Source organism: Sylvia atricapilla, chromosome 4 (assembly GCF_009819655.1).
Source record: "Sylvia atricapilla isolate bSylAtr1 chromosome 4, bSylAtr1.pri, whole genome shotgun sequence".
NCBI classification, from domain to species: Eukaryota; Metazoa; Chordata; class Aves; order Passeriformes; family Sylviidae; genus Sylvia; species Sylvia atricapilla.
The window spans coordinates 2,856,385-2,918,428 of NC_089143.1; the positions used below are offsets into that span (position 1 = coordinate 2,856,385).

At 40.9% G+C, this 62,044-nt stretch overlaps 3 protein-coding genes across 3 annotated transcripts; all 3 read left to right on the plus strand.

Annotated features, from left to right (window-relative positions):
* The first annotated feature begins 17,829 nt into the window (after positions 1-17,829).
* Positions 17,830-23,798, plus strand: FRG1 (FSHD region gene 1). The gene is made up of 9 exons (XM_066316921.1): positions 17,830-17,910; positions 18,045-18,112; positions 18,970-19,092; positions 20,024-20,081; positions 20,271-20,385; positions 20,743-20,847; positions 21,588-21,679; positions 22,532-22,642; positions 23,521-23,798. The coding sequence occupies exons 1-9, from the start codon at positions 17,849-17,851 to the stop codon at positions 23,555-23,557; spliced, it is 771 nt and encodes a 256-aa protein (XP_066173018.1). The 5' UTR covers positions 17,830-17,848; the 3' UTR covers positions 23,558-23,798.
* Positions 23,799-28,048: 4,250 nt separating this feature from the next.
* ASAH1 (N-acylsphingosine amidohydrolase 1) lies at positions 28,049-43,881 on the plus strand. Its single transcript, XM_066316922.1, has 14 exons — positions 28,049-28,190; positions 33,244-33,290; positions 33,496-33,586; positions 34,813-34,899; positions 35,827-35,905; positions 36,771-36,845; positions 37,649-37,694; positions 38,990-39,134; positions 40,288-40,342; positions 40,538-40,619; positions 41,131-41,262; positions 41,493-41,616; positions 42,324-42,380; positions 43,043-43,881. Exons 1-14 carry the CDS (start codon positions 28,071-28,073, stop codon positions 43,130-43,132), a joined length of 1,230 nt encoding a protein of 409 aa, XP_066173019.1. The 5' UTR covers positions 28,049-28,070; the 3' UTR covers positions 43,133-43,881.
* Positions 43,882-55,720: 11,839 nt separating this feature from the next.
* On the plus strand, positions 55,721-59,798 carry LOC136359864 (general transcription factor IIE subunit 1-like). The gene is made up of 4 exons (XM_066316769.1): positions 55,721-56,195; positions 57,789-57,990; positions 58,511-58,737; positions 59,156-59,798. The coding sequence occupies exons 1-4, from the start codon at positions 55,748-55,750 to the stop codon at positions 59,560-59,562; spliced, it is 1,284 nt and encodes a 427-aa protein (XP_066172866.1). The 5' UTR covers positions 55,721-55,747; the 3' UTR covers positions 59,563-59,798.
* Positions 59,799-62,044: the final 2,246 nt, after the last annotated feature.

Consider the following 62,044-nt stretch of genomic DNA (forward strand, 5'->3'; position numbering starts at 1 on the left):
CTTATATCCAATGTTTAATACTCACTGAAGAAAAAATTCACAAGAAAGGCAGATAATGCACCTTCAGCAGTCCTGGACTCCAGCTCAGGAACCATCATGTGGCAGTACATACAGCATTAAGGCACATATGCATCTTGCCCAAAGCACTTTTCCCTTTTCAGGGATCCTCTGCAGTGCTACAGAAACCCTTTCTTCTCTAGACATGTACAGTTTTAAACACAAGACATGGCAAATTCTCTGCCTTTTAAACGGTGTGACTCAGCTCTCAAAGGAGAACTGTGGTCCTCTGATATGGTCAGCAGCAATATCAACACATGGAATTAACATGGAACCAGGGACTGGAAGTCTTTAAGTTTCACTTAAAATTAGTGCTCTGATTGCAATTACTCCTAAAGATGGAAATTTAGGAGAAATACCGACATGGTAACAGCTAGCCATGCTGTTTTAGTCTCAAAAATCCTTCCTAGCTCACCTCATCTGAGCACATGGGTGGCCCACGGCTGTCTGAAGAGATCAAGGGCTGACCCAGAGTGTGTGCTGACACAACCACCTATTAAAGACTCAAGATAAAAGTACAATACCAAGGGACTGATGACAGAATTTGCTCTAATCACTTCCACCTACCTTGATAAAAGAGAAAAGGAAATACCTCTGTTTCAATCATCCAGTTTGGAGAAACGGACTTATCAGTAAGAGAAAACCTGCAAAAAATGCAAAAATATCTGTTAAATGCCTCTTAATATATCTATGTATGTCTTCAGTATTTTTACCTGAAGGTCAGAAAGAAAAGTAACCAGTGATTTTTAGGGTTGTTTTTTTTCTTATAGTTCAGGTTCACACATCATTCTCAAAAATAAACTGCTGCCCAAACATTTCAGTTTATTCCCATGACTGAAAAAACAGATGTGTCATAACACAGGAGAGAGCTTGAAGAACTTTTGGGGGTAATCCTCCTGAGAATACCAACGATTCCCTTTAGCTGAGAATTTGTATACTTAGTACTACTGCATGAAAAGCAATTTTTAAACTAGAGTTTACTTTAAGTAGATAAGAGACCAAAGCCATGTTTCAAAGTGTTAGGACACATAAGTATGATAACTGCCTTGCCAAACAGAACTTATCCAAACGACAGTATGAAATCCTCACTGTTTGCCTGTATTAGTTTTAAGTGCCTTCTAAAACCAGCTGTCATCAAAACACCTATATTCCAAAAGGATTATTTTTTTAAAAAAATATGCAGTATGTTTGGGAAAATACATACTATACAGTGTGTTTGTGGCCATACTTGCAGTGGTCTCAGCTGTTTCCCATCTACAAAACAAGTTACCAGGATGGGAATGGAACTTCATTTGCAAAGTAATAGCTTTTAAATTAAGAAAACTCAAGTTCTTCATCTTATTACTATTGCTATATGTTCAAGTGCCACAAACTCTAATAGCACTAGAGAAAGAGAGAGAGAGAATCCCCCAGACTTCAAGAGAATACAAATTGTGAAGGAATTTCTGAGAGTGTTACATAAAATAGGTCATCAAAACTACTCCTGCATATGAAAAGAAAAATAAAATCACCTATTACTTTTGTCAGCCAAGAAACGAATTGAAACTGATTAATGCCAAAACCTGTAATAAGGACCAGGGAAAGCATTTAATTTCCTTATTTTTCTAATAAAGTTCAGTAGTTCAGTGTATTGCCCTTTCAACAACTTTTTTTAGGCTATTATTGCAAGTTGCTTTAGTTTCATTGCAGATGTCAGAGGCTTGAGGAGATGCTCACTATTGGTTTCACATGGCAAGGGCTGTGAGGACAAACCACTGCCAGCTCCAAACCCACCGCAGGACACAGCTGAGGATATCAGGCAAGCTGGGGCACCTCTGTGATAATTTATTTAAGAAAGGATTAAAAAAACATTGTACAATAATTATGAGACAGAGAAGTGAGGAAAAAAAAATCCCACAAATAAAGGATTTTAGGAAGGAAAAGGAAGGAAAGGTGCTCCAGGGCTGGAGCAGAGATCCCCCAGCAGCCTGCCCAGAAGACCATATTAAGGTGGAAATTCCCTGCAAACTGTGAAAAGCACTAGAGTGAAGCAGGTAGCCCCTGCAGCACACTGCAAAAGGGCAACACTGCAGCGGGTGTGTGTGCCCTGAACCAAAGTGCAGCCCATGGAGAAGCCTTGGTGGAGGAAGCTACTGGCAGGAATGGACACCCATGAAGGTCCCAGGTTGAAATGTGTGAGTAGGAAGAAGTAGCAGAGACAAACTGTCTTGGGATTGTAACCCACTTCCTTCTTTTTGTATTAGCAACAGAGAACAACCCCAAAAATGGCATTTACTGCACATTCCTTGGACACACCATGATATTTCCTTCACTAAATACTTTCATATGGAACATATTCAGCATTTACCTTGATTTACATCATTTTATAAACTTTTTTTTCCCCATGTAGCTTTACCTATAATTATACACGTGCTACACAGGGCTGCATCAGTAAATGTGTTTATTGCATTTACTGCTTATTTGAAGAGATAAAATAGTGAACATCTGAAATTGTATGCAGACCTTTCTGCAATTTTTGTAATTGGATACAGGCAATCTATGGATACATAGCATTTTACTCATGCACATCAAAACTTTTGGGAGTTTTATTTGTACCAAACCCCTACTCCAAGTGTTTATGACTTGGTTATAACCAAGAAACAAAATCAGAAAAATTCATCTTCCCATTGTCTATTCAAAATTTATTAGACAGAAAGATAAGTAATTTTAAACACTAACTATTAGAGCTGGAACAGCTAAATTCTTATGACAGCTATTTTGTTTTCTGAATAAGTCACACGTTATAACATATTTAAAATCATACATGTAGATGTCACCAGATCAAAATGATATTGTTGATTAAACTGTGAAAATGATAGAACAAACCTGTAATGCCCAACGGCCTGCTTGTCTACTGGTACTGATTCAGAAAAGAAAAGGAGATATTTCTCTGTCAATATTCTCATCAGAATCATATATGTGAACACAAATAGGTAAAGACTTACCCTGGGTAATTAAGTTCATTCCCTTGATACCATGGGTGTCCCACCCAGGAATGCTTTCTACAAACTTGTCAAACTCCATCCTAAAGGATGTTGGTTTTACTTCTGATTTCCACTAAATTACATTTCATGTACATTTACAATTTCTAAATTCTCTCCAAGGTGCTTCATCCAGCTAAACACCTATACATTCTCCTAAATTCCCACTCAAATTCCTGAGCTCCGGAGCTGTTTATCCTGAACAAAAGGAGGCTCAGCAGAACCTTATTGTTCTCCACAACTACTTGAAAGAAGGTTGTAACAAGGTGAGGAACAGCCTCTTTTCCCGAGTATCAGGTGAGAGGACAATGGAAAGTTGTGCTGGGAGGTTTAGGTTGGATATTAGGAAAAATTTCATTGATAATATTACTGATAATTCAGATGGGCTGCCCAGGGAAGTGGTTGTTTCAGGATCCCCAGAGGAATTTAAAGCAGGTGTAGATGTGGCACTTGGGGTTTTGTAGGGAACTTGACAGAATTAGGTTTATGGTTCCTCTTGATGAGCTTAAGGGTCTTTTCTAACCTCAATGATTCTGTGATTCTACAGCTGAATGTACTATGTATTCTCTCCTATAATTGATAAAATCACTATTATTTTATGATTGAATTTAAACCACATTTACTCATGATAACATCATCCATAGTTACTTTCTCTGGCCACTTGTTTTATAGTCCAAGAATCATTAAGTTCTGAAGGGTTCTCCTGAGATCCAATCCCTTGAGTCCAACCTGCATGCTCAAGAAGGGTGAGCTAGGGCAGCTTGCCAGGACCACGGTGGACTCATACTCAACAAATACAAGTTGAAATAAAACAATCTCTTCTTCTTACAGTGCTATCAGGCAGCAAAATGATCCTAGAATGCAAGTACTAATAAAAGCTAATATAAAACTCACTTTTAATAGTTTTGTATTAGTCATAGCTAAAAAATTTCCCAGATTCTGGAGCTTCTAGCCAAACTCTACCAATAGCACAGTGGAAAGCATCTGTGCTGTGTCTAAAAACCTATCTGTATGTTTGGGGCTTTGTTAAAGCACAGTCACTGCAAGTCATTTCCAAACTAAGTTACACTTAACTTACTCTCAATTTTATCAGCTTCAGAGATGAGGAGAGTAAGACACAAAAGTAGGCAAAAACTCAGGCAATCAACCTTTTAGAAGTTGCAGTCACGGCAGTAAGTCTGTTACAGATAAACACAGCAATGTAAATTCAATATTGTCTTAGTATGTATCTGCCTGCTGGAGAGAGCAGAACTGATCAAATGGATGACTGCTGCTCAACCCAACATCATATTTGAAGCAAACACTGCTTTTCAGACATTCCTTCAAAACACACAAACTCCATCAGTCTTTCTTATTATAAAACAAGTCATACAGACAGGGTTATTTAAGACTGTGTCAGAGACTGGGTTTTGATTTTTATGTTAGGAGTCAGAAATCACATGAAAAACAACCTTTTTTTCCATGTTGGTGTATTAGTCCTCTAAACATTAGTTAAAAGCAAAGTTTTGATTCTTCTGTTTGAAACAAAAGATGGCTTGTAGAGTTCATCTACATGCACAGAGATGTACACACCTTCCCTCCATGAAAGCCTAGCATCACATAGGATACAAGAGAAACTAGAAGGGAAGAAGCCTAAAACTTTCTCCTGCTGCTGTGCTGGCACTGACAGGGTCAAACTGAGTGTCCATTTGTACTGCTGGTTCAGATAAATGGGTTTCATTTTATTGTTTACTTGTACTTGATAAGGTTCTTGGATTGATTCTGGGGGCTCACAATGCCTTGCAGGCACAGGATGTTATTCATACTACTGCATCCAAAGCCTTTCACAACACAGTTTTCTCTAAGAAAGACAGGCATTACAAAACTAAAATATCAGCAAAATCAGTTTTCTCCAGTTTTGTAAAACGAAGAAAATTCTGTGAAATGAAATCAATTTTGTCACAGTACAATAACCATGACAACCAGAAGTATCAAGAGAGATGGAAAAAAATCTTCCTCTTCCATCAGAATTGGACAATATTAAGGCAGTGTGGAACCATGATTCACCTTGGTAATCCACAGCTATAGAATTATCCAAACACGTTTCAAATCACAGAAGCTCCTCTTACAGAGCAGGAAAGTATTTTTAACTGAGTCAATTAGCAGCAGCAGCAGCTCAGGTACCTATAATTGAAAAAAATATTTCTCTCTCCTCATTGACCTTCATCTCAAATACAGATAATAATAATGTCCAATGAACCCCAAAAGGATTTGCATTACTTAGCACTGTGAAATAAAGTGAATCTGATTACTTCACAGAAGACTAAATTCAACACTTTCTTGCATCACTACCTCACCTCGTCACTGACTTGCATAATTTCAAAATCTGTACATCTCTGCCTTCATTTCATGTACTGTCTGCAATAAGATGCACATTAACATCTAATTACCTAACAGAAATGCCACTAACATTCCACACTAACAATAAACTACTTTAAGAACCTAATTTTTTAATTAATTCAAAGAAGTAAAAAAAAAAGATTTTTTTATCCCCCTAGTCTGCTGATTGCATTGAACCTCCAAGACTGGGCCCATCCTTTCAGAGCACACAGAAAATTTTTACTATAATAGCAATGGATGGTATTTTTGCTTATGATCTTATCAAGAAAATGCAGAGGTCATTAAAATAATGGTGTTATTTGTGTTTTATTAAAATGTTAAGTATTTTTCCGCTTTTCACATGAATTTGGAGAATACTTTTACCAACATGAGCTTGTTGCTACACTGCAGAACTAGAGAACCAGCTCTATTTTTTATACATATGCTCTGGTCAAAATCTTCTAGGACGATTTTAAACTTCTCCTGACATTTCCTTGAATCTCATCCAGCTCTTTCCTCCATGTTAGCCTGCTGTAAACTGGTGCTTTGGGACTGGCTGCACATAGGAGCTCCAACATATTGCAATTGCAGTTGTCTCAGCACCACCTGTCTCACACATTCCTAGGAAATCCTGCTCCATGGAAATCACCCAAACACTAACTGCAGAAGTGTTCAGCACTGACAGCAGTACCTGTGAGTGGCAGCCTCTTAACCTGCTACAGCGTTTACCAATTTTGTGGCTTAGGGAACAGAGCTAATCAGGTTATCTCCTCAGCTTTCCTAACTCAGTAGCCTGTACACCTGCAGGATGTTAAGGAGATGGTTGTCAAAGTCAATATTCTCATCTTTGAGCCATCACTCACAGCAAGTGCTGCAGGAGCACTACAGTAATCACAGCAAGTACAACACAGAGCACAAATCAGAACCTTCACCAAGAGTCGTGTTTGCTAGGACTAAACACAGCCCACAGAGCTTGTAACCTGGTGAGCAGGGAATGCCAGAGAAAGTGCTTTTAATTCTCTTTCTTCAGCAGTTACCTCCTCCCTTCCCACAAGGTGCATGAAGACAACTAGACCAGATAAGGATTCACATCTCTGTATCCTCTATATGTGTAAAGAATGGCCAGTGTGAACTGGTGCTCCTCAAATCAAATTGCTATTAGTTTTTACTGGCAATCTGAATAGCATCATATGGAAAAAATTAAAGACCTGCTCAGAGCACTGTTCTCACCAGGACTCAAATCCTGGAACCTGAAGATACATACTCAAAACCAGACAGAGGAGGGTATCAAATCCTGGTCTCTGACATACTGGATGATCACTTAAATGGTATGATAAAAAGGTTGAGTCAAAGGATTTATGTCACATGTGCTAGTTTAGAAATATTTAAACAAGAATCTCTTTGCCTTACTGTAGAGCAATATGTTCAGCACCATCTTCTTACATTCAAGGCCAGTTCTCCTACACCCATGAGGAATTTCACACCTGTGCCTGAGCTTTCCTTTCAAATTAGCTGCACATCAACTCTATTACTAAACAAACATGAAGCAGCTGTAGCTCTCAGACTGTGATTAAAATTAAACCCCTCAAATCCAGCCCAGCTTAGAGAACCTCTGTGCAGTTGTTCTCCATTGATTAACTCCAACTGGCTCACTACTAAAACTAATCTATTAAGTCTAAAAAAAAAAGTTTCAAATAAAGCCTTTCACATAAATGGGATCCAAATGATATTTCAAGCGAAACACAAAAAGATGGTACCACTGCAATGTTTTAATAAAAATAAAATAATTTATAAGTTCAAAATGCCTTTTCTTTGCCTTAGAGCAGTTAAACTGTGGATTACTTTATTGATTCAGCATTCATTGTTTTGCTTTGCACAACACTGGAAAAACAGAATAACACCCTTATTGGTCTTCTAAGGGAGGTAATGGAAGATGATAGAACTACAAAGCAATCAGCCAACTATCAGCTGCATGCACCACCTGTGGTGAAATACTGAGTGCTTACCAGAGGGCTGTGTTCACACCAGGCTGTAGAGCAGATTTTCAATGTGAACTTCCCAGCACACAAACCCCCTCTGTGCAGTCAATGAAATACAGGAAAAGATAAATAGGCTTGATGCACAGCTCTGTATTATCCTGTTTAGTCATCATGGGATACATAGAACTAGAAGCTAGAGAGTTACCTACACAATAGGTAAATGAGTCTTCCAAATGAAGTCTCAAAACATTGCAGAAAATAGTTCTTCACCTTTACAACTTCTCTTTAAGATGAAATACATCTACAGGATGGTGCTAACTGAAACTCATAAATATGAGCAATACTAACCCAATCACATGCTGTCCTTTCCCTTGTTTCTATTTTAGGTTGAAAGGTTTTGCCTCAAGATCTGTCATCTTTAGTGGTGTGATTAAAGGGCTGAATCCTTTGTAATGTTCTAGTAAATGCAATGTTCTAGTTAAATTACTGGTATTTCACTAGAACCAAAACAGCCCTATAAACAACCCTTCATTAATATTCTCATTACTCTTTTCTCCATCTGCTTACTGACTTCAGCACCTAAAGTCTGCCAGTACCTTCCCCTCAAGATGGAGCTGGCTGCTGATTCACTTTGACAGTGATTCCATCCCCACTTGTCCATCACACCCTATGCTACACACAACCTCTCAAAAACTCAAAAGTTCACAATACCATTTAACCATTTTGAGATAATAGCCTGATGTATTGCATGGTCCCAGCACTGGGGATCTGTCTCTGAGTCAGATGCATACATCACAGTCTCCAGAAACCGGCACACAGTTGAGGAAATGCCTGATTCCATTCCCAGGTTTGTAACAGATTTAAAATCTGTGCCAAATTAATGTTGAAACAATTTTAAAAAACAAACAAACAAAAAAATGCCTGTACCTTTATGGGAGATGGGAAGACACAGAAAGCAAAATATTTGTGAGCTTCAGGGATGAACAAAGGCACTATAGAGCAGCAGCCTGTGTAGACAATCTTACTGCATTTCAGCAAGAGGAAGAGAATGGAAACATTAACAACCTGCCCTTCAGACATCAGACCTGAGTATGACTACATTGCCTTTCTTGGGCTAAGAACAGACCACAATCCCAGCAGCAGCCAAAACCACATCATCAATCCAGCCAAGATTATTCCCCAGCCTTTCAGCAGAGAGGTGCTTTGTGAAGGCATAGGACAGAACTATGCATCCAGATAAAATGAGTGCTCTGTCACCAACATCAAAAGAGGCATTTGAAAAAACAGCCTTCTCCAGCTGCACCACCTTCTTCCATTAGCAAGGGACTCACAGGTAATCTTTAAGAAACCCCAGCAGTCCCAGATTGGTTTCACCTGAATTGCACTGCCACACTGACATGCACTTCCATGAACATATCACTGCTACCAAGACTTAAACATAATTTACTTCCAGCTTCATCAGCTCCAGAGAAGAGCAGAGTAAGGTACAAAAGCAGGTGTCACCCTGTCAGAAGTTGTAGTCACAGCAGTAAGCTTGATACAGACAAATTCAGAATTAACACAGACAGTGTAAATTCAATAGCCAGTCTTACTATATATCTACCTGTTGGGGAGAGCAGGACTAATAAAATGGTTGACTGCTGCTCAATCCAGCATCACATTTGAAGCCATAAATACTTTTTAGATGCTCTTTTAAAAAAAAACACATCACTGGCACCAAGCTGGGGGAGTTCTGTCACATGCCTCCACATGCAGGAGAGGAAACAGAAGCTGTCACCTGCAAATATTCTTAGCATCTCTTATCAGCACCCACACCCAGAGACGCAGAGGGAGAAAAAGAAAAGCAGCTTGAGGTGAGAATGGTGGGATGGTTGTTAGGTATAGCAAGGAAGGGGGTTGCACACAGCAGAAGACTCCTTTTAGAGTTGTCACTGTCATTTGGTGGGCAAAGGCTCTACCTGCAGGAGTAGGTAGGGATAAGCTGGGCCTTACACTGCTACAAACCCTTGCTTTTTAATAGATGTCATGCCCTGGGCTCATTTTGATCCCAGAGGGTACTTTTGTTTCTCAGTGCCTTTACCATTTCAGGTCACAACACGATCAGTGTTTATGTTTGTTGTCTTTCTGTGTGTAATCTGTCTCGGGCCACAACCCAAGCACGACACAGGAGCACAGCAAGTCTGAACTGATGTTGAAGCTTTCCAGACTGTTGCAGTAAACTGCATGAACGGTGTTTCAAACAATATTTGAAAATATTACGTGGTTGTGAATCTTGACTGTTCCACCCTCCTGGTGAAGGACAAGAAGGACAGTCCTTTACACACTCTGCCAGTCCCTGAGAAGACTGACCTAGACATAAACGTCCTCTCTTCTTTTTATTGAGGAGTTATTCAGTGGCCTGCCTTGCAGGACTCACTCCTTGTCTCATACCACAGGACTTCAAATGTTATTTTTACACTACAAACTTGCTCTACTTCAACAACACGACCATGTTTCCTAAATTCCATTACACTGGGAGGGGTCAGGGAAAAGAATCATAGCTCTTTTCTGTTTTCGCTCTAACTTCAACCACCCTTTCAGCAAAATAAAGCTTAATTGAGAAAAAAAATATCTTGTGCTGTACCCAGATTGTATGAAAACCAGTGATGTACACCAACAGTATGCTGTGGGGAAAACAGCCTGAAAACAGGTGATGCATACTGAAATGTTCCCTTTTCTCTCAGGATCAGAACGTGGAAAGATCAGCACTTTCAACTCCTACTCACTTACCTACTGTGACAGGACAAAAGCCAACAGATGTTGCCAATGCAAAGCACTCAAAAATCATTATTCAGGCTCCAAAACTCACAATGATGGCTTCAGATGCAGAATTTAAAAGAAACAGAGGTGTGCTCTTCTTATGTTCTGTCTTTTAGGATTTTAAACCTCTACAATCAGGTTTTATGTCTGTTCATATCCATGGGGGACAGGCATTCTAGTTTGCATCGGGTTTTTTTTTTCAGTGGAAGCTAAAAATTTTACATCATTCATTCCTTCAAGTTACTGAAACTTTAAAAAAATAAAGTCAGGCAGCATTAGGATGGTGAATGCTGCCATCTCTGGCTGCTGTATTTCAAAACAGTTTCCATACCGTGCTATGGGTTAGAAACCTTATTTACCTTATGTCAAAAAGGAGGTGATGACAGCAAACCTGTTTTGTCCTGCTTGTGCTGCTTTTAGAAAGTAAAAGAAAAAAAAGCTGGGCAAAACAGACTTACTAAATATGTGATGGGCAAAATTAAAAAAAAAAATTACAAGATATTGGCAACAGTCCTGATGAGGGCAAGGACTACGAAGTTCTACATTTTCCTTTCATCTCTAACTGCCTCATAATCTAATAAATATTGTCCACATTTGGAGGCTTTCTGGATGAATAAACAAGTAGGGCAGTGTGAGTCAGACTATCAAAAATGAACAAGAGTTAAGTGTATTTATTCACCTTTCACATTTGGCCTGGGGGGCAGGGGGGAAAACCCACAAGTGGATTACCCATTGTAACTTAGATTTTACACACTTACAAGGAAATGAGTGGACAAGGATAATGCATCGTTCAGAATTCCCTCCAGGGCAAAAAGCTTTTTCTGCTTTTACCTAGACTATACCTATTCTACATTCAATGGTCTACAGGTCTCACTTTCACCTCCAAAATTCCTAAGTCCACACAAAAGCTTTTTTTAACACTGCCACTGCATTAGTAACAATTTCCTTTTTCTGAAAGAGCATCTCCATTCAGGATAAATTACACAGAATTGGAAACTATGAAGGATAAGAGAAGAAAATCACTCGTAATAGCCTCTCAAATTCAAATGGGCAATGCAAACAATCATAGCAAATATATGCTCCAGTTCTGCTCAGAAAAAAAAAATTCAGAAAGAAACTATCTGGCAATCCTGAGGGAGAGGAAACATAATTTACAAAGAGAAAGGGTACAGCTTTATGGCCATGAGGACAGCACCTGCCACAGGTTCATTCTTCTTCTAAGACCTGCCAATCCACATCTCTATCGAAATTTTAAAGGACACCCATGTAGTCTTAAAGGAAACAGAGTAAGAAAAATATATAGCCCAAAAGGAAGCCCACATATTATTGTGAGGTTGGGAAGGGTTATCCTTGGTGTGCCCCTTCTCAGAAGAAATGCCTTGAAGGTGAGTACAACCTGCCCAACTACTTACAACCACCTGTTTATTTCCTATTAAGTCACAAACCAAGTACAAAAACGAAGAAAACATTTTTTTAAACATTGAATTAAAGAAATAAAAAAGACACTAGTTAGAAATTGTATTTAAATGGAACTTGATTATAGGCTAACGAAGAACAACCACAAGAGTGCTACATATACATGATACAGAAAATCTTTCCCCATAGATCCTGTGGCTTTCCTAATGAGAAATAAACTCAGCCACATGTAACAAGGGAAATAAGGCTCACTGGAGGCAAGAAAAAGTGTGTTCCAGAGAGGGAAAAGTCTGCATATGAACACGTAGCACACAAAGCAGGTAACTTGCCACAGAAATTCTGCTGTGTTTAATTTATAGTCTGTACTTCAGCCTGTATTTTCCGTACAGTATCAGTGAATAAGGAAAGGAGTTTTCAGCTACATTTGCATCAAACATGCCAGCTATTTGTCAGGAAATGTCAAAAATCATACACTCAACTTACAGAATCAAATTTCCATCCCATAAAAAATGAAATTACAGGGCAGACATATAGGTTGCTTTTTTAAGCACTGGAAGTAATGCAGTTTGATTTTTCACTCATTAGTGTCCTAGATTTACTAGGAGTTTTTTCTCCTAGACTCATTTTTGCATGAGTGTTCTCTCCCACCTCTAGCAAGATGGAAATTTATATTGCAACCCTTCCCCTCACCAGGGAAGTTACAAATCTTTTTCCTACTCATCTAACACCAGTTCAGAACTCACCAGATTTCAGTCATTGTTGTGATTGTGCCTGTTAAAAAGGTATAAACCTGGCCAGTTAAGAAAAAAATACTGATAAAGAAACAGAATATCAGACAGAGAAACAAAAGTGTTTATATGCATATAAAACTTCTCCTTAGTACAGCAGGACAGAACACAGAGCACTCAGTAGAAAAGAACAACAGAATTTGAAGAAGTACACATGCATCATTTGGGATGACAAGCAGAAACCAGAGGGTCTGAGTTCGAGTAAACTCCACAGAGAATTGGCATCTGCATGAAACCAATGTACATTTGTAGTTACTTTTTCATTTCTCTTTTGCATTCCCTCAGTGCCCAGCAGAAAAGGTTTTTGGTGAGTGCTCACTGACACTGTAGAGCAGGATCTCAGTGTCTGGAGAAGCAGGTATTGAGGGCAGCTAGAAAAACTTCACTACAAAACTTTACAGAGTGACAGCAGAGGAAAGTGAGGGAGTGATCAGGCAAACAGAAGAAGCTGAGAAATCAAAACCAACACACATTTTCTGTTCCAGGGATGCTGAGGATTGGGGTTTGTGAGCTGGGGTTCCATCCTGCCCTGCCAGCCTGAGAAACCCTTCCTATTTCCCAAATACCCAAAGTACTGAACCATAACCTGAGTAGGAGAAATGCAATTATGAGAATATCTATTTACCTGTGCTAAAAATCAAACACTAAAAATTTCAGTTTAAAAAAAAAAAAAAAAAAAAAAAGTAATTTCTGGTCACATTTAAAATCTGGAAGTTATAATAAAACCATTTTCAGCATGCAGTATTAAAAATGCAAAGAATCAAATCAGTTTTACATCTGTCATGCCACTGTGGTATGCAATGCACCATGATGTCCTGGGGATGCCTCAACGCTGGCAAAACTGCTGCTGAACATTATGACAAACCACCACAACCTTCCAGAGTATGTCCTTTGTGCCACTGGGGAAAAATTAAAATATAGTTGCTCTAGCTCTAACTCACATCAGATTTCACTCCTCCTGTAAATGAGTAAACAAAACTGTATCGATCTTGACTGTTACATCAGTCAAAAGCTTTGATATTTCACAAGGGGCCCACGCTTATAAACAAAAGAGGGAAAAAAAACCCCCATATAATCTGTCAACTTGGCTATCAAGAGAGCTAATTCTAGTTTCTCTGCTTTGGGGAGGTATTGTAATATTTCCCAACATAACTAAAAAAGATGGAAGAAAACTCCAAAGCACCCAAGTTTGGGTCCAGGCTCTTATGACACCAGACTATGCCCACGGATGCTCAATCTCAGCCCTGAGTTTCTATCCCATTTCTGTAATGATCCCCTTCAAAGTTGAATGATGAAAGTGCACATTTTGCAAATGACACCTCGGCCAATCTGCCCCATCTGCATGATTTCACTCTTTAGGGCATTCAAAATAAAACGCACATGCGGCAAATTCCAAAGCTGGCAGGAAAATCCAGTCATTAAAAAAAGTGATTTGTTTTCTAGAATTGCAAACACAAAGGCTCCATTTATTTCCAATGCCATAAAGAAAATGAACTGTTATATTTTATTTTTTTTAAACAGCCACAGCCCAGACGTATTGGAAATGTTTTAATTTCAAAAATACTAACTGGCAAATTAGAGTCTAAATGGCTTTTCTAAAGTGGTACCATTTTAGATACAGTTTTCAGATTGATTTCATCACTTTGCCCTGCAGGAAAAGGTTTTATCATCTTCAGCATAAACTATAATGATGCCTATTTGTTGCTGGTGTCACTAAATTTAAGAAGAAACCTAAGATACGTGAATTTTAAATAAAATTATACTCATTACCAAGAAAATATATTGCACATTTTCGGAGCCTGAAAAAAATCTACATTTCTATTAAAATAAGATACTTATTGTATCTCATTCTGTCTTTCTTACTTTGTCTCCATAAAACAGAAGAAAGAAAAAAAGAACAGCAAATTAAGAAAATAGCAAACAAAATTGATATAGCCCCATCCTAAGAAAGCTTGGAATTACAATCAACTTTACACTAAATGAGCTGCTTAATTGGACTCACCAGGACTATTCTCTATACCAAATGTAAGCACATGCATAATTCTTTCCAGGATCATGATTATGTAAGAGTCATCTGTAATGAAAATAAAACTACCTCCTTTTTTTTTTCCCCCAAAACTTCTTAATCTGCATTTATTTTTGTGGCTATAGTAACATCTGGTGGACAAATAGCAAAATGCACATCTAGCATATGATAAAAAAATATATGTACTTTAAAATATAAACTGCTTTGATTGTTTTTACTTTTTTAAAAAAAATAAAAAGAAAATAAAACACAACAAAAATCCAGTTTAGACAATTCTTAATAACTTCAGAGTTATTACATCTCTTAAAAATGCTTTTTATTCTTACCTATTCCTACCTGATTTGACCTCTCAGGTGTGTGCTATGAAGTGCTGGTCATAATCTATCAGTGAACACAGGGCCACTTGGACAAAATGTACAAATACCCCCATAAATACTAAGGCTGCCCAGTTAAGCAGTCAAAAAATTAGAACCTATAAGAAATGAAGTAGAGTTACATTAAGAGAACAAAATAAACTCCTGCAGGTTTTCTCTTGACAGAATCAAAGCCTAAAAAGAAGTGAAATCCCCAAAATAACCACTGAAGGGCAAGTAAGCATGCTAGAGTGGCTGGCAGATATCCTTTCCTTCTTCAATCCTCTGTGCTTTGTTCTGACTTTGATGTAATTGCTGTCTCCTCTTCCATATTCCTTTCACTAAAACATCTGCCTTATAGGAATACCTGTCTAGAACCAGCCAAAAAAAAAAAAGGAATTAATAAGAGCAAAATACAGCTGTAACTCTATTTTGCTAAAATTGCTCACTGCTGAAGTCGGCTTGAAGTGAATCCCAAAGGGCTGGAGATACATACACATAAATTGGCTAAAATATGATGACTATAAAATGATGACTTCCTCCTCCAAGCAAAAGAGAGGAAAGAAGGTGAGGTGCTGTGCTGGATCTTGTTCTCACCAGCAAGGAGGGGAACGTGGAGCACAAGGGCAGCTTTGGCTGCAGTGACCATGAAATGGTGGAGATAAAGATTCTTAGGGCAGCCAGCAGGGTGAACAGCAAGCTGCTTCCCCAGACTGCAGGCAAGAGGATTTGCAGCTCTTCGTGGATCTGCCTGGAAGAGCAGATTATCTCTGGGGATAAAGCCCCAGAGAGAAGAGGCACCCAAGAAAGATGGTTAATAGTCAAGGATTACCTCCTCTAAGCTTAGAGGAATATATCCCAACAAAGAGGAATTTGAGCAAAAAATGTCAGGATGCCTGCATGCATAAGGAGCCCCTGGAGGAATTGAAACACAAAAGAGAAAAAATTGAAATAGAAAAAAGGGTAGGTGGTTTCCTACTTACAAAAAGGAAAGTAGAATATCCAACACACAACCACACACCAAAAGTATTCTGGATTTACATGGGCCATCAGCTTGATTCAGGTGCTGTTTTTGCTGACAAACTCAATGCCCCCAAAGCTCCAAAACGGGGGACTTCCCAAAACCTCCTTGAAATTTATTACTGTTGTTTTCATTTTACATGGGAAGTGTAACTATTCCAGCTTCACAAGTAACAATGCGAGGTAGTGAGTGCCAACCTAGGCACACAGAGAGAAATTCAGAGGATTTTGTTGAGAAGAGGCAGGGTTCTGTATCCAACCAAAGTATCCGTGGAAAACACCAACAGTGTTTTCATCCACTAACTCCAGGATTATTCACTGGGACATTGCACACACCAAGCTTTACCAACTGGTCATGCTTTCAGTGACTTTAAAAGCTTTGACATAAACACATATGAGACTCTCATTTCTTCCTTGTAGAAGATACCTCTGAGGAAACTTGCAAGGATGGATAGGAAATTAACTTGTAAATCAAAAAGAAGCCATCTAATGCAAGCATCTCTGTACCTGTACATAAGACATGTACAATAAGCCTTGATAGGGAGAGTATTTTTCATTTAACATTTTTCTTTTAACATTTCATTTTCATTTCAGGTAATATAATCAACAGGCAACTTTTTGGGCATGAAGCCCTGCCTCTCCTGGGTATGAATGAAGTAGGAACAACATTTTTGAAGACTAAACAAAAATGACTATTGCAATTGGGATTCTAATCACACATGTATTAGTAAGGCTGCTCCTCAAGGAAAGGGTTGGCACCTGTCTAGAAGATGCTAGGCAGTAATATAAGGAAAATAATAATATATAATAATAATAATAATATGAGGAATAATAATATAACAATAATAATATGAGGGAAAAGGTTGTTATATGCCACTGGGGAAGTCTGAGGCAGATTTCATTCTGTGGAATACCAAGCAGCCAACAGGATGGGGGAAAAAAACCATCATACCTCATTTCACCCCTAGCATGGTACAGCTGGCTGACATGGGAGCTGCATTTCCCCAGCCACTCTTCACAGGCGGCCCTGCAAGCTTTTACTCCTTCACCAAGCTTTTACTCCTTCACCAAGCTTTTACTCCTTCACCATGTGTCCGGCTTCCACAAAACCCTGCCAGAGGCAAGGTCTGCTGCCCTCAGCCTGCTCTGTCCCTCAGCCCGGCCACTGACCCTGAGGGCTGATGTCCACGGCATGAATCCACAGCCCGGCCTCCCTCACTGACCCTGAGGGCTGATGTCCACGGCATGAATCCACAGCCTGGCCTCTCTCACTGACCCTGAGGGCTGATGTCCACAGCATGAATCCACAGCCCGGCCTCGCTCACTGACCCTGAGGGCTGATGTCCACACCCTGGCCACCCTCACTGACCCTGAGGGCTCATGTCCACAGCATGATGTCAAAAGCTTGGCCGCCCTCACTGACCCTGAGGGCTCTGCTGCTGTCCACAGCATGAATCCACAGCCCGGCCTCTCTCACTGACCCTGAGGGCTGATGCCCACACCCTGGCCACCCTCACTGACCCTGAGGGCTCATGTCCACTGCCCGGCCTCTCTCACTGACCCTGAGGGCTCTGCTGATGTCCACAGGATGATGTCCAGAGCCCGGCCTCCCTCACTGACCCTGAGGGCTCTGCTGATGTCCAGAGCATGATGCCCACAGCCCAGCCTCACTGACCCTGAGGGCTGATGTCCACAGCCCGGCCGCCCTCACTGACCCTGAGCGCTCATGTCCACAGCCCGGCCTCTCTCACTGACCCTGAGGGCTGATGTCCACGGCGCCTTTTACAGCACACACACACGCCCTGCAGAAGCCCTGCGTGGTTCGTGGTTGTGCCAGCAAATCGCCGGCACCGCACCCACGCAGCCAGGCCGCACTTAGAAGGGAAAGATTCCCCAGCACAGACTTTACATGTAAAGCTCCATGACCCCTCCGGGCTCGTTTCCCCGCTCCAATCCCCGCTCAGCGGCGGCGGCCGGGGCGCGGTGCCGCCCGTGCCCGCCCACAGCCGCAGCTTCCGCCCGCTCCGCCGACATGGCCGAGTATTCCTGCGTCAAATCCACAAAACTCGTCCTCAAAGGCTCCAAGGAGAAGAGGTGAGCTGTCTCGGCGGGGCGGGCAGGGCTGAGGCCGGCTGAGGGCGGTGGGGTCAGTGATCCGATCCCTCAGGCCCGGCTCTGAGGCCTGGCGGAGCGAGGCCTTCTCACTTCTGCCCGTCTCCTCTTTGCAGCAAGAAGAAGCACAAGGAAAAGAAAAGGAAAAGGGAAGAGGATGCGGCAGAGCAGCTGGATATTGTTGGTGAGCTGCTTTGTAGGAGTTCAGTGACAGTGTGGGAACTGCAGGGAATGTGGCAGAAGCTAAGGAGGGCGGTATAGGACTTGATAAAGCGAGCATAACCCCTATAGAGATATATATAACTGCTTCTCACATCTTATCTGTATCTTGGGATCTTCCTAGATTCTAAACAGAGTAACACCAATGGGATAGATACAGATTTTTATAAGGAATAATAAAACAATTAGTTAATAAGTTACTATCTTAATGAGGTAGGAAATATTTGTAAGACAGTGTACAAAGAGAAAGTCCTGCTGTTCAAAAAATGTAAAAGTCGTGATTCTAAGTTGTGCACGTGGGAAGGGCTACCTTTAACTTTGGTAGAATTCTGTAGGAGTCAAATGTTCAAATAAAACCAGCTTGATTTGATCGACTGAGTCTAAGGATTATCACTCACATCTTTAACAGCAAGATGAAATAGTATCTCTGTTTCTCTTCTGCTAGACAATCTGGATATGGCCCCAAAACTGCAGGAGACAGATCCTGAAGGAAAAGATATTTTCCTTGTAAGATGTATCTGTGCTGCATCAGCTGAATGAATCAGCTTGGTCTGTGGACTAACACAAAGGAGGGATAAAAGCACAGGAGTTTGTAAATAGGGATGACAGCAGGTAGAAGAGCAGAACTTCCTGAAACAGCAGCAGCACCATTAAATTGGCTCTGGACTATAAAATAAAGCACAAAGATTGTGAGATAGCTATAGCAATTTTGTCTTTTGAATTTAAAGTTTCCAAGAAGACGTGGAAATGTAACCTCTTGAGCTGCTGTAGTCAGAAGTTGTGATTACTCTGTTAATAAACTGTCATGGTTTTGTATTACAGGAAACTGGTGGGCTGTCAGTAATTTTGGTGAAATTACAGGAACTATAGCTATAGAAATGGATAAAGGAGCTTACATCCATGCCCTCGACAATGGCTTGTTTACACTTGGAGCACCACATAAAGGTTTGTTCCAGGAAATTTGAAAATAATAGAGTTTTAATAATGAAGTGCCTAAAAGCACAGAACTAGCACCACTTCAAGGCAAGCAGGGTTACAGCTAAAACCAGTTTACTACAAAAAATATAATAATTCTAGCTGAAGCATGCAGATGACTTAAACCTAATGACTACCAGTTTCACTCATCTAGTTTCATGCTGGCTTATGTGTGCAATAAATTAAACTGCACTGGAGATGATTACCTGTTAGAGGCCATGCCACTTGCTGGATATAAAGCAGTATAATTTTTATTAAAACCTATAAAACGTTTATGGTGTCACTTGAAGAGTGAAATTCAAGGTAGATGAGTTTTAATGCTTATTGCTGCATCCTTGTCTTAACAGACTTGTTTTGTCACTGCACAAGAGGACTAATAAAGTGCTGGGATAATGAGCTTGTTCTCTGAATTTGAGAGCCATGGCTCTGACATGGACTTTTCCAGAACCCTGACAGTGTGTGTGTTTCATCCTCAGAGTGAGATCAGAGCAACTGTGACCATATTCTCTTGGTTTGGGGATGGAGAAGCTCTTAGCTTCTAGGATACTGAGCTGAGTTAGCTTAGCTGAACCATATTGCATTTTGTTATGAAAGCAGTAACCAACATTACAAAGAGATTAAGGTTTTCAAAGCTATGAATTATGAAACATTGTAAGTTTCTTTCAATGAGGATCATCTTTATTTTGTCTTGCTTTCAGCACTGTGAATATATGAACATAAATAAGCACCTGCATTGCTTTCTTAAAAGTGAATGCTCAAAAAGGAATTTTAAACTAAATAAATACTTTCTATATATTTAGAAATGGTCAATGTTTAGGTCTTTTTGATACTGCAGTATTTATTGGCTAATATATGTTACATTTATACTTCATACCTAACTAATGGAAAACTGATTCCTCAGGTGATGAAGGCCCTAGTCCTCCTGAGCAGTTTACAGCCGTGAAGTTGTCTGATACAAGGTAATTACTTATAATTGTAATGTTGCAAGTTTTGATACATGTTATCTTTGGATTTTGTGAGAGGTCATTTTAATACTCTTGTGAAATACATCCTCTACTACTCCAAGTAGCCTGTGATGTGCTGGATATTGTGAATTGCATGAATTAAAAATACTCTTTATTACAGTCTTCCTACCTTTTCTCTTTGAGGATTGCTCTCAAGTCTGGCTATGGCAAATATCTCGGTATAAATTCAGACGGGCTTGTTGTTGGACGTTCTGATGCAATAGGATCAAGAGAGCAGTGGGAACCTGTCTTCCAAGATGTAAGCTGTTTGGAGTAGTTTCTTTGGTGTTGCTAGTGTCTGACTGTATTTTGAGTTAATCTGTGTAGATGGGGTTTGTCTGTGAAGTAAAAGCTTTTTTGCAATCTTTTATATTGTAACTTACGATTTTCCAACTGCATTTACTGTAATTGAAAGTTTTTAAAATACTTCAATAACTGCATTTTGGCAGCTACAGGCTGCTAAAAAATGAAGGAGCCAGCAAGTCTGCTGCCTAGCTAATAAAAGAATTAAACCAAATTACAGGCACATTTGGTGTATTGTAGAAGCTAAATGTTACAAATCAAGGATTATGTACAACCTCATTATACTTTTAAGTGTGTGATATTGTTTCTGCAGAGGAAAATGGCATTACTAGCAGCAAACAGCCGTTTTATTAGATGCAATGAAGAGGGGGACATAGAAGCCAAAAGCAAAACTGCAGGGGAAGAAGAAATGATAAAGGTAATCTCTGACTTCTACAATTAATACAGGATTGGCAGGAATACTCAAACAAGCAGCTGTCTGTGTGCTATGATTTTCTGTTAATGCAGAAGTTATAATTGCTTCCTATAAGCCATCAAGGGATCTGGCCACAAGAAAGGTAAAGGAGTTCCAAGGCTGCATAAATTCTCAGTGTTTCCTGTAGATGTAAGAAGATACTTTACCACTCAGGAGGACAAGAGAGTCTGTGTGATATTCCTGGTAGTTCTAAACAGCCTGGGAGAGAAGAGAGGAATTATGGCCAAATCAGGGACAGAGAAGGGTTTACCAGAATGATCCAGAATGGGAGATCTTTTAAGAGAATCTAAAAAGACCATCTTGACTTTATCTGACCATGGAAAATATCTGTGTCTCCCCAAGTAGAGATAGGTGTCTTAACTAGTCAGAACAATAGTATTTTTAAGTCAACCTCTGAATTGTCCCTGCCAAAATGAAGAAGTGCTCCTTTGAGATGAAGACATCTTAGCTCTTAGTGTAGTATCAAGGGTTGCACTTAACATAACCCTTATTTCAGGCAGCTCTTACTTTTGCATTTGTCTCTGGTTAACCAGTTTGAAAACTGTGAACTTGAAAAGTCACTGTGACTCTCATTCTGTTATGAAGGATATGTAGTCATCTTTAACCTGTACCTTACAGTTTGTAAAATACAGGGGTTTTCTATCGTGTTTTGGTTGTGTTTTCTTTTTGCTTTCAATTATTAGATTCGTACGTGTGCTGAAAGGGAAACGAAGAAGAAGGATGAAGTTCCACAAGAGGACAAAGGAAACGTTAAACAGTGTGAAATCAATTATGTGTATGTACTTTAGAGCTGCAACAGGCTCAAGGACCTTCCTTTGCTTCTAACTGGGGCCATCTTTGGTGGAAGGGCCCATCCAACTTTTCACTCACTTTTTGTTAGCAGGACAAGGGAAGAAAACAGGATGAGAAAGCTCAGTGGTTGAGATCAAGGAGAGATGCTGTACCAGATACTGTCCCAGGGTTAACTGTGAAAACTTAGTTAAATTTATTTCCTTTTAAATGGGTGTAGATACTGAGAGACAAAAATTAAAAACACCACCTTTCTTTTTCCCATCTCCCAAGCTCAGCTTCACTCCAGAGTCCTCTACCCACTCCTCCAAGCTGCATGGGCTGTAGGTCAATACACAGTGGTTTCTTCATGCTGCCATTTTGCACTTTTAGCAGGTTTTTTTCCTTCCCTGCCTGCGTGGCATTTTGCCTTATCTTAAATACGTTCTCATAGGGATGCCACCAGCTTTTCTGGTGCATTTGGCTGTGGGTGTCTTGAGAGCCAGCATTGGGCAGCCCCTGGCCCATTCTCACAGGGAAAACCCTTACAGCTTCCCTGCAATCAGCACCTTGCAGCTACACCCAGTTCACTTCTGCTCCCTGATTTTTTATTCTAGTGGTTGGAGAAGGGCCTCTTTAGAATTTGTAACCACTTCATGCTAGTCACACGGGCTCCTTACTGCCAAAAAAATAAAGCTACAGCAGCCTTAATGCAACCTTAGTACTGGGATGGTTTGCTGGATTTTATTAGCTCAGTTATCTGCTACTTTAATAGGAGCTAAGATTCTGAAAACAGCTGCTTTGTGTTGGAAAACAAATTTTTTTAAAAGTTTCTTTCTACTTTTCTTCCCCCTTACAGGAAGAAATTCCAGAGTTTTCAAGACAAAAAGCTTAAAATAAGCAAAGAAGATACAAAAGCCCTTAGAAAAGCCAGGAAAGAAGGCACTTTTCATGAAATGCTACTTGACAGGTACTTCAAAGTGGTAGAAATAATGTATTGATGAAAAAACTACTAGGAAATGAAATTACAGTAAAACTTGGGGTACAAAAGAGGACTAGATTTCAAGGAGATACCAGTGGAAAAATGCTTAAGAACCTGAGTGTTGTGCCTGAGTCCAGGGGGTTGCCATCTTTTTTTTTTTTTTTTAATCTGGATCCCCACTTCTTTAGCTGAAGTTTGGAGGGTTGAATTTACCTGTAAATTCATTGTTTAGGAAATCTTCAACTAGATTGTTCAATTTGTTTAGTACAGAGTTGTTGAGGGATTATTCCTTTTAATCATGAAAACTGAGCTAATTTTTAATGTTTTTCAATACCTATGGTATCAGAAGATTTTGGAGAGGCAGAAGTTGCATTTTAGAGATAAATAGTATTTATTAAGGACAGCTCATGTTATCTAGTGGGATTTTTTTCCCCTGAGCTGAGACTGAAGAAACTGTCCTGAATTTTTAAAGCCTTTTATGTTAGTATATAGTATAAATATTTGCACTAATTCAGTGGGTGGGTTGCAGAAAACTATTTCTGATAATTGCAAGTGATATGAGAACACTCCTGGGCTGCTTCAGATCACACTGAATCTGAATTCCATTCCTCAGAGGACACAATGCAATTAGGATCATTGGAAGGGAAATTCAGGGTTAACTTTAGACACTGCAGTTCTGTCTCCTTAGGAAAACAAAGTTAATTAACGAATCCAAAGTGTCGTTAGGCCTTTAAATGTGCTTTGAAGCAAAGTTTAAGAAAAATTGCTTTTAATGCATTCTTAACACTTTGAGGCAGATAAAACACCCAGATGTGATTGTATTTGGTCTTAATCTAAATCTTGTTTCATTCACTCTTCCCATACAGGAGAGCTAAAGTGAAAGCAGACAGATACTGCAAGTGACATCCAGCTGGTCCATTTTCTTCTGCAACTTTGATGGCAGCATCAAATTGAGAAAGAGTAAAATATTTTATTATAATTTTTTTTATTTAAGGGCATTTTTTTATGTATCTTCAGAATTGTATTAAAATTTTCTGAAATATTAATAACTCAGTTATAAAATCTTGTTAACTATCACTTGTGAAATCTTGGCTTATATGAAGGGAATGGCTCCAACAAAAATTAAAGGTGTATCAATTAACAATGGTTAGCTATTTGCCATGAAATTTAAGCCCTGGGACACAGACTGTACACTGATTTAGTCCAGAGGGAAAGCTCCCTGGCTTTTAGTTGCCTTTTGGACAAAATCCAGAAATAAATAGATGATTGTTGACAAATGTTCCTGGGCAGAGTCAGGAATTCTTGGATAAAAATGCAGCATAGCTGTGAGGTCCACTGTGGAAAAGAGGAAGAAAAAGTTCATCATTTTCCTCCAGAGCTCCTTAGTTTGGTCTAGGACTGGGGATTAGGGCTCATTAACTAGTTGTTGTAGGTATCACACTCCATGTCCCTGCCCAGAAATGTAAGTGACTGCTCTACAATGAACCACTGGAATATCACAGTCCTGGAAGTGGATTGCTGCCAAAACTACTCTCAGAAACACCAAGGAAAAGCACTGCAAGGAGCAGGCTGCAGGCCAGAGTGACTGTTTATTGGGAATTTATTGCAGATGTCATTGATCCACAGTCCCTCGGAATCTTAAATACATCTGAAGTGAATGCTGGTGGTGGAAGTAGATTGATATTACAGCATATGATTTTCTTGCAAGAAATAAAAACTTGCCTGGTACAACCTACAAAAAAATGATGACTCAAACACAGATACACCTGGAAGCAGAAATCCATGCTCTGGTGGGGAAGGGTGCTGAAAGGACTGCTCAGCAGCAGAATAAGAGCCTGAGAATTACTCCTGAAAAGGAATTATCCATTTTATATTCGTGTAAATAGGAGAATACAGTGTGTTGAAAGTAGCTAAAAGTGATAGTAAGGGAAAAATGGACCTTAGAGGCAGGTTTGTCACAGAGTGGTGAGTTAGTGAAGTAAAAAGCAATGGCAGAGGAAATGAAATGAGATTGTCCCAAGTAGGAGAGGAATTACTAGAGCTGGCAATATTTTAGTAGCAATGGGGTTGCCCTGTATGTTGGGACTAATGCTACACCAGAGGCTTGAGAAAATGTGTTCTGAGATGGCAAGAAGCAGGGATCTGGGGAATTCACTGGAAATCTATCCCAAGAAAATGAAGTCAAATTTATAACAAAACTGTGAAAATCAGTGTTTTTAACTGTTGCTGTGAGGAGTCCTTTAGGATGTTTTCCCAGTGGAGGTATTCATGGAGTCATATTGAAGATACTACATCCTGACAGTAGTGTTAAAACAGGGAGCTTTAATTTAACTGAAACAGAGAAAAAAGGGGGAAGTAATTTGGGCAGCCTCTACTTAGGGGAGAAGGAACAGATCTGGAGAGTGGTAATACAGTACTGGGTAGGTGAGTATGAGAGAGCAGAAGGATGGACATGACTGCTAAATATCAGTGAGACCAGCTGTCAGTATGGTTAGCAAGCTAACTGTACATCTTAAGAAGCATTTTCCTTCTTAGATTTTTGAAGACTGACAGAAAAAAACTAGACTTAAAGGAGGGCCTAAGGTGCTGGTGTGGCCCCTGAAGGCAAGGCATTGTGATGGGACCACAGCTGAACAGCCACAGTCAGAAGGTGACTGGTGCTGGAAGATAACTGTTTCTGAAACTGAGAATTTCTTTACCAGCAAGAGAACTACACCAGAATCATAAAGAGGCCTCAAAAAGGACACTGTGTAATGTGACAATGGCATCATTTTGTCTTCAGAGCATTTGGAAAGAGATTTTCATTTTCCAGAGTAATTATTTTCTCCTGTTAAAAATGTACTAAGGTTGGTAAAGCATCTAGACAAAGATAATGAAATCCCTATCAGCTGTCTGTCCCAGATATAAAAGATGAGCAAAAGGGGTTGCAGATGTTCAGAAAATAACAGGACTAACTTAGACTCTTTCTAACCATAGCCCATAATAGTATATTCAGATACCAGGAAGTAAACACAGGATCATTGTCTTATGCGTATTTGTTTTCAACTGAAAGTATTTTCCAGACTCTATAGAAACTGCCTGTTCTGTTTTTAAAGAACACTCCCTTGAAAATCTCAAGGTTTATCCTGTTACACTGTAATTTTCCTCAGTTTCTAAATCCACAGATTGGTTCTGTATCTCCTTTCACCAGTGCTTAATGTTTTTCTGCCTTGGTCTCTGAAACTCTCTGCACTTCCTAACTTCTGCTCTGAGCTGGCTCCTTCCCTACACTGTTGCATGCTCTCCTCCCAAGGCTTTCCCACACTACAGTACATTTTTTATCCTTTCCTGCTTCTTAATTTTTGCAGTTCCATGCAGCTTTGCAATCAACCTTCTGCTGAAGGACTTCCCTTCTTTTTCTTGCCACCCCCAGTTGGTTTTGTAAGAGAGTTAATTGCACAGGCAATTAAGGCATGATGTAAAGACAGCATCACTTCTTTCCTGTGTGCCTAAAAATGCAGGACATGTGTTAGGCACTGCACAGAGCACGCAAGACAAACTAGAACACAGGCATCCTGGAAGGTTTTGAGTACTTTATCTTGGTGCTTCCACCAGCTGTTGCTGATGGACACACTCGTGAAGCATTCACTTGCTCACACTAAACCGATAATGCTGATACTAAAATTACACACCCAACTTGGCTGCTGGTTTGTACTTGATGTTACAACAGCATGGTCTAGTGAAGGTGGTCCTGCCCATAGCAAAGGGCTTGGAACTAGATCATCTCAAACCTTTCTTCAGTTCTATGAAATAGATACCATTTCAGTAATAATTAGCACTTATAGATGGATGCATCTCATGTTTCTCATTAGTCTTTCTCCCCAGCTCCTGCTTCCTGCACTTCTAAGCCACAAGATGGAGAAAGATCCTTCCTCAAGAACACGCCTGCCTGGCATCCTTCATTACCTCTGATGCTGGAAAAATAGGCTGGAAATGAATCCTCACAGACCCATGTCTATAGAGCAGGTATTTGTTTATTGCAGAGCTGGTGGTGAGGGGGATTTCTCCACCTGACTCCCCCACCTTTGTCAAGTACAGTAAGTGTTGCGTAGTGTCGCTGTGTCACTACAGCATCATCACATACGCGCTGCAACTAATTTACATAGCATGAGCTCATGGTTAGTTCATAGTTCTTTTGCACTGCACTTGTGCCTCCCCAGTTCAGGGCTTGCCAGGGGTCTTTGATGAAGTTTTCCAAGGTCATCTTTGCATCTGAACTTTTCAATTTTGTCTTTGGAGCGTGCACAGTTACAGTGTTCCTTGGTCTGTCTGGGCCCAACCAGTCTAAATTCTTTATTTTGTGGCTAATTGGCTTTACATTTGCCAATTTCTCATTAGTGCTGTACTTACCTATCTCTAAAGCCATCCATCTGGTCAGATTTTTACTTTTTTTTTTTGTCTATCCAGCATTAAGCAACTAGTTAACCATAAACTAGCCACTACATTGTATAGAAAGTTATTTATATAAGGTTATATAGGTATAACAAGCTATATAAATATATCAGCTATATATATTTATATATACATCAGCTAGATATATATTTTATATATATATATATTTAACACAAGCTATATAAACACCATGTAACTTTCACCTAAGTTATATATGCATCACCACACAGCCTGCCTAAAACCTCTGCAGGACACAGACTAATTAAAAAAATGACAGTACTGCCAAAGGAAAAACTGGTGCCACGGGTTTTCTCCCAGCGTTGCCAAACAGAGGCAATTTTATTTCAGACTCTCCTGTGCGGAAGTTGCCTTTTGTGGAAGCGCGACTGAAAATGAACTGCTGCGCCTTAGCGTCATTGCACGGGCGGGGCCGAGCCGAGCCGAGCCGAGCCGAGCCGAGCCGAGCCCGGCCGAGCCGAGCCCGGCCGAGCCGAGCGCAGCCGAGCCCGGCCGAGCCGAGCCCAGCCGAGCCCAGCCGAGCCGAGCCGAGCCGAGCCGAGCCGAGCCGAGCCGAGCCGAGCCGAGCCGAGCCGAGCCGAGCCCAGCCCAGCCCAGCCGAGCCGAGCCCAGCCGAGCCGAGCCGAGCCGAGCCGAGCCGAGCCGAGCCGAGCCCGGCCGAGCCGAGCGCAGCCGAGCCCGGCCGAGCCGAGCCGAGCCGAGCCGAGCCGAGCCGAGCCGAGCCGAGCCGAGCCGAGCGCAGCCGAGCCGAGCCGTGCCGTGCCGAGCCGAGCCGAGCCGAGCCGAGCCCGAGCCGAGCCGAGCCGAGCCGAGCCGAGCCGAGCCGAGCCGAGCCGAGCCGAGCCCAGCCCAGCCCAGCCCAGCCCAGCCCAGCCCAGCCCAGCCGAGCGCACCCGAACCGAGCCGATCCCAGCCGATCCCAGCCGATCCCAGCCCAGCCGCCGCCCCCGGCGGGCGGGGCGCCGTCATGTGGGCGCCGCTCCGGGAGGCGCCGCTGGCCGCGGAGCGGGGCAGGACCATGGCGGGCCGGGGCTGCGCGCTGCTGCCGCTGCTCGTCCTGGCGCTGCCCGCCTGGGCGCCGGACCCGGTGAGGCTGGCGGGGGTCGGGCGGGGGGAGCCGGGGCTCGGCCCGGGGCTGGCGGGGGGGACGCGGAGGCCGGGGCAGCCGCTGGGAGCCCGCGGCCGCGCCTCGCTGCCCTCACGGGCTGCCGGGGCCGGGCACCGCTCCTGAGGCGCCGGGGACGGCTCCCGGCGCTCCTCCGCTCGCTCTGTGAGGGCAGCAGGGCTCTGTCACCCCGCAGCAGCGATTTTCAGAAGCAAAGTTAAGAGGGGCTTGGTAAAACAGCGCCCGGTTGTGCATCTGCTGAGCGCCTTTGCTGCGGCTCACCCGCGGGGAGGAGCGCAGAGCAGGTGGACTTGGTGTGTCCTTCCTTGCTCTTTCGGCCATTTGGTTTGTTTTTTTTTTTTTTTTTTTAACTGAGTAAGTGAAACGTTTATTTTTTAGTGGAATTAGGAAGCTGGGAAGGTGACGGTAGTCGTTTGGAGCAGGCTGGCTTCCATCTCCTGGGCATGTAAAACAGTTCTTTTTGCTTCCTGGTGTATTCCTGAAGCAGCGAAGCATTCTTTCATCTCTTGGAGTTCTTAAAATTAAACTGTTCTCTATGAAGAGGACGGGTTTTAAGTATCTCTGGATTTCAAAATATTTTTTACAATCTGTTTTTAAATATTTTAGGAACATACTGTCTTTTTTATTCTTTAGTTTGCTCCAGTTTGGTGGGGTTTTTTTAGCAAATTACATTGATTTCGGGAGAACTAGTATGGGTTTTGTGAAAGGGAAGAGCTGCAGGAAATGGCATCTGGCATCAGTGTTCTCTTAGTGTCTTTTCCACAGAGAATTGGGCTTTTCTCTTACCCTCTTCTCTTCTCCCAGTCTCATCCTACTGGCCTAGAGCAGCTTACTAACACTATAATCTATCTCCAGCTTAAAACATCTTCAGGATTTTAGCCCAAAGTCTCCTGGAATGTGGAGTCATAGGAGAAAGTGCCGGCTGTCAGCAAAGTAGTAGCATTAAAGCTTGATTTGCATTAGATTTCACTTGGTACATCTTTGCACTTGCACAATATGCACTGAGGCTGCAGGCTGTGCTGCTGTGCAGCCAGCTGTTAGGCTTGGATATTTTATTTTTGTTTGAAATGCAGGGTTGCATCATTTTCTGAAGAATTCATCCTGAGTGCCGCTGGCTTCATCTCATTAAGAAAGAACACAGGGGATAAATGCCTTGAATTACATCTCAAGGTGCAGACTGTCAGTCCCTTTAGCTTTTATTGAGGCCTTCTTAACCCTACTGACCTTTTTGTCCAAACTGTGATTTAAGTTGTCTTGTCACTGTTTCTTCTGTACTGCAAGTGGACTCTTAACCTCTGTGTTCAGAAAAGTGAACAGCATTGGGACTCCTGCAGTGTTTAATGGGCATCATCCCCTCAGGGAACAGGAGCAGAGAGAAAAATGGGTTAGATCACATAGTTCATAGACCAAAAGATGCTGAATATAACAGATGGAAAATATGGGATTATACTTAATAGCTCAAAGAGATGATTTTCTATTTGTTTCTACATAGGAAGGTGAAAAATGTAAAATACAGAAATATTGAGGAAGGATGCCAGGGATGGTCCACCTCAAAAACAAATAAACAAAAAAAGTGCTGGTATTTCTTAGACTGGACAAGCTACATTCAGTCTGTTTCATATTAATGAAATCAGGCTATAATAAATAGCCTGATTTACATAAAAGATATTTACTCAGCAGTCATTAAACCATGCATTAATTTTCTGTACTGCAGTCAGTAATAACTGTTACTACTTGATTTTTTTTACACTTCACCCAATTAACCTCAACAGCTCACTAGTTTCTGTTCCACTTTTTTTTTTTCCTGATACAATCAGCCAAAATATAAATCTTCTGTGCTGCTTCCACTTTTTATTTCCATCTTTCCCCATACCATGTTCTGCTTCTCCTCCACTGCTTTATCTTCCTGTTTCGGTCCTGTGCTGCCACACTTCTGGTTTTGTGTCATTACACACATCTCAATTTGAAAGTTGGCAGTATTTAAGATAATCAAGATATGCAACCTGCTGGTCACAGTAGATTTTAAAAGGCAAAACAAAGGGAGCATTAAATCACCAGTCAAGAATAGCTGCATTTCTCTTTCTATGCATTGAAAAGCGCATTTTTAGTGGTAACCTGCTGTTTGGGTCCAACTTCCAATACCTTTTTCTAGGAAAAGGTATTTCTCTGGCTTGTCACATTGGAAACTGAAGGTGATTCTGTTATGCTGGATGCTCCTGCTTTCCTTGGACAGCATTTATTGTTCTTTGTCCAGTGTCAAACCTCTGCAGAGAGGAGAACCCTGCTGACCACAGTAGTAACCTCATAGCTGCTTACTTTACTCTGGCTGTAAGAAGTGCTTGGTGTTTTTTCTGCTGCTGCCAGAAAATTCTTTAGGCCTCTTTTTTTTTTAATCTTTTTTTTTTTTTTTTTTAATCTTCTCAGAAAGTTTTGCAGTTAATCTTTCGCTGGTGGCAAAAGACTACAATTTTTTTTTTTTGTTCCTTGTTAGACCTTTGTGTGAAAAAACCCTAAACAACAAAACAGCCCACTTCTAGTTTTCTGGTTGTCATGACTTCTGTTGGAGTTGCTGCCCGTGTGCCAGGGGAAGCTGTTGCAGTCACTTGGTTTGTTCTCACTGGAGAAGAGGCTGAGGGGAGACCTCACTGCAGGCTAGAGCTCCTCACAAGGGGAAGCACAGGGCACTGATCTCTCCTTGCTGCTGATCAGCAAGAGCACCTGAGGGAATGGCCTGAGGCTCTGTCAGGAGAGGTTTAAATTGGGTGTTAGGGAAAGGTTTTTCACCCAGGGTGGGCTCTGCCTGGCAGGTATCAAGATGTATTTTGAGGTGTTCTCAGGGTGTGATATTTGACTTGTCTTGTGCAGGGCCAGGAGCTGGACTTGATGATCCCTGTGGGTATCTTCTAACTCAGGGTATTCTGTGTATCCATGATGTTAACCTGAAGAAATGGTTAATAATCCCTAATTTCTTCAGATACCTCAATCAGTTTTGAAAGATGTACAGGTTGTTTTAGGAATTACTGGTTTCTTCACCTATACATAGACAGGTTAGAAATCTAAAAATACTACATGTAAGGAGGGAACATTTTTTCTGTTCTCTCTCCCTTTAACTGTTGCTTTCCTCACCTTTTTTGTGGCTTAGGCTTCAAAGCACTGGGAAGATAAAAATAGCTGCAAATACAGGATTAAAATCTCAGGGGAAGGTGCCAGGAGTGACATAACGTGTACCACCTTTAGCTTAAAATCCTCTGAAATCAGTTTTGCTCAGGTGCCACTGTTTCCTCTGTGACCATGGGCTCTACTGGCAGAGCAACTGAATTCTCATCCACTTTGGAACTTTTTTGTTAGAAGCTTTATCTCTCAGGAAACATATTTTGATGGAGGTATTTCCTGAAGGGCCAAAATCTGTACATCCACTGCAGTAGGATGTATACGTAATGTCACTATTTTCTGATGGATTTTAGTATTGCAGGATGGAAAATTGCACAAGACAGTTGCATCAATACTGTTAAGCATTTGTCTGGCTTTGCACAAAACCTCTGACTTTTATTGCCTAGTTAGTCATCTGACATCCCTCCTACCTCCTTGTTTTGATGCTTCCTCACTTTGAAAATTAAATGGCCTTTTGTGTGTTTGACTTTTTGTCCCAGCAATGCAAAGGCTGTAACCGCACTGCAGTCAAATCTGGGAAACACAAAACTGCTGTTCCTGTGTTGGAAAACCAAAACTCATCTCGTGCTTTCTCCCCACCAACTGGGGCCAGTAGAAAGAGATAACAATGTAACACACAGAAATCAACCCCAGTTTAGAATTTAGAATCCCAGTTCCTGTTTCCAGTTGTAACAAATTAGGCCAGTGTTTGAAGTCCGTGGCATTGTGTAAGACATTGCGTTTTCTCTATTAATGCATTAAAAACAGATAATGAGATTAGCCCAAAGAGAACACTGGCATTAGTAAACTTCTTTGTCCCAGTTACATAGATGCTGGAGATGTTGTCACAGTTTTCACTGGAACCAGCAGAATGCATTATAAGGACACACTATTAATCTAATAATTGCAGGTGAGGAGGAAGGGAAGTGGTGGAAGCATGGCTCCATATTTTGTTTGTGTTCTGTCTCCCAAACAATTGTGCTTTGGGAGCTTTTCTGTGGGCTCCCAGAGCAGCACACGTACCTTTCCTTCTCCTTAGTGAGATATATTATACTCTGAGGAGCTTACTGAGCTTCTCACATAGATGTGGGACCAAATCTGGCCTGCTGTCAGCTGGCTTGTGTGGGTGGCCAGTAGGCATTTCCTTGTATGTCACTGGCTAAAACACAGAATGATAATTGTGGCATCTATATGCATATGTTTATATGTTTATATGCATGCTTTACGTAATTAATAGAAAAAACAACCTTACATTCACTTTGAGTATGCCTAAAGTGGTTGTCAAACTTTCATTTGTGACTAAGCATGCTCCCAGGAATGAAGGTACATGTTTTAGTTACATTCCTGATTTGCACCCCACATGATGTTCACCACACTGAATCCAGAGTCGTGCCATGTACAGCTCATTCCGCCAGCTGAGGGATTGCCCAGAGTGCAGGATGCTTTCCCTGCCCCAGCTGCACTGTGCAGCTTAACACTAACTAGGAATGACACTATAAAATGGGATTCTGAATTGGCCAAACAGAACAGACTGGTCCACACTGAGATCTCAGGTTCCTGAACTTGTATGAGGAATATGCTTTTGAAGTGATCTTCATTAAATCACATGGAGTAAAAACATATACAGTTTGTATTTATCATACCCTTGTGCTTGTCCTGGACTACATTAGACAAGTTGTCTAAAGGGCTGTCAGACAGCATGAGGAAGTTGCTGCTGGTCCCTCCTCTTCCATTTTCCTCTTTCTGAAGTGCCAAGACTTTGAATTAATGACGAGTCCTAAAGGTTTGATTCAAAACTAAATCGTCTACTAGAACGATAGTGTTTTAACAAAGAAGCTAAAAGTATCTTTCATTGTCTTTGCAGTATGGAGAAGAGTGCAGGAGTAAAATGTACCCTCCTTCAGGACCAACGTAAGTAATCTGATGGAACTTGTCTAGCAAATTACAGAGAAGTTGTGATTTGCAAGTCTGAACAGGTTTTTTGTTTTCTTTTTTTTTTTTGAAACTTGTTCTGTTGCAGGTCTACAAAATGCTACTTAGAGGTGGGAAGCACCTTTTTTATCAAATGTGTTTTCAGAACCTTCTTTAAAGTTGATCTCTGGTGTTTATCTCTCAGGTTCAAAGGGAATATACCCACATATGTCATAAATCTTGATTTACCTCCCAGCAGAAGGTGGGATGACTTGATGCGTGACAAAAAGACAGAGGTAAGGCTGGCTCTGAAGCTTAGCAGATATAAAATTAGCACATGGCCTTTTATTTTGAGAAAGGTTTTAAAAGGAATACATGTGCTAAGAGTACATTTATCTGAAAGGGATATTTCCAGATGACTTTTCTAATATGATTCTATTCCAAAAGAATTGTTTGGGGACATTTTTTTTTCTGTTTAACACTTAAGCTAGCAGCTTTCAGTGTAGAGACACTGGTGTTTGGGATGTAGAGGTGTAAAAACCAGTGTGCCATAAACGAGGGTGTACCATTCCACTGATCAAATCTCCTCAGTTGTGAAGTGGAGCAGAATGAAGAGGGAGCAGTACACCAGAGGAGCAGCCTTGGAAACTCAAGTGAAACTGAGGCAGCATCTTCTCTCAGAATGCTGCATGAGATGATGAAGTGGCAGGGGGAAATTAATAACTTCCTGCCCTTTTCAGGAATGCTGGTTGTGGCACTGGTGTTTACGTAACACAATTTATTTTTTTTAATATTTGAGCCTATTTCAGACTACTTAAAACAGCTGTTCTGAAGATGGCTAAAAGTTCAGTTCAGTAATTTGTAATTTCTCAAACAAGGCCAGGGCTTTTTGCTGTATTCCTTGACTTTGGCCTTTCCACTCTGAAAGCCAGACAAATTCTACTCACATGCTAATGTTTATTTTAAAATCCTTACTTAAGCCAGTGGGCGTTGGAAGCTTCAGGTTTCACCTTAAATTCTGAAGAATTTTATCTCTTGTGTACTTTGGAATTACATCAGATGGAGTGGAACTCTTATTTGCCTGACATTTACCTGTTGCAAATCAAAAGCATGTGCTCTCATAAGAAATTTATTGAGTGTTTTTAACAAGAAATGTATTAAGCGTTTTTTTTCTTCAGTAATATCAGTGTTTAAGCAAAGAGCTTGAAATTAACATTCTGAAAGATAGGAGAGTGCAGTGTATTAAAATGTGTCCAAAGGAGCAGAAGTGAGGATGGCTTTCCTGTAATTTGTTATTTCTGGGAGAAGGACACATTGGAATTAATGAAGAAAGTTACTTGAAGAAAGCTTGAAGAGTGATTCTAGTGGAGACTTGGGGATATTTGTCACACCAAGGACATGACATTTAGCATGTTATTTAAATATGTGTCTTTTTCAGAAGTCTGTCAAGGAATTCTGTTAGTATTCTAGCAATTTGTATGCTTATGATCTTCTATTCAACAAAATCCCTTGCTCTTTTTAGCTGAAGACTGTGGTCCAGAATATTAAAGATATAGCAAATACCTTCTTCCCCAGTGGCAAAGTTGTTGACATAGTGGATAACAAAATAGTAAGTATTTTCAGCTTAATTGTTTTATTACTGTATGCTCTGACTACAGAATTAGAGTGTTTCTAAATCTGGCAATTAAACACTTTCAAAGCTTTTAATTTACAAGTTCTTAATTCCACTTCCAGAACAGAACAAAAATGCTATTTCAAACAGTCACTCTGAAATTTTGCCTTCTTGTCTGCTCTGAATGACTGAAACCATCAAACAAAGAAAGCAGGTCTCTCCCTCCTCTAATTTTATCTAAGATCTTTTCAAGTTTGGATTAGTAACACTAGACAAATATGCAACAGACTTAGTTACTGTAGCAAAACACTTGACTGAGATTTTTTTATCCTGTTCCACTTCTTTTAAACAGTAGAGTAAAATCAGGATTTGAAAACTGTAATAAATGTCTGATTACAGAGACGACTTTGACCCGGCCTCACCGTAAAAATTATTTTGATTCTGATTAAAGTAACCTTTGGCATGGAACAGGGGAAAGCAGTGTAGGGTTAGAGAGACAGCAAAAGGTGGGATCTCTGCCCCATCTTTAGTTACAGCAGATCCCTGTGTGCCTGAGTGGGGTGGATAGAGGGAGCTTTTAGAGGGGCCATGTGTGAAAGTCAGGGATGCCCATAAACACTGACACTGAGCTCCACTGCCATCGAGATTTTACCAGTCCTGCTTCACTTGTGTGTCTGTTGGTGCTAAGACAGACAGTGCTCGTGTCCACTGCTCACATCACTGTTTTGGCAAGTGAAGAGTTTTGCTTCCTTAAGTGTGTACTTGTCTTCAAAGGACTCTGCAAACATCCTCAAGTTTGACGGGCTGCAGAGAGGGCAAACACTCAATAGTTGTGAGGAAAGTGTGCCTATTGAGGAGGCTTTTGGTGTAAATTATGAAATACTGTTCATTTAAACGTTTAGCTTACAAAACTTTCCCTTTCAGGCTCATCTGACTGCCACGCTTCCTTATCCTTTCAATGAAGAGCTCCAAGGGATTGCAAATTCATCTGGGATTCCTTTGGGTAACAGTTTCCTACACTTTATTAACATAGTGGAAAGCTGGGAATACAGGCTCATTTAAAATAGCTGTGTTTACCAATGTGCAGTTAGTTGTAGACATCTGTGACTAACAAATGATTTATTAAGTAGCTAAAGCAATAAATTACATCTCACACTAAACAAAAACAGTGTCTTAGAGGAGAATGGAATAAATCACATAAACCTTTTGTTAGGATGAGACTTCTCTGTGAGCTATAAGTTCTCATTCCTAGATTTTGGGAAGTGGAACAAGTCTCAGCTCCTGTGCACCAAAATTTGAGGGAATCCTTTATTCTTGTTAGTTTTGCACTCTGCTGTGTGTCTGCTGCTGACATAGAAGTCAGAGCTCAGTTTCTTGCTGTGCTTTCTTTCCCTTGTGGTCCTTGTCCTTTTGGCTTCCCTCTGTACCTCCTGCAAAAAAATACCATTCCAGGTGAGGAGTAGGCACAGAGTTTTCCCAGAACTGAGACAGAAGGACCATAGGGGCAGTATACCTGCTGCTGGCAGCAGCTCTTTGTGGCAGTAGTGGTACATCCTACAGCAGCTTTCTTCTGTGAAGTGAATTTTCTAGCTTGTTTTGAAGTGTCCAGAGGAGGAAGTAGCAATGACTGTCAGCTTTGTGCATGGTAGGGCAGAAGGTCAGGGCATTCTGATCCCTCTATTTGCCTTTCAGGAAGCTCTTGATTTTGCTGAACTGGTCATTTTAAAGCTCAAAGGAGATTGAAATTGAAATTTTTAACAGAAATATTGCAGAATACTGAACTTTGCACTATGCTTTTTTTCTAATATTATTTTTCTGTTCATGGCAAGTTTCAAACTATTGAATTTTGTTTCTTTTTTTTTTTCTAGGGGAAATCGTTATTTTCAACATTTTTTATGAAATTTTTACTGTATGTACATCAATAGTGGCAGAAGATAAAACAGGTAATGCAATCCAAAACACTGTCAAGTTTTCTTTTATGTAGAAGATGGTCCACCTCAGTTATGGAAATACAGTCCTCCTCAACTGCAAGCAGTAAGGTCTATTAAAGAGACTAAAAGGTAATAATAATGCCTAAGGACTGATAACAAAAGGTATTCCTTGAGAAAGGGAATAAGAGTTCATAAGTCTCTTAGGTGTGTAGCTGGTGTTTCCTTCCCCTAGAAAAACAAGTACCACCTGTTAAAAAACCCCCAACCAATCACAAAAACTTCACCATCCAACAAAACCAAACCCCAACTATTTTTGAAATTACTTTTGTCCTTTTTTTTAAACCTGACACTTTCTCAGATGCAGGATTTTACATCTAGTTTCTAGATACTGCATGTGTATGCTGGTAGTGAAAAGTGAGAGTCTCTTCTAAGAAAAGAGACTCTTTCCTTCTCCTACTCAGTTCTGCAGTCCTTGTCTGCACCTGTTCCAACTTCAGAAGTCTCTAAGGGATTCTCAGAGGGCTTACAAACATCTCACTTTTAGAGGAAGCTCAAGGTGTTGCCATTGCATTAAGATAATGTGGAAAGATTAGAGGTTGAGATGGACAGCAGTTTGCAAGATTACTTGATTTCAGTTATGGCAAAACACCCCTGACCAATAAACCATCATTATATCGTGGTTATGAAAAGGGCAAGTAGAGAATGCTGTTTTCCTTGCCCCCTTTCCCAGGTGGGCTTACTCATTTCTTGGGTTTCTAAGCTGAAATTTGGCTATTTCTTTGGAAAATTGTATTTAATTATTTATTGTTGTGTAGGGAAACTGTACCACGCCAGAAACTTGGATTTTGGACTCTTCCTAGGGTAAGTACCTAAATTTGTGTCTTTTTTTTTTTTTTTTTTTCAAACCCAAAGAAAAAGCAAGCTGAGCTTGAAATAGCTACATACATTCTTTTAGTCTTCTTTGGATGTCTGTAAGACTGTGACAAGTAATTCTCCATCGTGTGTTGTGAAAAAAGCTAAAATTAAAAGATATGGGTGTTCTGCTGATCTTATGTCAAACTGCCCCAAGTGCATCAAAACAGAACAAAACACCAAGAACAGTTGGGTTTTGCTACTTTTTTCTCAGCTCCAGTTCAAACTGTCTCAAACCAAAGAAAGGCCCATGTAACCAGATCTCTGAGGCACAGGATATCTTGTTCCTTACAGGATGGGATGAAGCATCGATTTTAATAGAGGCAGTGAAATGGGGATTGGATTGGGGCTTAGTGTTTTAATGATTTCCTCCCCCTCCTCCCCAACAGTTATTGTACTGTGCTCCACTGGCACTTCCTGTCATTCCTCATTTCCATACAAACTCTGTAGTTTGTTGCCCAGCACTCATTAGTTCTCCATTCACACCCCATGATCAGGGAGTTCAGCATTTCCTCTTATTACCCCAGTATATTTTGTAATATCACTCATCCTGATGATGCTCAATGCACAGTTGGAATTTAAATGCTCATCTTAATTAAAATTCTTACCTACCTATAGAAAATTCACGTTGTCTACTGTGATTCCACCTGTCTCTTGGTTTGGCTTGTGTTGGACTACTCTCACTTGTCAGAAATACTGTGAACACGCTTTCTGAAAATTAAGGAACCTTTCAAAGCTTTTCTCCCAGAGTCTGGATTATTTCCAGAGAATTTAACAGTCTGCTAAGTGCTCTTTATCGGCCTTTTGCATACACACCAGTCTGGCTTATCTTATAAACTGGAATTGGTAATTCCCTTTATGCAGAGCAAATCCAAAGTACATGGTCTCTTTTCTGCCTTTGAGAAATAAGAATTTGGTGTCACAGGCAGCACCTGTGGCTCTCTTTGCCAGTGGGTAGAGAGCAAAGTGTTCAAAACAAACCAGCTGTGATGGTGGTGCTGGTTAATCCTGAGCAATATATTTGCTCTTGGTTCAAACAAAACTTAGTTCTTTTCACTGCCTGCCTGAGCATTTAGACTTCTTAGTTGTTCCTTGCTGGAGCTACTCAGGTAACTGCAGAGCAGTGATGGTGGCTGGTGTGAGTAAGGTCAGAGGACAGGCATCAGGATGTCTGCATGCTGTGAAGGGAAGCTTTGAAAACTGCTGAGAGAGGGAAGTTTCAAATGCTGTACTGTCTCCTGCAGGTGGGATGTTAAAAATAATTCCTGGACGTTAACTCGGGAGCTGAAGCCTTTAGTGGTACTCTTGGATTTTCAGAGAAACAACAAAACAGTGTTCAAGTCCACAAATTTTGCAGGATACATAGGCATGGTGTCTGGAGTCAAACCAGTAAGTAGGGGGATAGAGCCTTGTCAATTTGTTACAAATGCTTTAGACTTTCCTTTAACATTTAAATTTTCTACCTTCATGCTCTGCCTAGGGATGTTTTCCAATAAATGATCACTTAATTGTTCTGGTGCACAGCATAGCTACTTGAAGACAGATAAAAGAAAACCATGCTGCACCCTTCCTTGTGAAAGGAGATTGCCTAAATGAAATGTTTCTGTTTGGACAGTTCTTAAAAACAGCGCTGAATTTCAAATATGAACAGGCGTGAATACAAAGTGCTGAAGTGGTTTGAGTTTCTTGCTGTCTGGTAGCTATTGCTGTGATCCCAGAGATGAAAGAGCACACTTGGGCTGTGTAATTCTTTCTCCAATCCTTGGAAAAGGCAGTCCTGGATTTTAGGATTTTTTTGTTGGGTTTTTGTTTAATAGGCACCTGCAGTCTGAGGTTTCTATACATCTTAAAAACCAGCAGTACAGAACTATATCAAGGTGTCCAACTTAACACAACTTCTCTTTTTCTGCATGCTCTGTCTTCCATTATAGGTACCATTTCTTCTTGTAGAGCATTCCTGGCATAAATCCCTGCATTGTGTCCATTCATTTTTGTCTTTTGCATAAAGAAATTGGGAAGATTCCATTCTGAAAATGATTCAGTGTAGCTGAATTCAGTTTTCGTCTGAAACATTAGTTGGAGAAGACCGAGATCTGAGTTTGAATTGTGTGTTCCAAGTAGCATGGACTGCAGTGTGCAGCTGTGAAAAGCAATAACATACCAGGGTGTGCTTAACACTGGGACTTAAAAATCTGCCTTCAAACCAGAATAGTACTCAGAGGTCTGAGAAGGTGAAAAGAAAATGCCAATTCAGTGATGTGACACAGACCAAGAGGAAAAAATGGTCACAGGCTTGACTTGCTTAGCATAAAAGCATGCCTTGCTGATTGTCTGCCAGGTGAAAAAACTCATTTCTGCTTATTCAAGCCGTGATAAATTAGGTTGTTCTCTACATGAATTTGATCTTGCAGTCTGTTACTCAAAGAGGAAGAGTGTAATGACCAAAAAGCTCAATTGACATCTAAATTGCAATGCTGCCTCTTTATTACTGGTGCTCCTGGGCTGGGAGTGGCTGAAGGTTGGTTTGTTTAATGCTTTTCAGAACTTGTTCACTCTGACAATGAATGAGCGGTTCAGTCTTGATGGTGGTTACGTGGGTGAGTAATGCTCATTTCTCTATTATTTCTACACAAGTTTCCCAGACCTTGGGAAAACCAGTTACATTAATAAACACAAACGGTGAAAAGATTGCAGATGAGTAAGATAAAACACAGCTCATTTTAAAACCAGCTGTGAAAGTTAGAATACCATGAGTGAAGAGTCTGAAAACAAATTATTGTGATATTTTGCAGGAATCTTCGAATGGTTTCTTGGTAGAAGAGATGGTATGTGGATGGGCTTTCTTACAAGAACAGTATTAGAGAATGCTACAAGGTATTCCCTCTCCCTCTAAATATTATGCTCCTTTAATTTATGCTCTGCTTTGCATTCAGCTAGCACAAATACTGTAGATGTATGCTTAATATCCAGTGATATTCCTCAAATATTTTTTCTCAGATTTCTTTTTTCCTGACGAGCCTGTTGGTAAGTGTGTAACAGCATTCTGCATCAAAGCACATCCAACAGGTACTAGTACATTGTAGGAAGTAAGCAGAAACAAAGCTGTTACACAGTAAATTAATTCAGTGGAATATGACACAGTATGTCATCATTTTAGTTTTAAGTGTAGAAAAAGTGCAAAGAGCACCGCTAAACAATCAAACTAAGTACAAAACGAGACAAGAAGCTTTACTTAAATGTGTTCCTTTATCATGATCCTGTTTTCATGTGCATGAAAGGGGAAGACAGGGTTAACTGCCCAAACTTTTCCTGGGTCTGTGAAACTTGTTCTTCAGTACTTCAACCGTTTATAGCATTTCATAGTCCAACATTATCTTACCCACAGTTACCAGGATGCAAAAGACAGACTGGCAAAAACAAGACTGCTGGCTCCAGCTTACTTTATTCTGGGTGGAAAAAATTCTGGAGAAGGGTGTGTGATAACTCGCTCCAGGACAGCTGCTCTGGATATCTGGGAGTGAGTATACTTGACCTTGACCCCTGACTCAGTCTTCCAGAAGGAGCCAGGTTCCGCCAATAATTGTGTGCTCTGTTTCTTGTGACTCCTGTTGTACAAGAACTTCTTTACCATCATTAAAAAATACCACAGCAAGCCTAAAAAAATACACCTGTATACAGTATATAGTGTATACGTGTGCTTATTGTATACTTAGAGAAGCAAAACACAACCTTAGGCCTCTTTTCCAGCCTTGATATCAAGAAGGGCACGTGGTACGTGTTAGAAACCAACTACGATCGCTGGAAGCCTCCTCTGGTGCTGGATAATCGTCGAGGGCCTGCAATGAAATGCCTCAACCAGACAACACAAGAGGTAAACATCTTCCAGAGCCTCGTATCCTGCTGGTCTGCAGCTCCCCAGGCTGCAGGACTGACCTGACACAGCCAGGAGCATTCAGGATATTTCAAGGACAGCTGTAGTGACACAAGTGCCTGATGGTTTTGTGATAACTTGTCTCTGCTTCTGGGTTACAAGAAGCTGGCTATTTACATGGGAGAGGTTTGAGGGGGTTTTGTTCATTTGTTTGGGGTTTTGGGGGGGTATTGTTTTGGTTTTCTGATTGGGTTTTGATGGCGATTTTAAAAATTGGATTTTAAAAATTGGATTTTCGAGATTCTTTTGGGTTTGGTTTGTTGTTTTTAATTCTTTAGTTGGTTTGTTTTGGGCTTTCTTTTCATCTGGGTGGGTTTCCTAAATTTTCCTAGAAGTATTTTCAGCAGCTGCATGTGCAGGAAGGTACACTCAGAGACTCTTTGAGAAACACTTGTGGTGTTTTCAGGGTAGTTTTACCAGTGGAATCAAACACACACTCTAGAGCAGCAAACACACTCAAGTGTGCCATGCTCTACTAAGATCTGGTCTGGTCAAATTTTTGCAGCCCACATTCTTCTGATATGAAAATGTTATGGGTATCTTCAACTCTTAAAGCTGTACCTTGTTATTTAAGTGAGTAAAAAAGTTCTCAGCATTTACATTAACAGGTTAATGGCCCTTAATATCAGTGTATTGTTTTCTTTCAGAATCTCTCCCTACCAGCAATTTATGATGTTCTCTCCACAAAGCCTGTCCTCAATAAGGTAATGCTTCTATTTTTGCAGGAAGTTTAGAGTGGGGAGCAGACCACTAACTCCTGTACATCTAAGGAGGAGGCTTCAGTGGTACATTCAGGGGTTTGTAGGTAAAAACATGAATGTAAAAACAAATTTCACATTACTTTGTAAAAGCAATATGTAATTTTTATACAATTGGAATAGCTATTTTCCAAAGGGTCTACAGCTTTAAAATTCTCAGTAGCCTGAGCCCTTTCCTCATAACTGGCCCTGATTTGAGGCAGCAGCCCACAGACATCTTGAGCACCCTTCTAACCAGAATTAATGTGTGTTCTATGTCTTTGTAATTCACATAAAACAAGTTAATATACCTCATGATTTAGGCATACTACACACTTGTTATTCTTGCAACACAAAAGGTTTTACTCTGACCTTGAAATTTTGGTGTTTAGGAAAAAAAAACCTTAAGGAAAGAGTTTTTAAAAGTTTTTGAATGATGAAGTTTAGCTCCTGTGTTAAGTGGAGGCAGCATTTTTAACTGAGAACATAGATAATTCATACTTGCATGTTGCTGACTGAAGTAGGTAAATGCTCATTTTAGCAGAACTGCTCAGCTGTATCGGGGAGTTTTCACTAATTCCTGTAACATGGTTTATTTTCTCTTTCCCTCTCTCCCCTGTCCCCATCAGCTGACTGTGTGCACCACGCTGATGGAGGTGTACAGTGGCCATACAGAGACTTACCTGCGGGAGTGCCCAGATCCCTGTAGCCCTTGGTAGCCCTGGACCTCTCCTGTGCTGGAAGCTGCTTGTCCCAATTGGCAGTCCTCCATGAGAAAACGCTTCTGGAAAGAGATTACTCAGCCTAACTCCTTTCTTCAGAAATCTAATGGCTCTGTAGGAATGGCAAAGTGCTTCTAACAATGAAGGACCCTGTCTCACAGCAGACTTTCTTGCTTTCTGACCAGCAGTTCTGCTGACAAGAAATGTATCCTCGTGAGTGTCTGGTGTGATTGCAGCCATTTCTGACAAATGAGTTCAGCAGGTAGTTCTAGATCTCTTCAGTCTTGGCAGTATTCTTGTGCTGTTGTTGGTTGAGGGTTTGTTAATTTTTGATTTTTTGGTTTGGTTTATTTAGATTAAAATCCTTCTAAAGAACACAAGTTGTAATGGCACCTACCAGGCATCAAAAAAGAATTTGGTACAAGAAGACCATCTGGTACAATACAATTCTGTTATTCTTTCAAAAGCACTTAAAATGAATTGCTATTGTTCTGGTCTAATATGAGGATATGTCTGAAATGCCCTTTTATAAAATAACCTACCCAGTGTCATGTTTAGTTACAGAAACAAGGTCTTGGGGAAACATCTGAAACAAGATCTGAGCCAAGAATCTCTTGCAACTGATTTATAACTTTTGCTGAAGCTCTTTCTTGGCCTGTTAACAGATGTGGTTTTTTAGCTCAGGTTTTTCTGTTGTCTCAAAAAAAACCCCTAATACAATAAAGAAAAGATACTTTGTGTGACCAGAGTACACATGTACTGATTTCATACTTCAGCCTAAGACATCATGCATGTTAGATACCACACAGCATTAACTGCTTTCTTTTCCAAATAGACTGTGTCTGAAAAACTGATTTCTTCTGGTTTTGTAAACTGCTGGTTAAAGCTATTCTCCTAATAAGGTACTTGGGTTGTGTTGGGAGGATTTTGGTAGGTTGGTTTGTTTGGAAAGTGGGGAAATGAAGCTAAGTCGGATGACATCATTGTCTGGAATTCAAGTTAAGAAAGAAAGAGAAATAGTAGCACCCTAAGGAGGCAGATAATGGAGAAGGCAGTAGTTTTACCTGTGCCACTGGCTGCATTGCTGGAACTTACAGCTCTAACTCTTGTGTTCTCTTGCACATGAAGAGAAGACACTGCAGAGTGAGCTTAGGGCTTGGTATCCATAGTGCTTCCCTTGTAATCTCTTCCTAACCCCTAGGAAAGAGGTGATGTTCATATTCCCATTGCACCAGGAATCCTAAGTTGCCAGGAGTGTAAGGGAAATGTTTGCTCTCTCTTTGGTGTCTACAGAGACAGTATTGCATAAGGCATTGCAATTAAAACCTGCAAGTTCATGCCATCCAGTCACAGTGTGACTCTGGAGAGCCAGGGCATGCAGAACAGTGTCAGTGTAATGCAGAATTGGGAACACAGTATATTACAGCTTCCTGTCCCAAACACTAATTTTTTCCCCCCCATAATTAGATACTTGACACACTGAGAAGTCTGCAGAAAGGAAATCAAGTGATTGCCCAAGATAATCTCTTTGGGGAAGAAGTGGTGGATTTTGTAACACTGGACACTTAAAGAGTCAGCTGAAGAGTGTGCTGGGCCTTCTTGTCTAGACTGGGCTTTTGCCAAAAAGATTGGACCAGCTGATCACTGAGATTGTTCCCAGCTCCATGTTTTATGATTAAAAAAGAGCCTTTAATCATTCCTTGTTTCAGTAGCTAGGTTACCATTTTACTGCAAACTCGGTTTTTATTTGAGGCTCTCCTTTCAGCAGCACTGGAAGAAGCAGGGGACAACAGGAATTCTATTTACTAAATAATTTTAGCAGCTGATAAAAATATGGCTTCTGGTTGAAGACAATGTAGTACTGATATTCTAGGCCTTAGAACAGTGCCTGAAGTAGCACATCAAGAATTATTCAGGGGGATGTAACACAAATTGAGAGCACACAGAAATACACATCCAACTGATTAAATGAAGGCCAGTCTAGTTGTACATCTAATTTCTTGTTGAAGTGAAGCATGCAAGCAGCAGTGTGTGCATATGATTGTATTACCAAGGTCCATTTTTAATCTCCACTATTAATATTGAATCTGTGTAAACCAAATATAACAACACGCTTTAAATCAGCGAAAAATGCACGTGTGAAATGCAGCTCCTGGGCCATTTGATTGATAACAGACAATTAAACCAAGTCGGATGTTGCAGTCTGGACTGTGAAGAGCCCATTCACATATTTCTGAGTGCACACCTCAACCTGCTTGGGGATTGTTCAGATTTATGTTTATTGTTCACGCAATGAAGTTGGGTAACAGCCGTAACCAAATTACTTTGTAATTTAAAAATCAGTTTGCGTGCTTAATTAGTCTTGTCCCACTTCAGCCGAGGCAGTGTAGACTGTTCACTGCTATTAAGTAATGTCCCTTGTGCAAGACAATCCACATTTCCACACTTGAAATTGCTTTACAATTGCCAAGGGACAGCCGAGTTCCGTGGATGTCTGTGCAGAACCTGTGCTGCTCTTGACTAAAATAAACAGAGCTATTTACAAACAGAATCCCCCACAACTGTCTTACTGTGTCTGCCTTGATGTACAGAAAGTGATGGATGTGATTAATTGCTTACTGATTTAACCTTTACCTGTCAAGTCTGAAAGTTTTCTCAAGCCAGACAAGAAATTTGTTTTTGTTACAGACAGACATACCTACTTTTGATGTCAGTTTACTGCCCTCCTCCTGCTGCTTCTGCTCTAGGCACAGTGATGGAAGCCAAGACCATTTCACTGAAGGAATGTTTGCAGCTACTTGCAATGCTGGGATTTCACAGCTGATTTTATTTTACATAGAAAGGCACAATGACAATGGGTGTGTTTTTTCATGGTAGTTTGCTGCACACATAGTTGAGATACCTCACAAACACCGAGGGAGTGGTCTGATTACTTTTTCTTCAGTTTTTCTTAAGTTTTTCTTAAGTTTTTCTTAAGTTTGGTTTTTTCCCAAGTCAAGTACCCAGCCGTATATATTTTTCTCTTCAAATTCACATAATAGATACATGCAGCTTTCCCAATTCTGTTGTGAAAAACAATCAAATTGTTAAAAAAAAATCGGCATGTGAGCAACAAGAAAAAACATGTTTATTTTTTATATAGCCTAGTTCTAGAAAAACCAGCCTCAGTTTTAGCTTCTGGCAGATTTACTGTTTATGTCAATACAAAGAGTTAATCCAGTTTACTGTAAACTAGATTAAATAAGGTACTACAGAAGAGAACAAGCTGTCTGGGTGCTGACATTAAAAACAAAACAAAAAAAAAGAAAATCTTTCACCTTTATGGTTTCAGGAACCCATGCAGTGAATCCCCGTGCCATTTCAGAGGAAGAAAGAATGTCATCTCCCATGTTAAAAAGCAAAAGTCTGGCAGTTAATGAGGACAGGAATTTGAATCTTCTCAAAATCAAGCAGTAGTTCTGGGACACACGTGTAAGTGAGTTTGTTTCAGAGTCAGTTACAAGTCAAGGCTTTGCTTAGGAGCAAAACTCCAGAGCAGGGCTCAGAGATGTCCAAAAAAATCCCTGCAAGGAAAGCAACAATAAAGGATTTTCACTGGAGTGAGCAGCCATGGTGCAGTGGGTGACAAGAAGCAGGTGAGAGCTTCAGGCAGGCACAACTAACACTAAATACTCCTTCCTCTCAGCACAAACACGTGTCCCACTTAGACACAGCCACCTCTTTGGTGCAAGGAGAAAGAAATGCAAAGAAAAAGCTTGGATTTCACCTCAATGCCTGGCAACAGCAGCTTTTGGCAAGATCCTGCCTGTGTGGCGTGGATCATCAGCTGAACTCTTCTGCTTTTGAAGGACCAGAACCGTTGGTGAGAAGGGCACACCCAACTCCCTGAGCAGTAAAACCTCTCATCCTTTGGACCAGAAGAACAAGATGAGCCAGGAGTAATGCTCAAATCAAAGAAGTGGCACAAGCCACAGTTTGCCTGGGGAAGAAAACTGCAGGTATTTATGCATTCTGTAAGAAGGTGCCTTTGACAGTTTTCTGGGAACTGAACACACCAGTTGGCCAAAGGCTGTGATCTAGAACCAAGTGCACCAGGCAGTTGTTCCCTTGAGCTCTGCCCACCCGTTTTTAAGACCATTGTAACCTGGCAGAATCAAAGATTTTAAAGGTGCTTTGTAGCTATGTCTGCTCCCACACAGTTACTTACAGGAGAGGACAATAATTAAAAAGGAGCATGTCTGTTTACATGCATACCAAGAAGCACTACACTCAGGGCATTTTCTGATCTACTGTGAATCAGCTCTGAATTACATTAATTGTTATATGGGACAATCTCAGTCTAATTTGTTTTGCAAAGTTTGTTCTCCTAGCTCAAGGGTTGCACATGAGCAGTAAAAGGATCCCAGTAGTGAGACTGCCTCTGCTGGAGATTCTGCATTTAAGGTAACTCCAGTCTTTGCTTAATGTTTTGTACTGTTAGTCTTGTCTTTCTTTTAAAATTTGTCCACTTGCTCTATTTGGCAGGGAAAAAAAAACCCCTAGGATTTTTCTTCTTTCTATTTCAGTGAAAATGGGTCATCTCAGTAGGATTTTTTTGTTTGTTTGTTTGCAGGAAAAAAAGGTTAAATCACAAGCGCCGAGTTGTAGCAAAGTGCTGAATTGCCATCTTCTTTTAAAGCGGAACTTTAATTCAGGTACCTGGAGGTGTTTGGATTAGACAGTCTTTTCTCAGGCTACACCCACCATCTGAATTGCACCAGTATTTAAACCTTTAAGTAGTTACATATAATTTGCATCAGCTTAGTTTCCAAAGTGCTACATTTACATTCCTGCAAGAAATGTACATACACCATCCCCTGAGAGGAGGAAACATTTCTCTTTAGACAGCCATATCCAGCTCCATGAACCTTCGTGCTTTCTGTGTGAACCAGGTGGGGAAAAGCAGTAAAAGTGACTGGATGGAAAGGAGAAAACAGAGAAGGGGCAAAAAAAAAAAAAGAAAAAAAAGAAAAAAAAGAGTGAAAGGAGCAGGAGCCAGTGTCAGGAAATGTCAGAGCAAAGATAAGTAAAGCAGCACAAAAAGACACACAACACTGCCAGGCTGTGAAGATCTAGCAACTGCAATATGTCCCTCTACTGACCCTTCCTTTGCTGTCAGCTGAATGCCCAACCAAAATGTGCCTCCTCATCTGCAGCAGCTGCTGTTACCATGTATTGTCAAACTGTGCTGAGAGACACTAGATCTAAACTGATCCTTCGCAAAAATAATATTGAAATTAAAAATACATATTATCTCAAGCAACTGTTCTTCAGATTTAAAATCAACCTAAGTTGCATCAGAAGTATGCTCAGGCTGTGAAATGGCCGGAAGAGCAGAAGCCATTCATTCCCCTTTCTTTTTGAATCAGATAGAGTCTCTTTGTGATCCCAAAATTCTCTTTACAGAGATCCCTTGTTTCAGTCACTGCACAGGATGGGCTGTGTTCCTGTGAACAATGAGAACAGCATCACAAAGGAGAAACCTGGTCCAGTTTTCATCTCTCTTGCTAGAGAAAGGATGATGTTACAGACCAACACACTTCTCAGGACCCACTGGGTCCACTAAACTCTCTCCAGTTCTGCACAGGTTGTGTGTCTGGCTGGGACCCAGTCTGTGAAACCAGGAGTTGTATTTTGGAAGGACTGATCACAAAGGCAATTAAGACAGCAGGAGCTATGCTGCAATCATATAAAGTACTGTAAAACAAATCAGAATTCTTTTACATCTCAGTTCAGGCTCTCAAAATTATCCAGTAGTTTTGATTTCAAACTCTGTGTGTCAGAGCTCCATATGTAAGACAGGCACAATATTCCCTTACTTTTCTCATTATCAGGAAGATAAACTAATACAAAAAGTCTAAAGCTGTCAAAGAAAGTTGATTTAGTTTGATCTCAGCAAGCCTTCAAGGCTCATGGAAGGAAGAGCACCATAGGGAAACAGATTAAAAAAATTAATCACTTCAACACAGGGGTTTGATTGTTCCCAAAATAAGCAGGGCTCAGAGGCACACACAGCTGGCTGAGGCACTGGCTGTGTGAAAGGCCCAGCCCAGGGAAATTGAGGAGACATGGGACTGTGTGATTAGGAGCCCTGTGAGCACATGGCAGCAGATTACACACAGGTACTTGCTGTGATTGTGGCGTCTTCCTGTGTTGTAATGCTGGAGTGTCTGAGCTAGACAAGTCGAGACTTTATTTTTTAAACGGAGGGCTGGTATTAATTGATGAGGAGAATGAAAGATACAGCAGGCTGTGGCTTCTATGTGTCTGTGAGAGAGAGACAACAAAGAAGCTTGGCACAGACCCCATTTACTCCCACCATGCCATCTGCACCAGCCGCTGCTCTGCCAACGGGTCGAGCAAACCACATTTGCTTTGTGAAGATCTTCCCTATTACCTTTCCACCCCAAAGCAGCAACTCACTGATTTTCTCCTCCAACCTCTGATCAGACTCTGCATTTATTTCATCCTCCTGAGACTGCTCAGTTGATGATCTGCCTTTTTGACCAAGAAGCCTGCAAGTGCAGTGCCTGCCCATACCACTGCAGATAAACATCCCAGCCCCAAATGGGTTTGAAAGGCAGCCAAGGGACTTTGCCTATCCCTGTCTCAAGCTCCCACTTTCAATAATGTCTGTGTTACACAACATCACAGCCACTTAGCAGCACAAATCCTGCTTCCCACGGCCCTTGGTGCCAGGGCTACCTGCAGCCTGAAATACCTCCTCAGACCACACTTCATTTTTTTCCATTTTTTTTTTTGGCTTGGCTCTGAGCGTGCAGACCTGAGCCAGCACCTCTGTGTGTTACATGGGGGTTAGCTGTCCTTGCCAAAGGAGTTATCAGCCACAGCATGACAGGTGACAGCTGTTTCCTGTTTCTGAAAGCAGTGCTACCAGCCACACCATCCCTTCTCCTTAATTTAGAAAGCTGCTTTGTTGTCATCTGGTTCTACGCTTCCACACGCAGGCTGAGGGCTGTAACAGGAATAACAGCTCTGAGGTTACAGGACGTTTTCCCTGTTCAAACCAAGGAAACCCACAGGAATTGTTTATTGTAGGCATTTCCCACAGACTAAACCCAACAGGCAGCAGCAAGCAGCCTCCCTGCATTTCTGGGTCTAGTTCAAGCTCCCCTGCATTTTCTAGTGTAACATGACAACGAAGAAGCACACTCAAAAAGCACTATATGGAATGAGGTATCTCTCTTAAATTTTACCCTGTGCACATTCTACGTTTGCAGTTGAAGATTTATGCCAAATACACGTCTCAGCTCTGAGTATCTGCCAAGTGGATTCTTATTAAAAAAAAAATCTTATTAGAAAAAAAAGAGCAATAGAAGAATTATTCTCAATGTAAGGAATGAAATCAATCTCTGCTATTATAAACTAGAAGCAAGACCAGAGCTAATCTCAGGGATTATTTTTACAGCCATCTCTTCTTTCAGTTTCTAAAAAGCAGTCTCAAACCTTTGAAGTTTTCGAATCTAAATTCCTGCTTACAACAGTTAAAACAATGAGGAACCTTTTTCTGGTATCCACCAATTCTCAGAGGCACTGCCTTCTGTAGTGACATTACAGATGCCAGTCCCACAATAGTCACTACAAAACACCAATCTCAGCTGTACATATATAAAAAAAACTCTGTAAGGGCACAGATTTGAGATGAAATGTGATGATTGCAATCCTAATAAAATTCAGTATTTTGACCCTGTACCATATGTCTGGCAGCCTTATTTCAGCATTGTTTTTAAACAGAGATGTCTAATCCATAAAATAGACTTTGTCATAACTTTGTCTTCTAGAAAAACACAGTAGAAAATTGCTCTTTCTTTCCTTTTGAAAACATAAACCACGTAAAAGGATTAATAAGTAAAAATATGGGAACTAGTAAAATTCCAGTTTGTCCTTTAAGACACTAAAATTTCCAGTTTGTTTTTTGTTCTGATAGCTTCTAAACAAATTATGTAAATTACCTATCCTAAATACTTTGGTTTACAACAACAACAACAACAACAAAAGGAGTTAATGAAGATGTTACTTTTAGTCTTCTAAAGTTATGCTAATGAAAGCACTAATCAAAGATTGCAGTCACATTTTCAATCCTTGCCTGCTGTAGGTGGATTTCGTTGAGCAATAAGATTTATAGCCTCGTCTTGACACAACATATACAAGGCTGAACTCATTCAGCTGCTAATGAAATGTGATCTGGGGACTCTTGCAGCAGTTGGGTGATGATTAGAGCTTATCACAGATAGGTCTAGGAAAAGGCTGGGAAATACTTAAGCTTGTTTTGCAGGTGCTTTGAGCTCTTAGGAAAGGAGCAATTTCTCTACAACATTTGCCTGAAGTTTTTTGCCCGTACAAGAAAGGTAATAATAAGGTTTTAACTGATTTGCAAGTCATAGGGTTATGTGAAGTCTGACAAAATCCTTCCAAATCTTTCTGGTTTAATGCCTTTCAAGCTGTAAGATGGGTACTTTGTCTTCTCAGTCAGCTCAAAAAATGTTAATTAAGCAATTGGCTTCAGAGAAACCTTGCAAAACTTGCTCTATGTGATGTCTCTTGACTTGAAATTCTGCTTTTAATAGTTGCCTGCTGGCACAAGCAGCAACTCTGCACAGGTTTCCCACAGCAAAAAGGGGATCCTAAATGTAGTTTCTGCTTATGGGAATGGCTCCATATAAACCATAAGCAGAAGGGTCACTCAGATATCCAAGTTATTGAATAATTTTTAAACTGATCAATGTAATAAGAAGGTAGCTTCTACCCTCATAAAAAGAAATACTTTAAAAGCAGTGGAAGTTCAAAGTTAAGCTCTAATTTCTAGAATATCTTGTCCATAAACGCTATCAGCTGGGGGGAAAAAAAGGGAGGGAAATCTACCTGAGTAGTAGATTACCTGTCTCCTTAACACAGACTGTAGCTCAGCTGCAGAGATTTCTGTTTAAAACCCTTCTCACCGCAGAGAGAGACACAATTCCTCCTCCTCTCCTTGGTAAGGGTGGTGTCCAGCTCCTCTCAAAAGAGAAGGGCTGCCTGTCAATTGAAAACTACACAATTACTTTTAAAAAATCAGTACTTTTCATCAACTGTGAGATTTCAAATTGGGTGATTTAATGACTGAGAGGTTTTTCAGAGTGGATTGGAGAAATGAAATGTCAAATATGGCACAGCGTGATAGAAAAAGCTTCCCCCTGTTTTTGTTTTAAGTGATTTTTATTATAAAATATAGTCAATTTTGATCTTTCTGTAGCCTAAAGGAGGATTTATTGAGGGATTTTTTTTTCTATGAATGTCCCTTAATTGGGTCAAATTCAGTAATTTTGTAAAAGAAAGCCATTTCCTTTTCCATAGAACCAAAGGCTTGCATATTTAAAATTTTCCTGCAAATGGACAGTGGGTTCTGTGGGTTTGTTTTTTGACAAAAGCTGCTCACTTCTATCCTAGAATATGCTCATGATATTTAAAATATGTGTTTAGGCATGGCAGGGGGAAGTTAGGCTCTGTTGTATGGATGTGGTGGGATTTTCTGGAGGTTGTGGGGTTTCTGTGTCTTTGGTTGTTTGTTTTTTCCCTTTCCATGACTATTTTACGTGGCTGTAAGACTGTACCTGACCAGCTTTCAACATCAAAGTGCCCAGAAACACTGCAGAGTAGTGCTTGCTTCAGAGATGCAAGTACACAGTGCCAGTCTGAGATAAAGAGTCATCCAGTGAATTAATAGGTCAGCAAACCTCCCACTTCCAGTTCAGGTCCTGATCCTTCCCTAATGAAGCTACCCAGTTATCACACTCCCTTTGAAATCTTTTCATTCTGTATTTGACTTTGGGTGAGAAAAAAGGTGATGAGAGCTGTACCTGATACAAATCCTTTAAGGGTCAGCGTTCTGCTGACATATTAGCCAAGAACTAGATGAAGAAAGAGTTTTGTTCTTTGGTTTAATACTGCCACGACCCAACTGCAGGCCCCATGACACTAACCCACTTCAGCACAGCTGCTGGGGCTGCCCTGGGTGCTCCTCAGTGGGGCTGGGTGACAGAATCCCACAGTGGCTGCTTTCCTTTGGGCCTGGACTGGACAGTTTCTGTGGGCTCAGCCCAGTGTGGAAGGACAAGGCTCAGTGTTCTCCAGAGTGCTTCCCTGAGGAAACTCAAAGCCATGCTACTCTTTTCTGGAACTGGCTGAGGACATTGTCTATCCTTTCCTTTCTGCTAACCATAAAGCACTGCACTTTTCTGTAAAGTGCAAGTTAAAAAAAACACCTCTTTACTTTTCTGTAACGAAAGAAGTTCAAAGTTAGGCGAGAAAGAGAAGCATAAGTTAGCATATTTTTCTGTGGATTAAATTTGTTAAGTCCATTTTGAAGATGAGGGCAAAGGAGAAGTGAAAGAGTGACATAGAAATAACAACAACTTTTTAAAAGTGCTTATTCATGAAAGGTTTTGTCAAAAAGCACACAAAGATTGTCAAGGATCAGACTGGCAATGCCAAAGCTTCACTCCTTACTGCTGTTAACTTTAAATCTCTTGGAACAGAAGAATTTAGGTTAGGAAGAGGATTTGGAGGACATCTGGTCTCTTGCTCATGGCAAAACTACTCTCAAAGACACGTCACTCTGCTCTGGCTCCTGTTGAAGTACAGAGACTCAATCTCTTCCCTGGACAGCCCACTCCAGTTTCCCTCACTTTTTTTATGGGAAATTTAGGTCAGTGTGGTGCTATCATCTTCAGGGTTTCCAGACTTAGACCATCAGCCTCCCATTGCCTTTGTTTTCCTGAAGGTGCACCCTGTGAAGTACAAATTTAATTATGGCCCTAGTACTAGGCTAATGCAAGTGGTTTTGTCTGTTTAAGCAGGATCTCTGATAAAGGTTCCCTGGAAGCTCTGACAGCAGTAAGCAGTTATCTGGGATGGATGCTTTACCACTCTGCAGTGGGTCCCAGGATGTAGTGTGCCATAAGATCCATCCTCTACCAGCCCAGCACTCTGGCTGGGCACTGCATGGCTCACTGCAAAGCAATCTGGCTGGAGGTGGTGGTGTCAAACACTACTGAAGGGTTTTAACATGCCTCAAAGAAGGGAATTAGGATGTAGCTTTGTTGAAACATCTTTTTTTTTTTTTTTTTTTTTCTTCTCCCTCCTTAAAATTAAGAAACTGTTAGGACAGTTGGAGTGATTAAAATTAGTTATGTTCTTGTTAATGGGATTAGGAATATGGTCAGAAATCCTAATTCTAGAGGAGAAGAGCACTAAGGGATAAAATGTGCTACCCCAAATAACCTTTGCTGAGTGAGGGCCTGATAACTTGGAGCATCCTGTGCCCCAGCTTTGCAAAACCTTTGACTACAGCAGCCAGCAGAAATATCACAATGAGCCTGTGAACGGGTGCTCCAACGCCTCTTGTGGCTTTGCCACTAAGGCAGATACAGTTTCAACCAAGATTTCTTGTCCTGAGCTTTATTTTTGAAAACTTTACTTTTACTTCTGGTCTTCCCTGGCTGGCTGTGAACGCAAACAGGTGGAACTAAACACGCAAGTTAAATATGGTGTCTTCTGGGAGGATGATGAACATACTGAAACATGTTTTCCTAGATATCTTCTGTGGATTTTTACACAAGAGGATATTGATATTTCAGGGGTAACCACTGTACTTCAAGATTGGGTAATTAACACCTATTAATACCTTCCCCGGCCTAGGTTAAGGATTTCACATTCCCCTATTTAGTGAAGACTCTTCTGTAGGTGAATCCGTGGACGGCTGGGCCAAGGAATTCTGCCAACCTGGATATTCTAGAACATGTGGGTTTATTGCAGGGTCTGGGTAAAAGGGCCTTGCCTTCAGCCACCAACCTGGGCTGGAGGGGAGTCCCACAGAGAGAGGGAGAGAGAACAGCAGGGTGAGAGCTGAGAGAGAAGGGAGTGAGAGAGCAAAGGGCAGGGGGAGAGAGCAGGAGAGAGCGAGAGTAGGGGGAAGAGGAAGGGTAAGAGCGAGCTAAGAGCAACGGGAAGGAGAGGAGGAAAAAGTAAGAGGAGGTAAGAGAGCGAGGTCTTTGTTACAATACATTATATCTCCTTTTGTGATGAATATTCTAATTTACAGTGACCAACCAACACAAGACACAAAATCCTATAGAATCCACATACAGCCTATAAGAACTACTATATCACCATACTGTGTGATATTTTAAACTCTAAAAACTACTCTTTAGACTTCTGTTTTGCTACATTGACCTTTGGATGCCTCAGCCAGCAGAAAGGTGTTGTTCAATCCAAAGGGATTCTCCTTCAGCTGGCTAGACCATTGTTTTCAGGTTCTATAGGAACTGAGACTCAGTATCCTACAGCTCAAAATCAGCTTTCATTTCTATTTTGAGTACAGGTTTCATATTTTCGGAATCTTTGCTAAGCAATCATATTGATAAGGTTTCCCTGATTCATCCTCCCCAACACTCTTGCAGAAGTGCAGCCCAGCAAATGGCACGTTTTACACCTGCCTGTGAAGGGTTTGCTGCAGCTCACCTCCCTTCTCTCTGATGTTACAGCGCTTCCCCGCCGACAGAGGCTCAGCTCTTGATGGAGCAGCAAAGCGTTCCCAGCGAGGTTCCAGCAGCCCTAAAACGCCTGGCCAAGTCCATAGTGCGTGGTTTTTACGGCGTGGAGTGTTCCCTGGCCCTGGATGTGCTGATCCACTACCCCTGTGTCAAAGAGGATGACTTGTTACAGCTGCTCAAGTACGAGCGGAAGCAACTGCGCGCCGTCCTCAACACACTGCGGGCAGACAAGCTGGTGAAGCTGCAGATGAGAGTGGAAACGGGGCCAAACGGGAAGAGCACCAAGAACAATTATTATTACATCAATTACAAGGTGCTGGTGGACGTGGTAAAGTACAAACTGGATCAGGTGCGCCGGAAAATAGAAGCGGATGAGCGGGATTCAGCCACCAGAGCCTCCTTTAAATGTCCATCTTGCTCTAGCACCTACACCGACCTGGAAGTCAACCAGCTCTTTGATGCATTTACAGGTGTGTTGCTTGCATTGCTTATTTGCTGGTATCTTAAAGAATAACCCACAGAGCACAGAATTGTTTGACAGAATTTCAGGTCAGAGAATTGGTCAGATCAAACTAAATCCGGTCAGGTCAAACTAAATCACAGAATTTCAGGTCAGAGAATTGGTCAGATCACACTAAATCGGGTCAGGTCAAACTAAATCACAGAATTTCAGGTCAGAGAATTGGTCAGATCACACTAAATCGGGTCAGGTCAGATCAAACTAAATCACAGAATTTCAGGGCAGAGAATTGGTCAGATCACACTAAATCGGGTCAGGTCAGATCAAACTAAATCACAGAATTTCAGGTCAGAGAATTGGTCAGATCACACTAAATCAGGTCAGGTCAAACTAAATCACAGAATTTCACAGAATTTCAAGTGAAATTTGCAGTTAAAGCATGTTTGTTACGATATGCATCTTGTTTGCTGGGGGATGAGGGTCTGGAACAGGGGAGGCTGGCAGGTGAGGGTAAGAGAAGTGCTGCCTCTGTAGAACAGACCAAATGTAAGGAAGATTAATCTTGAATGCATGAGCTGTGGAGAATCAGATTTCAGGCCTCAGCTTTGCTTTGAACACAGTTGAGTAATCTTAACTCACCCAAGTCTTGTGAGTCTCACTTCCTCATATGGAAATACGAACACTTTACTCTGTTCTGAATCTCTTAGTTAATCCATTTGTGTGGTCAGTCCTTCTGAAAGAAGAGATGGACAAGATGGGGAAACCCATCTGCAGTCATCACCTACTTTACTGAGCATCTTGCAGCTCAGTGGCACCAGAGCAGAGCTGTTCTGTCACTCCTGGGCTGGGAAGTTTGGCTTCCTCATGGGCCAACACGACACATCCACAGCAGAAGTGGTGTCACAGCTTGTGGATTTTTCTTCTTTAAAACCAAAATAACTGAGTGTTATTTCAAAAAATGGCATCATAGTGCAATATATTAGTCAGAGCACAGCTACTGTGCTGACATTTGGGTCACAGGATCTGCTAAAGATGCCAGAGCAGGCAGAATGAGCTTTATATATAACTAACCTGAAATGCCAGTGGTGAAATTTGTATTCTGCCGGTTAGCAAAATCATCCCTTTCTTCTAAATGGAGGGACTCTGTTGAGTTACTGAAATGCAGATATTGAGGCTGGTGATAGATTTTCACAGAATAAGCCTGAAGTTTTTCCTGTTTTCCTGAGGACATAAAAATGGGGTTTTAGCATTTGTCTTGATTCTGACTCTTGAACAATTAAAACCAGATGCTACTTATGCTTGAAAATGTCTTTTCTTACATTAAGAACTGAGAAGATAAACTGGAGAAGAGAAAAATAAACTGAAAGTAGATGTCTATCCAGCTTAAATTTCTCTCCTGAGACATTTTTCATTTGTGTAACAAGTGTATAATACCAGTCTGTCTCAAGTTTGCCTGTAGAATCGAGTTCCCCTAGTAAATGTGAACAAATGGATAAAGCCAGAATGTCTGGTGCACGTCCAGGCTGTGGACTGCTTAACAAGATCCTGCTGATCTTTTTGCACTCTGTAAACATGAGAATCCCCACTTTGGAAAACGTTGCAGAGACTTTCCACTGCACTTACTGCAACACTGAAGTAGAGGAAGATGGCTCAGCTTTCCCCAAGCGCGACGCTCGGACCTTGCTGGCCAAATTCAACGAGCAGATCGAGCCAGTCTTTGTGCTGCTGCGTGAGACTGAGGAGATTGTGCTGCCCTACGACCTGCTCGAGCCTCAGCCAACAGAAATACCAGAGTTATCAGAAAGGTATGAATATCACCCTAGAGCTTTGTATCGATGTAAATCCCCCCAACCACTTTACAGCTGTAAAATCTCTGAAATACTGAATACTCCGTTCTGCTTTGCTCAGTACAGTCTGCTGTTTAATGAAGAATAATATTATTATTATCTGTAATATTTAAGGCATCCTAAATTATTGCTATGCCTTTTTAGATCTTTTATATATTTTTCTAAGTAATTTATTTCCCAAATTACTCCTTCAGCTAATGTTCATAGCCCTTTCTGTAAGAAAGTAATGTTTCTCTAGCAGTGTGCTTCATCCAGAAATGCACTACTGAAGAGACCTTGCAAACATCAATGGTTCAGAACCACTTGTCTCTGAGAGAGGTAGAAAAAAATGGAAATTATTAGGACATTTGTTAAAGCTAGTCTGCTGACAAAACATGTCTTTGGGGTTTGCTTTTGTTGTTCAGTTTTTTTTTTAATGGGAACTGGGGGGAGGTTCTTGCCTGAATTCTACCTCCACAAAATGTGACACCTCATTCAGCTTTGATCCGAAGTTGGGCTCAAGTGTGCTGGAATCCTGCAGCCACCCTGAAAAATGGGCACACAGAAGTTCTGCTTCTGGCCTTACTTACACCCAAAACTTAACCATTGATGTCCAAGACTCAAAGCACAAGAAGAAAACAAGAGAAAAAGCAACCAAAAAGCAACCTATCTGGTTGTCACAGAGCACTGTGGAAGGAACAGCAACACTCACCAACAACAGCATTGGTAAGTCTAGTGAATTCACTAATTAATTAAGCAGCCTTAGTGCAGTCAAATACAGCTTTCCCACTGAAAATATAGTGATAATGTTTCATCAAAATATAGAAGATAATATCTTCAAAATATAGAAGATAATGTTTCAATTCAGTGGTTATCAGACCTTAGTTTCCAAAATCTAGTTTTAAGACTGACTGAGATTATATTCCTAAAGCCAGAGGTCAGGTGGGTCCTGAAACTTCTGTCTTTACCCATGCAGTAATTTCAGTGGTAATCTTTACAGTGGAAAACTCTCAGAAATGTCTGTACTTTCAGGAGAATTCTAGTGTGGGTAAAAAAGAGCCAGAGTAGAAAAAAATCATCTGTGTAGGATGCCTGTGGTAACTGTAAACGACTGATCCCTCTAACACTTAGTATTGTGCACTAGGAGTAAATGCTACTGAAGAAAATGTTGAGGAAACTGAAGAAAATGTCGAAGAAACTGTCACTGATAATGAAATCATCAAGACTCTTCTGATCCATGAATCCAAGTCACTGTCTTACCCAGACCAGGCTCCTATTGTCAAAAGCAAACTCCATGGATCATGCAGTGATAACAGTGAGTTTGAAGAGGATGCCAAGCACTTAAAAGGAGCAGGAATGAAAGCAGCAGGCAGCAACTTTGAAGAAGAGGAGGAACAGGAAACACTGGGTCCTGTTTTAATGGTAGCTGGCCAACCCTATTCATATGGTGAAGTTAGTGAAAACCCAGAGCTTGTGTCTCTCATGACAGAGGAGGAGAAAGAAGCTTATATAAAAGTAGGACAAGAAATGTTCCAGTCTGTCTTTGACTAACTACTACTCTAGCAATACTCAACCTTGTATAGAATGGATGAAGGCTTTTGATTTATGTTCTTCAAAGTTTACCACTGAAGGGTTTTGTTTGAACTTGCTCTTAAGCAAGATGGTAATCCTGTAGTAGGTAACTACAGTTTAAATATTATCATTGCAGCCACAGCAAGTGTTGTTTGTTGTTGTTGTAATGCTTAGACTTTGTGGATGATGTAATTAGTTTTGGAGCATGAATCATTTCAGGACGATTAAAATAACATTTGAAAAGCAGTGATGAAATCTATAGTAAGAAATATATTATTCCACCTTCCTCCCAGAAGTAACAGTTACTTCCAATAGTTCCAAACCCAGTATGACTTGGTTTCATTCCATACACATGTTCCACTGTTTGTTAGGCCACTCACTGTACAACAGTAAAGGACAGGTACCACACAGTCACCTTGTCCCAGGGGAAGGGTTATTACTAAATTGCATTAGCAATAGATGAGAAGCAACTCTGGCCTCTGAATTTTCATCCTAAGAATAATTTTTCCAATTCTTTGTACTCAGGGCACAACAGAACTGTCTTGACTGGTGAATTGTGCAAGGGGCATTGGAGAGTAAAATAGAACATTTCATTTTGATCCAGATCAGTAAGGGAGAAAGCTACATACCAAGCACAAGACTGCTTCTCCCACATTCCCCAGTGTTCTTTGTAAGAAACAAATTCTGTGTGAAATGAACTACCTGAGTAAAAGGACTGGCATTAGGCACAGTGAGAATTCGACTTCTTCAGCAGTTCTACTACTTAAGCAAGCTATAATGGAAGTAGACTATAAGACACAAACCACAGGAGGTTCCCTCTGAATGTTAGGAAACGCTTCACTGTAAGGGTGACAAACGCTGGCACGGGTTGCCCAGAGTGCTGGTAGTCTCCCACCAGGAAGATACTCAAAAACCACCTCAGCAAACAGCTGCTGGCCCTGCTGGCACAAGATGCAAGATCGAGGTCCCTGCTGACCATTCCATGAAGAAACTGTAGAGAGAAGGTACGACCAAAGAAATAGCACTTCAATGCATTTTTCATGTATGCATACTGTTAGTTTTGACAGGTATTTTTCCTTTCAGTAGCTGGTGTGGGGCTGTTGTGAATCTGTGCTGAAAATAAGTGTGGATAACACAGAGATGTTGTCATTATTGCTGAGCAGCACCTGCAGAGTCCAGACTTTCCTGCTCAGCACCTCGAGGCCCCAGTGAGAAGGCTGGGGCTGCACACTGAGGAGGGGACACAGGCAGGACAGCTGCCCCACAGAGCAAAGGGCCACTCCACACCACAGGGCACACGCCCAGCGTACAGAGCTCAGAGAAGGAACAGTTGGAGTTATGGCATTTGTCTTCCCAACTCCTTGCTATGCATCACTGCGCCCTGTTTTCCTGCAGATGGATAAACACCTGCCTGACATTTTGCTTTGCTTGCACGTGGAGCTTTTGCTTTACCTATAGAGCTTTCTTTCAACTGTGACTTAGTTTTCATTCTTCCACTTCCCTCTCTGATCCCACTGGTTGGGGAGTGATCAACCAGCTGCTTGGTGCTCAGCTGCTGGCTGGGGTTAAACCCACCACTCCAGGGCAAGAATGGGGTGTGCTCAGGCTTGCTCTTGAGCTTAGAATTTAATGATTCAACATATAAACTAGCCTTATTTCAAATCTGCACACATAATCTCACTCTACTTTTTCTTTTAGGACTGAGTGATTCTTGGGCTGAATTAGTAATTAGAACTTTGATTGTTTCAGTTTCACAAGTTTGCCTTTGTCACAATGTATTTCCTTGGTCCTCAAAATGGTGAAGTTTTTTCTGCCTATAATAGCACCACCAGTTTAAAGCCTGCAGAGTAACTAAACTATCTTCAAACCTTTTACTAATCTACTTTCATCCCTGGACATGAGAGGCATGTGACCAGAACCTGCCAATTCAAAATTCATTCATAAGATTATTTTTTCTAGTTAGACACTCCAAACAAACTAGAAAAAAATCACAGAAGAATTACATTCTCATTTTATTTAAACTTCAAGCATGTTTAGCCTTTGCCATCACTACACTGTCTCCCACAGTAAATAGCCATATTTTCACACTAACCTCAAAAGCAACACACTCCCAAATTAAAGATAACCACTGCTTTTTAACTATTTTCAGAAAAGCTTTGTGTTTAATGTAAACAGGACCTTTATAATACAGCAGGTCTGCTGAATAAAGTTCTTCTAGTTCAGTTTTATGACTTAGTGTTATTAGCAACTCTGATCTGAAAAACTATAAAAAGTTTTCCAATATACATTTCTTAATTCTAATTCCACCTTTACCATGAGACTCCAGAGGTGCTGACTTCAACTGTTCTTTAAAAACATTGACTTTAAGTGTAGTTTCCCAAATTTCATTACAAACTCAAACACTTCAGATTCTCCAGACCTTCAACTGCAGCAATTTTAAGTGTTAGCTGTGAAAAGATAC

What these genes read in the sequence shown, in the direction of transcription:
- ASAH1 (XM_066316922.1), top strand. Translation starts at nt 28,071, where the DNA reads ATGTGGGCGCCGCTCCGGGAGGCGCCGCTGGCCGCGGAGCGGGGCAGG. An exon ending in AGTGGCAGAAGATAAAACAG is followed by an intron (nt 36,846 to 37,648) that starts GTAATGCAATCC and finishes ATTGTTGTGTAG; the next exon opens with GGAAACTGTACCACGCCAGA. An exon ending in GATTTTGGACTCTTCCTAGG is followed by an intron (nt 37,695 to 38,989) that starts GTAAGTACCTAA and finishes TGTCTCCTGCAG; the next exon opens with GTGGGATGTTAAAAATAATT.
- LOC136359864 (XM_066316769.1), top strand. Translation starts at nt 55,748, where the DNA reads ATGGAGCAGCAAAGCGTTCCCAGCGAGGTTCCAGCAGCCCTAAAACGC. An exon ending in GCTCTTTGATGCATTTACAG is followed by an intron (nt 56,196 to 57,788) that starts GTGTGTTGCTTG and finishes AAAACGTTGCAG; the next exon opens with AGACTTTCCACTGCACTTAC. An exon ending in ATACCAGAGTTATCAGAAAG is followed by an intron (nt 57,991 to 58,510) that starts GTATGAATATCA and finishes CACCTCATTCAG; the next exon opens with CTTTGATCCGAAGTTGGGCT.
- FRG1 (XM_066316921.1), top strand. Translation starts at nt 17,849, where the DNA reads ATGGCCGAGTATTCCTGCGTCAAATCCACAAAACTCGTCCTCAAAGGC. An exon ending in AGAGCAGCTGGATATTGTTG is followed by an intron (nt 18,113 to 18,969) that starts GTGAGCTGCTTT and finishes TTTGTATTACAG; the next exon opens with GAAACTGGTGGGCTGTCAGT. An exon ending in CATGAAATGCTACTTGACAG is followed by an intron (nt 22,643 to 23,520) that starts GTACTTCAAAGT and finishes CTTCCCATACAG; the next exon opens with GAGAGCTAAAGTGAAAGCAG.